The sequence below is a fragment of the Gavia stellata genome, chromosome 6 (assembly GCF_030936135.1).
Source record: "Gavia stellata isolate bGavSte3 chromosome 6, bGavSte3.hap2, whole genome shotgun sequence".
Taxonomy (NCBI): Eukaryota; Metazoa; Chordata; class Aves; order Gaviiformes; family Gaviidae; genus Gavia; species Gavia stellata.
In genome coordinates, this window is record NC_082599.1 from 59211557 (window position 1) to 59283645 (window position 72089).

Genomic DNA, 72089 nt, shown 5'->3' on the forward strand with positions numbered 1-72089 from the left:
AGCCTTCAAGAATGGCTTCAATGCAGAGCCCTTTAGAATGAAGAAATGACAGCTTGTATACTGTGAATAGAGGCAACATCACCTCGTATAAAACATAAACTTGTTATTTTTTTCCCTCTGCATTATTATTAGGTCATGCAAAGATGTGGGCTAATGCAAAACCCGCCTGAGAGGTTTGAAAAGTCCATTTCTAGGACAAGAAAAAGGTTCCCAGCTCTCCATTACAGGGAGTTGTAAGGAATTTTAGTTACACCAAAAATATCAGACAAGGCTTTTGCCGGTCTGCCACAGAAAAGAAGGTGCAAAAGCAATTTTATATATAAACTATCTTTTATATATAGAGAGACTTTATATATAAACTATCTTTTGTACAGTTTTGCTACATTCCCCAGCGAACAGCCATATCCATTTTGAGATTTTCCGATTACCCATTTTGAATCATATTATTGGCCTATCTTGTCTAAAATCCTGTCTTGGAGAATGATTTGTTTTAGAAGAAGTTCTCATCGAGCACTTGCCACTTAAGAAATTTCACCTACAACAGGAAAAAGCCTTTTTCTGACCCACTCTGGCCGCTAGTTTAGTCTCCTTTCCTCCTCACACTGAAGTAAAATGTCTTGCTATTTATTTCACCATGATCAAAACTGGGTAATCACAAGGTGAGGAGATTAAAGCAATTCTCCCTTGTAAATTCATGCACCCCAATTAGCCTCAGTTTTTCTTTTGAACGAAGTGGGAATGCAATGAGGGCCTCAATTTTATTTACAGGCAAAGAAACTGGGGGAAGACTAACAGGGGAATGAAGGCACAAAGCTCAAGGAAGTGACTCTTAAAATTAAACATGACTTTAAAATAATCACAAAATAAATAATCACAAAATAAATTCCTTTTAAGGCATTCTGATTTTTTTTTCAATGTATACTTCAGTAGAATCTAGAGACTATCTGCAAGATGAGGCATGTTACTCTAGGCATGACACGTACGCATAGTTAAAATAATTCTAGCCCCAAAGAACTGACAGTCTAAATAGAAAACATAGTGATTCTGAGATATTATCCCCACGAGATAGTCAAGAACGGAGGAACACAAAAAATCAAGATTGGCTTCCCCCCTTTAGGCTCTAGTTTCCATCTCGATTCAGTGAGGACAGGGAGGCACCCAGGAAAGGCAATTCCCCACACTTCAGATTCAGCTGTTTTCTGCTGGAGCCTTTCTCTTCATTTAGCGCACACATAGCCTAGCATACACAGCCTTCTGGATTAGGCACCTCAGGTCAACACCACATACTAAATGTGATTCATTCGGATCGAAATGACCTACCAAACCCCACAAAATCTAGTTTGAAGGACAGCCCACGTACCAGCTCAGCACCACAATCGAGAGGCAAGCCCAAAGTCGCTGGATGCTTTTTCTCTTATGGAGAAGTTTCCAGCCTGATGTGATGTGGTTATTTATTTTTTTAATCACAGGTTAATGTATCAATTTTGAACTTGTTAAAAGATTTTAAACTTCTTAAAACAAACCACTTAGAGATGAAAAATAGCTATGAAAAATACTATAACCTGGAAATCCTAGAAAAGACTGGAAATTTAATCCCATAATTTTTTTGGGATTGTTTTTTGAAAACCAGAATTTGCTGATGAATTGACATTAAGTATGCTACAAAACAAAATCACTGTGTAATTAGTGACTAAATGCTTTCAGAAGTGACATCAACCTCCAAGTAAAACATTTTTCACCTGCCTTATTATGTTTGGGAGAATGTAAGATGCATGAAAAAGTAGCTTTTCACTTTTCTCTTATTTTTCAAAATGTAATTGTCATGTGCTAAGAAGACAGTTATTGGACAGATCCTCAACTGCTCTTTTAAGTAAGGCTATTAAGAAAGAATATTGCTGTGCTGACATCATAGAAAGTTTTCTATTTTTTCCACAGGATGATTATTACTGGTAATACTAGAGCACCCAGTCACGGATCTTTTTGTCCTACAGACTGAATGGCATCAAAACAAAGTTTTCTGCTCCCAGAGGGCTTAGAGTTAAAGGAGAAAACAAGAGACAGTAGAGAGATCTGAATGACCCACTTTTTGGGGTCTTAACAGAGCATTCGTTTGCTGCAGAAAGCAGAAATTCCCATTTAACTGTGGCTGTGGCTCAGCCACCTGAGCCAATACTGGGGGCTTTATTTCAATACAAAATGATGTTTGAGAGACAGAGCAATGAGAACAGGAATAAGGAGATGTAGTGAATGCTTTTTACAGCAGAGAAGTGGGACCCAAGTGTCTGTCACAGCAGTGAAGATAGACAGTGTCACAGCACGAGGAAATAGTCTGCAGCTGCATTCTGCATGCACATCCGCAGGGTAAACATGCATTTGTCAAAGCTAGAGAAAAGTAACCTTCAGTAGTTGAGGCTTCAAAGAAAGGATGCTGGGATGAGAAAGTGGAGTTGCTTACATGAATAGGAAAGGCAGCATCTTAAGAAGGAGAATTTGTGAGACTTTGTTTTTCCCTAAATGTGTGAATCCAAGGAGTGATCCATGTTGAGGATGATGTCTGATACCAGCCTGAACAGTGGGCACCACAATGGTGGTGGTGTTGCCAAGGGCCTTGTGGCAAAAAAAAAAAGAAAATTCTCTTTTTACTATTGAGATTGCTAGTGCAACAGTGACAGAGGCAAGCGGAGTTTTTGCCCTGGACGAAAGCCTGGTCTGGAGGAGAAGGCAAGGTGCAGGAATCACCAGGTCACCAGGCAACAGGTCAAATTTTATTCGTGGGTGAGAGTATCCAGGGAAATGGGGCAGAAGGGCAAGAGAAGGGGACCAAGGACAGGGAAGCTCAGGACCACACACAGTTCTGCAGGGGGAGAGAAAGATGGCTGGAATAACCCAGCACAGTCAGAATAAGTGACCTGCCACCAGAAAAAACATGAGTGTGAGGCTGAAGGTGGGTCTGACGTGTCCTGGGCTGGCAGTGATCTAATCACTGGAACATCCTTCTGCCCGCACAGCCTAGAATGTCATCTCAGGATGGATGAACTATTGGTGTCTGTGGAGGAGAGGTGTGAAAAATGAAGCTCAGCTGCTGTCTTTCATCCAGTGTCTTGGTGGTACCTGAAATCAAGTAAGATGAGTGCAGTAGGGACTTCCTATTACACTTGTAACAGGTGATATGCCTAATAAGCATAACTGTAGTACATTATTGAAATTTTGTTCCCAATAGGGTAGCTATCAGAGTGTTGAATTTCATACTATACTTACCACCCATGGTAATTTGCTTGGGCCATTAATCCTTCCTTGAACTTACTGGGGACATGCCAGTATATATAAAGCTGTTAGAAATAAAGTCAAAATTTTAATGTTTTTGTGTAATTTGTTAACTTAGGATCTTTTTCTTTTTTTTTTTTTTCTTTTAAGCCACTAGCAAAACTTTAATCAGCATCCATGAGAAGATAATCAGAATCCTTTCAATAAAACATGTGCTTCAGAGTATTGAGTGCCATTGTACGCTGGTATTATAGGGCCTGAAGAAATCATTGTAGAGAGTGCATTAAGGTATGTGTGTATGAAGTGACTGTCACAGACATTGCCCTGTAGTATCAGGCCATGTGGTGTCTATCAATCTACATCCCGAAGACAATTCCTCTCTGTGCCTCCCACGCTCTCTGCCTCATATCAATTTTGTGGGAGTGTAATTTCAATGAGACATTGTCATTCCTCTGTTTTCTAAATTCTCTTTGTGACTGCTCCTCATGAACAGGCAGCAAGTTCAAAATAACTGTGACTGTGGCAGAAATGAGGTAAGATCAATTAGTCCATACAGGTGGCTGAGAGAGAAAATGAGGTTTCATGGCAAATTTTAAACTACTGTTGTAATTTACATTTGAAGCTATCTGAAATAGATCCATTTTTGGGTTTTGGCAGATTTGTGTACAAAATACATGCATCTGCATTTTTTTCTTCCAAAATGCTGTATTGGAAATACCCCTGTGGATATCCAGATGTTTCTGTTTGCTAAAATCAGGTCAGTAAAGAAAAAAAAAAAGTCCATAATATTTTCAGTAAACATTAGAAAAACCCTGAACACAAACATTAAAAAAGAAACAACAACAATACCAGGATATTTTTTACAATCCTTTTTTTTTTTTAAAGGACCATTTTGGAGCAAGAATCACTACTGAAAAATTTCGAGTAGCTCTAATGCTCTAGATTTATTTTCAGATATGATATTAATATTTTCAGAAATAGAAGCAAGAGGTTTAGTTCTAGTTTGCCAGTGTTGATAATCAAGAATAGTTCCACTGAACTGAATGGGAAAAAAGCCAGTGTAAAAAGGTTTTGAATAAAATCAGAATTTTAATTCCCTTTATTTGATTTGTTAACTAAGGATCAACCATTTTTAGACTGAAGCCACTAGTGAAACTTTCCTCAGCACCCAAGGGAAGATAATCAAACTCTTTTCCATAAAGAAGGTTTTTCATGATATGGAGCATCTTTATGAGCTTCTTATCTTGGCTTGCTTGCAGTCTGCCTACAGTATATTGCCTGGAGAGTTCAAATCTGATTGTATTATTCTTTATGGAATGATATGTCTCCAGCTTGAATCTACAGAGAGAGAGGGAGAGAGTAAGCTTTTGTGTGCATGCACAAGTGTGGTTGAGTATCTTTGTTGCCACTGGACTGCACAAAGGAAGCAGGATGAGTAGCTCAGTGATTGCACATTCTGACAACTGTAACACATTCAACAGTTTTCTTGCACAGGACTGAGGTCAGAAAATCTTTTTTTTCCTTTTTGAACAAGAGAATATTGCCAGGACATGAGCCCTAGTCCCTGATTGCTGCTAAGCGCCGTCATGAGATCTTGAAATTTTGCTTTAGACAGTGATGGGAAGAGGGAAGCTGGTGAACAAGGCTCACCAGGGTGCCTCCCCAGGGCACTGGCAGCTAGCTGGATGCTGACCTCCTGGCAGTATGGGGAGCACTCTATCCCCTCATCCAGATCACTGATAAATATATTAAATAAGACCGGCCCCAAAACTGAGCCCTGGGGGACTCCGCTTGTGACCGGCTGCCAAAAGGATTTGACTCCATTCACCACGACTCTGCGCTCGGCCATCCAGCCAGTTTTTTACCCAGCGAAGGGTACACCTGTCTAAGCCACGAGCCAACAGTTTCTCCAGGAGAAGACTGTGGGAGACAGTGCCGAAGGCTTTACTAAAGTCCAGGTAGACAACGTCCACAGCCTTTCCCTCACCCACCAGGCGGGTCACCTGGTCATAGAAGGAGATCAGGTTGGTCAAGCAGGACCTGCCTTTCTTGAACCCGTGCTGGCTGGGCCTGATCCCTTGGTTATCCTGCACGTGTCCCGTGAGCGCCCTCAAGATGAACCTCTCCATAATCTTCCCCGGCACCAAGGTCAGGCTGACAGGCCTGTAGTTGCCCAGATCCTCCTTCCGGCCCTTCTTGTAGAAGGCATCCTTCATCCCATCAACCCCACTGCTGAGGCAGGATTTTGCTGTGTGGTCTGCTCCTGAGTTTTTCCCCCGTCTGATCTTCAATGGCATGTGCTCCCCTAGGAAACAATTCTGCAGCGTGAATGACCATCAATATTAGGGTAATTTTCCTCATATTTTATCCAGTTCCTAGAATTATTATTTCTGTGTTTGTTCACCTTGCTCACTCCTTTCCAGCATAAACAGTCTGCTTGTTATTTTAATGTTACAAATAGCACAAAGTAACTGAAGATCTTAAATTATGAGAAACACATTTGGATTATTCATTTGTTCCCTAAATTGCCCAAAGGATTTCTATTTTATCCCTGAAGTCCCTTGATCTTAATGTTTCCTTCACTTTAACATCCTGATATTATATATATTTTTCATCTGCTTCAGAATTAGACAGACCAGAAGTGATACCTTTGCCAATTCATCTTCACTTACACTTTCTTCATTCAGCCTGTCAGACACTACTGCAAAAGGGAGACAAAGCTGGAACATGACAAATAGGCCCTGTGATTGTTTTCAACATGCCACAAAAAAGTAGGACAAAATATCTTAATGTTTTCCTCTTTCCCCTCATCCTTCATTCAGCAGAGATTTGCTGTCATTTATAAAGGTCACTGGCCTATGAAGCATCTGAGAAGGCAAAAACTTCTTCCTCTCCAAGTACGTATTCAAGCTGCAGCAATAACATAAAGCCTTTATTATATGACGGGTGGCTGCAGCCACAGCTAGTCACAGTTAAATAAGGGATTTTAGGGGACTGCCTCAGTTTATTTATGCCCACCCAAACAAACCTGTCCTACAACGCAGATAGAATGACGCTTTAGTGTAAGCATTTTGAAACTGATGACAGCTCTGACACTTTTCGTTGCAACAATCCCCGAATATTTTTAAATGAGGTCATTTAACCCTGTGCAAAAGGCCAAGATAAAAATCAACAGATTACTATGTCTCATGCTGTACATGTCTTGTATATGCATTTTGCAAGTATGGCCAATCAGCACACTTTTCCTCTCCACAAAACAAACCTGGTTCCTCTTGGGAGCTTATGACTCTATACTCCAAAGGTAAAATATTTTCATTTGGAAAGGCAGTGATAGTCGCTTATATAGGTACTATTTACCTAACTTATACCCCCATCACCGTCCACAGGCCAAGTATCTTAAGGAGAACCATCTCTTATCATGCATTGCTTTTACTCTCCATCAAAATTCCTGATGGAGAAATAATCTAAGCAGTATAGAAGACAGAAGCATGAAGCAACCGAAGTACAGTTACCATGAAGTACTATAAAAGCTTTTTCCCATCAAAATGTTTCAACTTCTAATAAAAATATTTTAGCTTTGAAATTTCTGCACTTTTCCTTCCTCGTGAAAAATGGACAAGAAAAAATATAATAAAAAAAAGGTAAAGTGTTTTGACCTGTTGTGTTTGCAAGCTGCTGAGAATCCTGTCACTGTACTAGCAATGTACCAGGAAAGCACTTCTTTAAATTTAAGTGCTTAACTTTAAGTGGCTGAGTAGCTCCATTTAACTCAGTGAGGCTGTTCAAGTGCTTAAAGCTAAACATCCATTTACAACAAACAGAGTATTCAGTACCTTGTGCCCACTTGAGAGAATGAACAGAAAGAGTATTCAGAGATTTTTTTCAAAATGTGTTTTTCTGTTCATTATAATTTCTAGTCTTTAAGTTGGTTAAACAATATGGTAGGATTTGAGTTGACCCTGTTGAACTACTTTTTTGGTGGAAAAAAGGCTTTTTCAGGTTGTGAGGCAACGATGCATTTCACAGACTTGTGAGGCAGCAGTTCAGGACAACAGATCTGTAGGAAGGTAGGATCCAGGAAGAAGGGCAAGGAAACTCACTGAAGATGGGAGGCACCACGTATGATGTTCCTCGGGAATAAGCAATATGAAACAGGAGGTGCATGGCAGAACGAGTGCTTATCCTAGATCAGCATGCACAGAAAGCAAGCACCATAGCTACTTTATATTGCTTTAGGGAACTATAGAAAAGCCAGGCTGTTTAAGCCTGTACTCCCAAAATATGAGTGCAAGGCGCTTGTCTTAGCAGTTGCTCATGAAAAGTTGCTCCTATAAAGTCTCCAGCAGATTTAGGGTGCTGTGAAAAATTTGAGTCCTCACGCTGCTTTAAAGAGAGGCTGCAGACCTGGAACTCAAGCTCTGACTCTCTGATGATAAGGTAGGGCTTGTTCAAAAACAACAGCAATTCCTCTTCTCCTCACCTCTCCTCTCCCTGAAAAAAACAAAACCTTTATCTGCCAGTCCAGATTTTCTCACTAAAATCTTTCTATGGTTTTCTCCTCAGAAACCCTACTGCCTTCATTATCTTTGTGCCACAGAGGCATTTCAACTCTGCCATTTTGTTTGTGACAGAGGTAAATGGGTCCAACTCACCGGCAGACATAGCAGTAGCTAGTTACCCTGGAGGTTATCACAGGATTTTGGTGACTGAGTCTAGCATGTGTCAACAGGAGAAGCATGCAGATCGTAAAGACAGGCGTGCCCCCATGTTACAGGCACCGTAAGACTTGTGCACGTGGCCTCACCTGCAGGGAAGAAAGCTGATCTCGAGTTCTTCTTAAAGTCCGCCTATATCATCCCACAACCAAATATGCAGAGACAACTGTCCTCAACCCTCTGAGCATTACACAAATGTTTAACTAGAAAGTTAATTTAAACTCTGCTCACGTACACAACTGTTTGCAGGAATGAGGACTTTATGAGGGCTTTTTTATAACCCTCATACGGAGTAGGGGTAGCATTTGTTATTGAAACAGAATCCCTCCACCTCATTTTTATTGTGGTAAATCCTAACCACATTCAAGGCAGCAAGGTCGGGTCTACCTCAACTTCTCTTTGATGATCCCAAAATTTCTAGTGTTTTAGAACTTGGCATTATGAAGATAAACTGACATCATTTCAACTAAGACATTTTGGTTTCAAATTTTTACAGCAGGTAATTTTCTGAACAGTAAAATAGCTTGGTGAAGTTTAAAACAACAACACCACAGGCAGAGCACGCTATTCTAGCTGCGTTTGACATCCTCACACCTCACCTGAATTTATCTAAAGGAGACTGGAAAAAAACTACGAGTCTGAATGCACTTGACACACATCATCACTCACGGTAATGTAGGAAAAGAGAAAGCCTAGGATAATTCAAAGCAATTTAAACCAGTGATGCTCGAGATTATCTAAGGATCTTCTTGACCTACCCAGCAGCTCTTTGGATGACATACAGCAAGTGGGATATAGAATTGTGACTTTAATTGGAAAGGCTTTATTTTTTCTGGTCTTTTTCTTCAAGTACTAAGAGAATGGAGGATGCACTATCAGCGATAGCAATAAGTATAAAGCCAGTATAGGATGGTTGCTGAAATTTTCACTGATGAATGGACATCGTTGTGATTGGCATTAAAACAACATCCCAGAAATCAATTTATTTTAGTGTTGTCCCAGTCATTAACACCACTTGTAGTGCAAGAGGCAATGACAAGAATAAGCGCTGGTTCTTGACTTCTGCATTTCAGTTCAGAACAGCGGAGTCAGCACCACGACAAAAGTATTGTTGAAAATACACTGGCTAAAAATTCAGACCAACCAAGGTATTTTAGGGAAAAACAGTATTTGTTTTTTTGTTGCAAGCATGTTCTCCCCCTTCAGCTGACATCAGAATGTGAACCCACACTGGGGTCTTCACAGCAGGATTAGTGCTTTCTTATGGAGCCCCATGTGTCGTGCAGGTCCCATGTCCGACTAAAACCACACAGGGACCACTGGGGTCTCATTAATGGAATTTTTTCTCCATTTATCATTGTAATAGCTTGAGAAAAAACATGAGCTTGAGAAAAAACATGGCTCACATTGCAGATATTCCACAGAGGTATTATGTTTCTATTTTGCAGAGAGGAACCATGAGTTCATGTCCCACATAGGTGCTCTCTCATTGGATTAGTAATATGTAGGTGCTACAACTCCTTTGCAAATGTCACTCAGAGTGGCTCAGGCCCAGGTCTTAAAAGGAGTATAGCGACACATAGAGAGATCTTTGTAGCCATGATCTCAAGTTTACACCAAGCTCAAATCCATGGATCTAACTCCAGTGTCAGCTGGAGCTGCATCACCTTGGATCCTGCAGGACTAGGTCCATGTCTTATAAAAATTACTAACAAAAGAGGCAAATTGAACTTTTTTCTCCCAGAGCATTTGTGAACCCTCTACAGGATTACCTTCCTCTCATAGCATCCTTTCCTGCAGCTGCCATCATTGGGAACACAGATAACAGAAAGGGAGAAGGAATGAGACTAGCCCTCCATAACTTTATTATTTCTTCATGCGGATTTTTTTTGTTTTCTAATAGAGTACAATTTTTGGTAAACTTTTTGTCAAGCTTTTTCCAGTGATAAATGGACCGCACACAACTATTCGGTGACTCTAGTTTCCTTGAAATGCCATAATTGCTGTTATAAATATGCTTCCTTATGAAAGAAAAGTGTAATTATTTTGCTAACATTCATGAAAATAGCATTTGAGAAACAGTAACAATATGGTAGTGTTTGACTTGGAATTTACTCCCCAGCTGTTAATAACCTGCCTACATCTCTGGCAGAATTCTGAGTTTGTTATTCCTGTGCTTATAACAAATAGCAACTGTTTCTGAAACTAGGAACTGGGCCAAAGGGAAAAAAAGAAGCCCAAAACACCTAAACAACCCCCTTAAAGTCCATATTGTGTATTTAAATTAGTTCCCTAGAGCAGCAAGAAGTAAAAATTCTCATGTGCATCTTGCTGTATTGTTTCAGGTGTTACTGAATTTTTGGAGGAAGCAAATGTTTATGACAGCCTTTTTGAAATTACATTTGCAACTACATATGCCTTCTACTGTTAAACAAGTAATATCAATGATTAGTAATATTATATTTCCACCAAGTTCTCCCAAAGTCATATGTATGTGATGAACCAAAAGACTGTCTTACTTTGAAAGATAGTTACAAAGTGAGATTGCCCCACATTTTCAGTTTATCATAACTTGTAAGAAAACCAGCAACTGAATACTACATGAATTATATAATGCCTGGGCATTCTTGACAGTCATTTTGATATATACTTTTTGGGTACAATTTTCTAAAGTATTTAAGTGACTGAAGAGTGAAGGCTTAATTTTAAAAAAATGTATATACCAGTCGAAATCTGATTAGACCTGCTAATGTCTACTTTTCTAAATTTCCATGCAAAATAGAAATTAAAGTTCTTGAATTTTTTTTTTCCTTATTAGATTTTACTTTGGGCAGGTTTATGTAATTGAATTCACCACACAGACTCTCTCCAAGCACCGCTACTTGGTCGCTTCGTCATAAGGTAATTGGCTTTGCTGAACATCTTGAAAATAAGCAAACTTAACTGTCTCAAAGAAAAGCATAAGACAAAGAATCAGGACACCACCAATACCTACTGCCCTTATGTTCTTTTCTTCTATTGCTATCAACAGAGGCATTTCACTGCTGTGATCTGTAGTACATACACTTATAAAGAAAGGTAGGTATATGAACGTCTTTAATAGAACTTGAACTTTTGCTCCGAACTTACATCAAATTCATGTGTATTGATTTTATGGCATAAGCTGTCTCCCTGGCACAGGAAAGTCCCATAACCTGTCTGAAAAAACTAGATTTATCACTTCAAATAATTAGTTTAGCTTCTCCCTTACTGACTTGGATTTTTCTTCTACTTTGCTAAAATGACACATCCCCAACACTAATGAAGCACATACATTACGTTAGAGGGTTTGAGGTTTTTTTGTTGTTGCAAGCACGTGACAGTGCTTCCAGTCCCCTGAGGGTTGATATATTGGTCAAATAAATCTTCCAGATGGGTAATAATACAGTGCATTCCATAATGTTCCTTTACATGTCATATTATTTACCTGCAGTGCTTATCAGCAATTGAATGTTTGCTGGATAAAAAGTGCTGTTGTATGGGTGGTTCTTGCTTCATCAGCATGATTGCTAACTGGGAGACAGTAAAACTCTTCTTTGGAGGTGCTAAGAGGAGATAAGAGGCAAGGTGTTTGAAGTACTACAGATCTCTGGATGAGTTAAATCCTGTGCAGAGATACAGAACATAGATTATGCATGAACCATGTCCTGACAAACATTATTTTGATAATTGAAGTGGATCTTAAATGATGCATAGTTCTGCCTTGTCTATTTATACAGCAGTGGATAAGGCCAGGTGTGCTGTTTACCCATGGGCCAGTCCAGGGACGGTGCTGTGCATCCAGAGGAGAAGCCGTACAAAGGAACTCTGATCCTACTGTACAGGAAACTTGAACACTATCCCTGTGCTTTAGATTTGGAGACAGAAAGGACGTAAAAGAGGACTTGGTTTCACGCCACAAAGAAAAAACCCTGCACCTCACCATTTCCTTGGGAAATGATTTGTCTGCATGCTCCCCTGATTCTGAGTGTGGACTTCAGGATATGTGTGCACCACTCCTGCGGTTAGCCCACCCAAAAAGGCAACAGGGTATATGACCTATCTGCCCTTACTGGGACAAGTGTGAGAAAAGTATGAAAGCAAGGGAAATTGACTGCATTTTTCAAAAGCACATACTTTTTGTGGTGCATTGCTGTAAGAGAATTTAAGAGCTAATGAGTAAAATCATTAGAACTGTAAGATGCAACTGAAAATATACAAAGGAATATGAATAAAATTTCTTCCTAATAGATATAGAAGAAATCAGTAGGCTCAGAATCTAAGGTTTATAAAAATAATGCATTTAACTTTCCAAGCATACATTTTCCACATTGTGAAAATTTTTTCTAATTCGGATTTAAATAATTTCAGAGAGTCATAGAATAGTTGAAGTTGGAAGTGATCTCTGGAGGTTATCTAGTCCAATTGCCCCCTTGTTCAAAGCAGGGTCAACTAGAGCAGGCTGCTTAGGACTTCGTCTAGTCGGGTTTTGAATATCTCCAAGGATGCAGATGATGCCACAACCTCTCTGGCAAACCTATGCCAGCGTTTGAATTATGTTCGTGAATCTTAGACTGAAAATGAAATGGAATAGAAACAGAACATGAAAATTACTCTTCCATTTTCAATGTCTCATCTGAGCAAAACGAGACACAAATAATTAGCAGCAACATAACTCTATTTTAACAGCTTATTTTCTGTTTTAAAATAATTTCAGATGCTGTTAGTAACAAGAAAAAAACCAAACCATTTTGTTCGCTTCCTTTAGTGTATGTAATGAAAGTCTGTTCTTAAATACTGTAAATTTGGTGCCAGTCCTTTCTCAGAAAGCCCCTGCAGATGCTGACCTTGCTGGCAGAAGCATATGGTAGAAGCACCAGAATCTTTCCACTGATTTCAGTGGGCTTTAGTGCTAAAACAGATCTCAGGTCTTTTAAGCAGACATGAATTTGTCTCACTTATAGTTGACTGAGATTAGGCAATTATGAGAAAACAGTTTTAATATTTAAATTAGTCAAATGCTTAATTATGAAAGTGCTGAAAGAAGAATGCTCAGCTTCATTGCACTTCAATGGCTTGTAAATTGGCAAGTAGCTGTAAATTAACTCCTGGATTTCTTTAGGTTAATCAAATCAGATTTAATGATGTCTTTGAAATCCACAGATTAAAGGTATAAAAGTGTGCATCATAGCATGGGGGAGAACCGCAGTAATAGTTGTTAATTTCTATTTTGTTCTCTTTTGTTCTCTGTTCTTTTGCCGTAGACCTGCAAAAAGGAATAGAAGTGCAGTATTTCTGGGAAGCATGTATTCTAGCGATGCTAAAGCCCTGATCTTCACAAAAGACTCCCTGATAAGGTCTTCACTACTTTTCTCTGACCATTTATTGCAAAGGACTTCCATTTTCCTCTTCTCTTCAATTCCCTTTTTGTAGACTTCCCATCACTGATCTTATTGCATTGCCTAGCATGCAAAATATGGAAGCTGACATTTCTGTTCATTTACTTATCAAATTATCCATACAGGGGCTAATGTAATAAATCAGTAAACACATTTGTTAAACATCAGTATTTCATCTTGCTGTCTGGAAAAGAATGGGGAATTTTTAAAAAGAATTATTTCTAAAGATCTGTTAGAAAGATAACAACAGGGAGACAGATGATGTGATTCAAGTAAAAGGATTGGTAAATATCTTGTCTATAGTCTGAAAACAACAGTGTTTTATGAATGGCACGTGAAAGAGTGAAGCCACATGTCTAACAAGTGTGTATCTTCTATTGTTTATTAAAGTGAATGTGAAAGAGTGCGAGGGAATAGGAAAACCCAGTGCAGATTTAAGGCATGAATTCAAACCTTGCTCTGAAGGTCATACGCAGCTGACTCAGCCTCAAGCACCTGGTAAGAAAGGCTGGGAGCTAATGTCAGGTGGATGTAATGCCAGCCACTTCCCCCTGCTCCATGCTCCCTGCTACATAAATCACTTTGGTTTTAGTATGTTAACCAAGAGGGCCAACTACCTCAAGAAAAGGCAATTTGCCTGTTTTGTTTGTGGACAGGATTGCTGTTGCTAATCGAGTTATAAACTGATATTTTCTTCTGTTGTGGTACTTCCTAATAATAATTAAATTTCAGGAAAAGATTTCCATGCAAATTTGGTTGTATTTAAGTGTCTTTATTATCCACCAAAACAAAATTTTATGTTTGACTCAAGCCTAGACCTTCATGAAAACATATCAGTGTGAAGAAAATATTGTTTTCTTTCCACCTTCAAAACTCATAGATGTTTGCTCTGATCCTGTGAAAAGTAAGACATTTCATAATCCTTCCTCTAAACTTCTACACTGTTTCATTCATGTGAAAGCTACTTTTACTATGAGCAGGAAACAATCATTTTTCTGTGGGAGGCAGGAAAGGCCTTTCTGGCAAAAAAATGGCTCTAACTCTCTGCAGATAATAGCAGCTTTTCACTTGGGAAAAAACATGCAAAAATGATGTTAGAATGTCTGTGACTGCTTCCCCCTCAAAAGGCTGGGCTAACGTCTGCAGATTTACCCTGGTGTGTTAAAAGGCCCTGGAAAGCCAGCTGAAGCTTTGAAGAGTCCAACCAGGCAGAATACTTCCAGCACGTCAGTTAGTGTAAATTCAGTGTTCCAGCACTCCAAATTTAGAGCATTTCTTTGTTGTTGGACAGCATATTACTTCCAGCATACGCTCCCTGGTCTGAATATTCCCCAGAGAAATGGTGAGAGTACAGACAGCCATGAAGAATAAAAACTGAAATTAAGCCCACCCCTTTTATAAACAGTGAATAGGCTTCCTGTTCCTCTCTCATTCATATAAAGTGTAGACAAATTTTGGCCCTTAATGTGCTCCAGAGAAAACCCATCAAAGTTATTAATAAATAAAGAGTTGATCTGCTGTGTACGAATGTTACAGGATGATATGATCCCAGCCTTGGACAGGCTGCCTTAACGGTGACGTTCGGGGTCTCAATATTCAATACCTGGCATTATGGGTAATCACCTGTACCTAAAGGTTACCAGGCCATTAAGGTCCTGTTTCACACCCTCTCCGCACCAGTGACAAAGCAATAGATATCTAGTCTCACTGCTGCAGTTGTCCTGAGTGTTTTCAGAAAACAAGCAGGAGGCATAAAGCTTACAGTGATTACCCTCAGCTGGGATTTAGCCATATGCACAAAATAAATAAATAAAATGGTTTAGTTTAAGTGTGAAAATTCATAAAATGAAAAAAAACCACTCCAACCCTTCAACCCAGCTTTCATTGTTATTCATAGCCATAAGCAAGAGTTTGTTAGGCGCTCCCTAGGTAGTCTTTCATCTGCTTTGTAACTGCGTGTCCTAGCATTGAAGTATGAATACTCACTGTTCAGTAGCCCTTCATGTATTGCAGTCCTGTGACTGCTCAGGCAAGACACACCTCTGATCAAAATTTGGCTGCACAGGTGGTTTCTTTGTAGTAGCCTGAGATAAATCTATCGCTGACTAAAAGAATATTTTCAGTGAGCTTGAATCACAATGAAGAAATCATATCCTGCCTGACTTTTGGCCAGCAAACTTTGGTAGTGGGTTTTTGTGGTGTTCAAGGAAAGACATTTATCCTGGTGTGACAAATATTTCCCCCTCTCTCTTTTGCTTTATTATGTTTAAAAAGAGATGAATTGGGAAAACATTTGTCTTGTGTAGACTGTTCAGGAATATTAAGCAGCCTGTGCCTGTTAGCAGCTTTCTTAATCATGCTTGGTTTACTGTCATGCACCATTCTGGTGGAGAGAGACCGTTTCACAGCACTGTAATACAGCATCTGTATTTTTCATTATCAGCAAGAGGGTCTAAGCTGTTTTCTTTTACCTCCCTTTCTCCTTTCAGTTTTTACAGTTGTGGTTACAACCGAATAAGCAAAACGTAAATTACCAGTTAAAAGCCCAGTCATAAGAGAAGGAAAGCCGTGGGAGGTACGGAATACTGCTTGGGTTGTGCCCAAACAATCCATTACTGTGGGCTGTTTGCCATTTTTCAGCCACCTGAGTGTTGTCATGGCTTCTTAGAAACATAGAATAATTCAGGTTGGAAGGGACCTTGGGAGTTGATTTGGTTCGACCTCCTGCTCAAAGAGAGGCTACACTTAAATAAACCCAGACTGCTAAGAGCTTTATCCATTAGGATCTTGAAAGGCGATGCTGGCACCGCCCATTTTCCTAGTGCAAATCCCTGCCTAAAACGTGACCCAAATTCTTTTGTCACCTCAGCTACCTAACTGGAACAAACTAGTGTTTATACAAGCCTGTTTTGTTCTGCATTTCTCTGTTAAAAAGCAGGCCGCTTTTTGGAGATAGGCACTGTGGGATGAAAGGATGTTTTTATGGTAAAATGAATGAGTTATGAGAAAGTCTTCCAAGCTCTGCTGCAGTAATTTTCAGAGTAAGGCCCTTCTTCTCTCTGTACAATATTCCTCTGGTATAGCAGCAGGGATGTTTTATGCTCTGGGTCCTTCTCAAACATTGTGAGGTAAAGTAGTCACATGAGAGAATATCTGCTTTTTATCTTTACTTGGAATGGCTGATCAAGTCTCCAGCTCCAGCAATGAAACAACTATTGCCAGCCCCTTTCCTGAGCCTTTATTGTGCCTACTAGTGATCTGAGACAAGAGTCTCACACAGAAAACACAAGCTGCCAATGTGGTTCTTCCTGAGGTGTCAAACAGGCTCAGACTGCAAGTTTTTTTCAGGAATGAATTACACCTGTCTAGGTGCTTGCATAGGATCAAACGCAGCAGTGTCTGAGATGGGGGTTGGGTCCTACTGAAATGCAAACAGCAAATAAATAAAAAGGTTAAACTCGTCACTGTGCCAAGATTGTTGCCAATAAACAGCATGACTCTTGTCAGCTGTACTCTGCGTGTACAGCGTGTGAAAACACATGGTAATCCATGGTTGTCTACTGTCAGGGAGGTGCAGGTTTTTCCATCTCCAAGTTTTACAACAGCAACGTTTGAGATGCAACCCTTCCGCGCAGCTGAACCTGCCAAACAACCTTCCCATGACTTCTGGCCAGCCCTGCCCTCGCCTTGCTAGGTAAGAAGGTTAGTATGTCACTGAATGCACTGCTGATACCAACAACTGTTGTTTCTCATAAATAGCATAAGCCAGATGTGAACTATTAGACAGCATTTGGGATTCAGATTCAAAAAGCTTTTGAGCTTCTTTTCATGCTGAAGGCAGAAATTGAAGATATTAATTGCACTGCTTATAGCTTCAGCCTCTTCATCTGAACGAGATGCTTTGTGATTTCCATAAACCCCAGGAGTATGATGCTTGAAGCTGAAATATATTTCCTGACAGATTGACAAATAGGGCAGATTTTTTTCTTATTATAGCGATTGGAATTAAAAACACTACCACATAGAGACGCCAAAAAAGACTCTTTTTATACATAAGGGTATTGTTTCCAGAAATGCTTTGAAAGATTTTCTCCATTAATATTCCTCCTTTTTGTCCCACACAGGGAAGTTATTTTTTTAACTGGTTATATATTGCATAAAACCCAGTGTAAGTCCTGAAACCACTGAGGATAGTGTGCATAATGAAAAAGGCTTCATTCTACCATTGTTCACTACTGAGATAAATCAGAAGTAATTTTACTACAGTCATGGTGCCTGATAGGTGCAAGAGAGATCGGAATTGCAGCCAGGTGTTTTTTCAAAGAAGTATTCTGGGACATACTGGCATTACTGTATTTTGGTTGTACACAAATGATTAATGGTAGAATCATATGCCATCTGTTCATGCTAATTATATGAAATGTTTCTAATAAAACCTAAAACTCATCGTGTTTGTTAAACTCCTGAAATTCAGGAGTGGAGGTTTTATTAAGGCCTATGAATTTTATACCAGAAATTGGGATCCTGCCATGAAAGAATCTGGAACAAGATGATGCATTGTTCGTTGAATCAAAGGAGTTTTAATGTGAGCAGTATTCTTGTTTCTGTGAGATAATTTTGGTTTGGGGCTCTGAGTATGAGCAAAACTCAACCCGAAATTCAGATGAGAGGAAGCAAGGGTGAACTTTTGCAGAAGAGAAACAAAAAAAGAGCATCCCCCTAAGTCTCTTGATGACTTACTGTCAATTGTCAGTGGCTTTACTCAAAGCAGGGTATGAATGGGTACGCCAGTGCATAGATATGTGAGAGTATGTCAGAACAAAAGATGAAAGCTGTCAGCTGTCCCTTACCCTTTTCCTGAAACAGCATCTGACCTCGGACCTGAATCTCTCTTCCCAGAGGTGCAGCCCTTTTCTCCTACTATTGCAATGCAGAGAGACTGTCAATGCCTGTTAGCCAGATGGAGAAGAGGTTCCCAGCACAGTCACTGTGCCAGGCAAGAAAAGGCTCCCCTAAATAGGAGTGCAAATTCATCAGGAAGAAGAGGACTGGGTTCAGGTAACATAACACCTGAATTCTGAACAACACCCTGTCCTATTTAAATTAGATTGGTGTCCCTTTCTGAGCGATTTCAAGGATCCATAGGTGCTTAAGGACACCCTTGGTGTTGTTAGCCTCTTCCTGAGGGGATGAGTAGAGGGCCCTGCACACAGTGTAACCTCGTCTCAGAGTCTTGCTACTATGCCTTGTTTCTGCAATGGGCTGGGTTAAATCCCAGCAACAAAAAAAGGAATAGATGGGAACACAAAACGCATGGTTTGTCTTCTGCTTGGCAGAAGGGAAAGCAAGTATTACTGCCATTTATGAGATAGACCTATTCAAGTGTTTTGCTCTTACACATTTCATTCTTTTATTGGAAAGGGGATACAAACCCTATCACTTTTGTCAGCTAATGAAGAAAAGTACTTGGGAGCAGCACTAATCCAATGAATAGGATGGGCCACGCACTAAGGATCAGAAGATCGGCTTCTATTCACAGCTCTGTGTTATCTGCCTTTTAGTCTTTCCATCTTCACTGTGGAGATGATAATGCTTAACTGCCAACAGAAAATATTTTGTGATCTATAGCTGAAAAGCAATATATAAGTCTAAATATTATTTCAGTATCTTCTTCCCACCCACTCAGTAAGTAAAATATGTGAGAATTATGGAAAGTGATGTGATAATTATTATACAGAGGCTGAGCTTTGAAGTTGAAAGCATGTTATAGTTCATTATATATAATACCTCTCAGACACTATGCCAAGCTTGGTATAAAAACTCAGTAGAAGAGATACTTAGCAGGCTAACATGGCCACAGATAGAGCAACATGCATAAACGTCGCAAGTTCCTTTGGGTGCAAAGCTTCACAGCATACTTCAAGCTCCGATTACAACACAATAAAGGATGCTCTGCTCTCCAGAGCTCTGAGCGATGGAACGCACTTCACATCTGGGGAACCTACAGACAAAATGCGGTGCATAAGGATGCTGGGTCCTCTCACTGCTGAGTTACCAGGAGGGCAAATAGTTAAACAACACTTTCTTTTTTTTCCAGGCTTTAAAACCAGCTTCTAATTTTCTATTTTTTTAAGATGCTTTATAATGCAATTAGAGAGCTCCTGGAGGCACTAATTGGATCATAAAGTGCCTTCTTCATGTTCCAGCTGAGGAGAGAGGAAAAAAGGATCACTTCACGTCCTCTTTGCACCTGCTAAGATGTTTGTGAGACACCTTACAATTAAATTATAAGCACCTAGAGGAGACTTTAAATTACATACTATAGAGCTAGAACCTTGGGTCAGACAGCAGAATCCACAAACTCAAAGCTTACAAAAGCCTCCTATCTACCTTCTGGCACTTCTCTACCTCCTGGGGTGGAAAAAGACCTTTGTTTTTCTAGTGCCCTGAGTTCTTAATATCCTCTCTCAAAACTATGGTCTAACTATATCCAAGGCTGACTGCAATTTCTTGCTGAGCATACAATATGTCTTTTCAATACTCTGGCTCAGGAGGGAACCTGACAGCAGGCATAACATGGATGGTTCTTATTATCACTAACAGCTCCTGGGTAGTCATCTCTGAAATGGAACTGCCCAGCGGATGTGAGGAGGTGGAGACTGTGGAGCTTTTATCCTCCATGGAGGCTGGTATGGGGAAATGAGACAATTATGGTGCCAAATCTGGAAATTGTATGAGAACAGTGCAGGTTGCAGTAACCTCAAAGCAGTGTGAGGGAGAGGAGAGCCAGGCACACAGGCAAGCAGAGTTTCATGAGATTGCTGTGCCACAATCTCACGTATTCTGCCTACCATCGTGCAGGTGTCAATCCCCTTCTATTGCTTCACGGTCTGCACAGAGATTTGATACTGGTGGAAGCATGAGAAGGGGATCGACCAGGCTGGCAAACAGGCCCTTGGCTGTTCACGTTTCTGACTGCTGTATTAACCAGTATCAAATCTGGATTCATGTTTTATAGTCCTCTTTGGAAAAGTGTATTCAGAGACCTCTGAAACCAGTGTACCACTTTGGGTTTTCGGTAGCAGGGCTGTAAATCAGAAAGTATGGAAAAAACTGGCTGCTGGGTCTCTAATCGCAGTATACAAATACACATAAACTCTGGCCTAGAGAACAAAGTATCACCTACCATCAAGTCAGCCTGGTAGAGGTACAGTAACTGTACAACCATAAATTAATACCTGCTCCTGCATATAGAAATGAACTGGAAGTTTTTGATATCTTGGACTATTTGAATATTTCTCCATATACAGGGTTCCTGTCTAGAATGTAGCTCTGAGTTTAATTCATAGAAACATTTAGGATACAGATACCTAAATACATTTATGAATTAGAGCCCTATTGAAATCAATCATCTTTAGGCTCCCAAATGCATATGTGAACCCAGATCTTAGCCACCCCCTTTCTGTTCAGGTAACTCCTGGACTTCTCCATGAAAACTGTCAACAGATTTTTGTTTCTCATGCAATTTTTGTGCCATGAAATTCTGTATGGAATGACAGCCTTCAATGTTAAGAGGAAAGAATCATTATTCTGTGGGCTGCCTATCTGGACTGGATTTTGAACATGTGTAAAATGGGTGCAAATCTCCAGCTGAAAGGAACCTCTGTTCCTTTCAGTCCTGCTCAATAACATACTTGGACATTTTGTTGGTCCGGTGTCTTTTTGTAGCTTTTCTTCAAACTTGTAAGACATCACGGTTGGTTTTATTCTTTCAGTTTTCAATCACACATTCTCCTCTCTTCTTATTAAGTAATATAAATATACTTAGCACAGTTTGATTTTGCATATATAACATTCTGTGAAATTATGTTCACATATTGTTTAACCTGGATCATCCTATTTCCCACATCCTGTGTATTTTTTTAAAGATGGTTATTTAATTATAGTTTCTTCATGTTGACTGTTCTGGTAGTTATAACAATTTAGAATATATCATTTATTCTCTTTCTCTGTAGAGAGAGAGAGTTTTAATAAGAAACTGTATGCCTTAATGACAAGATATAATATCACTTATTCTATTAAAAGTGGACTACATGCTCTACTCTACCCATTCTGATATGAGAATCAGTTGCTGTCTGTAAATTCATTTTGGTACCTCCAGGAATCCACTTAAATCAATGGACTAACAGTGGTGTAAACTTTGCATCCCTTCTCCACTTTTATTGGAGAAAAAGCCACACCACAAAACCTGCTAAAATCACCTACCATTTTCAGGCTGACTGCACAGACAGACACATAAACACAAGGATGGTGGCCACTTCAAAATACAGCTAGCTCAGAAAAGCAGGTACAAAATTATTCCTTTCCTGAAGGAATAGCTGAAGGAATAGCTGAAGAACAGAAGCCAGTCTGTTCCAGTCTCCATTATACAACACTTTTGGCTGCACCTTAAAACTTTAAAATAAGATTGTTATTGTTTCTTTCCTATTCTTTCCTAGCTGTGATTCCTACTCAAAGGCCTCCCAAAATTGAAAGCGCTTAGGTAGATAGTATTCTGATACCGCTGTTTATCACAATTTAAATCAGTGTAAGCTCTCTGGGGCAGAAACCATTTTATAGCTCTCTGCTGGCAGTCCATTGTACATGGTGGGAAATGAAAGACAAGGATCCTAAGAGCTACTACCGAAAACTGTCATCATAAGCATTCCATCATTACTTAGGAAGAACACTTCATAGCGGTTTCCAAAGCAATCAGAAGGAAAAAGTGTTGCCTTTCAAAATCCTGATCCATTTTCATACCTTATTTCTATGCTACTGCTTACACAATAAAGATTTTTAGCTTCCACATTCAAGAGATTGCAAATGACCTGTGAAATAAAATGAAGGAAATAATAGAATGAGATACATGACAATATCTATTTAATTTCTCCAGGATGCTGTAATGATGAAAACAATAGGTATTGGGGAATTATAATCAGCAGGGTATTCAAATAACCCTGGAGCACTCTTGGGAGTAATTTTTGTTTAATGCTGTTTTTAAAGTTTTAGTAAAGCATTTATGGCAGAAATATTTTAGTGAAATGCCTGACTTTGCCCACCCACATTTTTCAGCTTGTCAGTCAAAACATGTAAAAGCTAGGAAGTTAAGGAAGAAAACACAGGCTATGTTTTCACTTCACTTTTGGATCGACTTTAGTGAAAAAAAACCCCCAACAAACCAAGAAATGAGTATTAAGAGTCAAACATGGAACGGTTGACATTTTATACAACTAACATTTGCTTGTAGGAAGAGAGTAAGAATAAGGGGAAACGTGAGAATGTTCGTGTCTCTAATTCTCTAAAATATCATGCACTGTGACTGGGTAGGAAGAAGAAATGCACCAGCTGAAAGTACTCAAGACTGCAATAACCTTTGATGCTGAGTCAGACATGAAGACATGTTTCAGTCCTGACATTCAGTACTAATGATCATACTTACCCAGCCATCAACATTTCTCACTGGAAATCAGCAACCACCTCACCTATTGCTAAGCAGGTCTGTCTAAAACAGAAAAGTTTATGCATAGGCTGCTTTGCTATGTTACAAAATGAAGGTAGAGAAGGCTGCAGCATGACTAGGAGAGATCAGGAGAACGCGTCTACTATGGGCCATAACAGCATCATAACCTTCTGGCATACATCCCACCCACTCTGCCCTGTAGTTAATTACATTAGCAAACCCAACAAAAATCGACAAAGAACAATTGCTGCTTTGCCCTCTGGCTATTCCAGCGACTGTTTATAGGGAAATGTATTCTTTCTGCTTTGTGATTTTTTTCATAAAGACTGAAAAACATCTGAACAGTTTGTCCTTTCCTGGAGTTGGAAGGAGTCTCTCTGGTGGATAAAGGCATCCCTTGTCGCTCTACAGATTGCAACTATTGTTTAGCTGAAGTCTATTACTTTGATTTTGGATCATAGAGGGCAGGCAAGAGACTGATGATTGAAGGAGCTAGACAAGATTAGAGAAAAAAAATCAATAAATGTATAAACAAAAAGAGGTTTTCAGGCTTTAATCAGGTGATTTATTGCACATTTTGTGCCTCCTTTTGCATTAAAGTTGTTAATGCAGTTCTACACAACCGACTTGACTACACTTTGCTTTGTCTTCTGGGCTGCCTTGTACAGGAGCAGAAGAATAAATATCTTGTGTAACATATGAATTGAAATAATATTGCTGAAAAAAAGAAGACAGAATAGAAGAACTTGACCACAGGAGATGAACACAGCATCACAGAACTGAATGGATGTCCACAGAATGATTTCTTGCCTGTTGACTGGGGAGAGGTTTGAAAGCAAAATGCTATACTCCCTCGCAAAAACTGACTGCTTATACAAAAAGGCAGCAGAGAATGGTTTCGAGTTTAAATAGGACCTGTGGGCTGCAGCAGCCTTTGATTGTATAAAGCTGAAGGGAAAGTACAATCTTCGTTTCAATGGCAGGAAAGCAGATACAAGAACTAACATCTGATGTCTTTAGACACTGGTGATCCGTTTACCATATGCGCATATCTCTCTTAAGTATCCTTCCATAATATAGCCATAGAAGTAACCTTCTGGGTAGCTTTGGTCCATACTCTTATTGAGCATAGAAATACAGACCAATCCCAATGCACATGCCAGACCACATCTCCTATTTTCACACATGAAGTCTGATCCAAACTCACTTGGAATTCATTCATGGGTATTCTTGCAGTGATTTCAATGGACTTTGGATATGGCTTGGAGAAAAAAAACAAAAACAAAACCAAACCAAACACCCTCAGCATTTTGTGGCTTAAAATCTGCTAGAATCTATTTGTGAAATTACATGGATTAAAGGCATCAGAACAGGCTGCTCTCTGAGAAGTCACTGATTTCTATTGAGCTGGGCATGGGCAGGGCTGTAAGCAGTCCTGGACTGCTGCTGAGTCTTTGCATGAGAAAATCCTCAAGAAGCAGAATGTATGCTGGGAACACAAGGCAGTACAGCAATCCTGTCCTGACTTGCAGGATTTTTGAATCCTGTTGGGTTCATCGGACATATTGCCTACAGCCATGACTAATGGGATAGACAATAACTATCGCAGTACACTCCTAGATGTTATTGTGCATTGGAATAGGGCAGCTCTAAAGAGAGGGTTGGGCCAGATGGGCAACTTCTATTCTCCTGAGGAGTAAACCACAGCTTGTTATCACTACACATATTGTCCCACCTCAGAGAGCAGCAACAGTGGAGATTTATCTGGATCGTCTAATTCTTTCACAAAGCTGTCTATCTTCAGTCCAAAAATCACTGCTGAGATAAACACATTCTTGCTAGATCCTGGGTCTTACTTTATACCATTCCTTTTGCAGCCCTGTTAAAGACTGAACACAGCCAGTATTATTTCACTAACATGTAGACTTGTATCATCGTATTAATGAAAACAGTCTTTTGACCATTTTCTGTGGTACACTGTGGAGTAAAGCCAATTCCTAGGGGACAAGGAAATGCTCAGTGAAGTTCACAGCAGATGGGGCTTCTTCCTACATTTGTTACACAACATTCATAAGTGACGATGGTTGTGAAGGTCCTCAGTGCCTTCCATTTTCAGAGTGCAACGTCATTTCTGTCTCAGGTTTCATGTGAGGATCACAGCTCAGGCTACATCCTTGCCCTGTGACTGCATGCTCTTTCTCATGGGGCTTTCCGCATGTGATATTGTGGAACGGGAACGGTTCATTATGTTGCCTGGAAAATTCATAATTAGACACATAGCTTTTTGTAGCTAAAATATGCCGTGTTGCTTCTTATCTTGCATGCATTGCTTTTTGACAGGATTTCTCCTACAGCTAACTGGATCTAAAACGTTTGTGAGAAATCTTCCCCATATATCTGATCCATACTTTTGCCTATGATATTTTGTCTATTTGCCAGGCCTGGGTGCGTTCTTTCTCTCATCCCTCATACAACATTCTTATTGATTCACCTTGTCTGCTTTCTCTGTGTTTGGGGCCCAGAGCAGGGGTTTCTTGAGCATTTAGCAGTATTACATCAGGGTGATAGTTAGATATGACTGATAATAGTTGTCTTTTGAAAGTCCCAGAGGCTGAACATACAGCTGGAAGAAGACTACGTAAGCAGTCCAGTTCTCTGGGCTCTTCACATCCCCTGCATTGTCCACCATCTGCTATGAAATTTTTCAGAGCACCAAAAAACTGGGCATTAACCTTCCTTGCTGCAAGTTCAAACAAATCCTACAAATCTTTTACCCAAAAAATAAAATATACTCCTCCAGTCACAGATAATGGTTTTGTAGTCCAATGAAAAATAAGAAAACTTTGTGTAAATTGTACACAAATAAATATGGTTCTGCAAGGCTGTAATGGAGAATGGATTTGTCCAGCCACTCAAGCATTCGGCATGTAAAATGGATTCGTGAATGTACCACACTTGTCACACATGCCTGGTCAGTAGTACGGTTCAAAGAATGAAGACGGCCTCTCTGTTCAGCCATTGCTCATTTGCATCTTCCCCCATCTCTGTAGTTCAGGGGTTCAGGACAGCTGCACTGCCAGATCACTGAAAATCTATGTGACTTTAATGGTCTCTCCCAGACTTGCTACAATTTTATACTGCTAGTAGGGATGCTAAAAAGAGCAAAAGAAAAAAAGTCGATATCCTGGAGAGTGACTTCAGAGGTCACCTTTCACTGAAGTCTGAATAAGGACGGTGCTTCAAGAAAAACACATGGTAGTCCTGAAAAAGCATAGGCTTACACTGACTTCTGTTTGAAAGAAAAGTTATGTTAACGAGGCTTCTGTTTTATGTAAAAAGCAAACTTTGCCAATTAGAAATCAATTAATGAATTAATAGGGTATATGAAATTTCCAGAAAACCAAAGAAAATAATGGCTTTTAAGTTCAGTTTAATTCATTCAATTTTCTGTTTCAATTAGAATCCATTAGGAAAGTAATTGTCAGTATTCATTGGCAGAATTTTTGCAAAGGCTCCCAGATTGCTTGGCTTACACCATCACTCTGCTGACCACAGCAGAGCTTCACCAGCATCAAATCTGCACAGCTGAGTGAATAGTCAAACATGAGGCATATAAAGCTCCTGCACAGTATAGGAAACTAATGGTTAGACTCTACCTTCCTTTAGACAAACTTCACAGAAAAGGATCAGCCCAGTGTAAGATCATCTCCAAGTGGCATAAAGCTATTACAGTGTAGAAGGGCCTTGTCTATCTAATGTATGATTAGATAAATTTCACACATGTATAATGTGCCCTAGGGATTTCTAGTGATTCATTGCAATGGCCTGTTGGGGCTAGCTTTGCTGCGGAGAAGGCATGATGCAGCATGGTGCTAGGCAGCATAAAGATGGCTCTAGGGCTCTCTGAATCAGTTTGTCCCACTCCAGTTTACCAACAGGGAGGGACAAACATGGCAAATAGCTGTCCCAAATATGAAGTCTTCCCCAAACCGTATAGGCTGACAGGCCTAACCCTGTGCACCATACCCAGTCTGGTTATAGAGACAGGTACAGCCTCCTTTCCCTTCTCAGCCTTGGCCTGTTTGTGCCTTGCCTGAAATCAGAATAAACTGAAATGTATGTGCCTTGCCCAACTAGAATAACCGTGCCTTGCTCAAAAAGAATAAACTGTGATTTGTGATAGTTCTGCCTGGTCAACATTGAGCATTTATAGGAATACAGCAACACTGAATTTGTTTCCCGAATCTGGGAAGAGAAGCAAACACAGGTAAGGCTTAAGATCCTACAGCAGGCTGTAACATTTCAAGAATTTGTCATTTCAAGGCTTCCATTTCAAAAATTTGTCATTTTGCTTTTTCGGTTAAAATATAGAGAAATAAACAGTAATGGCATGAATTTGATCCTAAATGAATGCTGAGTGCTTCAGCCTGAACCCAAGTAAGTCACTGACTCACTGGCGACACAACAAATCTTCTGTTGGAATTGCTTGCCTGGCAAATTGTTCTAGGAACAAACTGTTCCTGACTTCAAGATAAGTTGTGAAAAACCAAGCTGACCTCCTTTCTTCAACTGAACTGCAGTTGGATGAGAGGAAATTAATTTTGGCTTATCTAAAACTGGACAAAGATGCAGATTTCAGTATTCATTTGGCATTTATTTTGTCTTGTTTGCTAGTGAAGTCCAAAGGAGAAAGAACGAGGCTTGATTTTTTTGTGCCTGACTAGATTCTTCAGAAATCAAAACGCAATTACGCAACTGCACCACCAAAAAAAGCAAACCTGTTATGAGATGGTGGTAAGAGGATATGTAGTGTCCTTACAGGTGTTCATTCTCAAAATGTTTGAAAATTTGACCACATACTGTTATAATATCCAGCAAGATGCAACACAGGATTACTGACATGTTTGACACAGAGAACTAGATTTGTTTGAGGTAAGAAAAGGAGGGATTTTAGCTTCTCAGTATTTCAGGAAAGATTTCATTTCATTATTGATTACAGAGGGGTTTTTTAATTGAGTGGATAGAAACATGTAAAGAAAAATACTGCCTCTATTAATGAATTTTTAAATTAATTCAATTTGAATGGGAACGACAATGCTTTTTGTTTTGTGACAATGATGTTCCTGATTATCATTCATGACATAACTCTTAAAGCATGCATTCCTTCATACCTTGAATGGATACAATCCTTTAACATGCAAACCGAAGTATGCATTACCTTGGAGGCCATGTATTTTGCATCCAAGAAAAAAAAACAACAACACATTACCTATGCTTACTCAGGAACTCTTGGGACATCAGACTAAATTTTGATTTGGGAATACCAAACTTCATGCAGGGTCCTACAGTTAGCATGTGCAAATTTGGTAGAAGAGCATGTAGACAACTGCATAAACTTACATAGGGATGGAGAGATGATTTGCTATTATAACTGAATACTAACATATATGTAGGTGGTACACATAACTGCATCTATTTTACTTGAAACTTCTGACCCACTATAGTCTCTGAAGGAGTGAAAACACTGTGGGACACAGGCGAAGTAGAACAGTAACAGGCATCTTTTGATAACCTTACAGTTCTAATGAAAATTCCCTTTTATGCTGGAATCTCCCCTTGAGATCTGTGGCCAAACGTGATCAACACCGTAAAACACACCAACAGACAGTTCATGTTTGACAGGATAATAACCTAGGTAAACAAGATAAATAGGAGAAAGGCAGCACTTATTTCCAACTGTTAAATGAAGAAATGTTGGCACTAGAAGATTAAATTATTTGCTCATGACCACACAGTCTGGTTCAAGGCCATGGAATTGGACCTAGACCGCCTGAGCTGTCTTGCGTCTATTGCCTTAAATATAGGCATGACTGTTTACATAACATATATAGCAATATACTTTGATAAAATTTGCTTCTAGAGCTATGACTATCTCATACTGAAGAGTTAGGTATCTCGATTATTCAAATCATTTAAGGTCAAGACAAGGTTTAAAGATATTTCTTCTTCAGTAGTGTTACGCCTTTCAGAATTAAATATTAGCAAGAAAATAAAATCAGAGAAAAACATCTAACATTTATGTTAGAAGCACCTGCCTAGATGTAATACACATAGTATATTTGACCCACAACACAACATTGGTCTCTGAATGAACTCATAATTGCACTCAAGGTCAGGTATGAAAAACACCCGAATTTTGCCATTTACTTATGATAAATCCCTGCTAATTAGAATACTGGATAATTATAAAATAGTTTAAACATACTTAACTACCTGCACCCCCAAAGATGCTTATGCTGTAGACGTATGCCATGAGAAGAAAGAAACACACAGGTGCCTACTACTGCTTATAATGCTATGGAGCAACAACATTTTCGGACAAGATGTTCTGGGGACAAGCTGAATCTCAGGTCAGTGGAGATTTGTTGCATGTGGAAAGTCTCTAATAATTTCTAGTTTCTTGGGGGTTGAAACACTAACAAAAAAGTAAAAACCTGGGACATCTACCACAGCGCTAATCCAGACCTTGACAGCAAAACCAATTTATTATATATTGACAGGGTAAGCCACTGTCTTGAAGGATATATATTCTGAAGGCTCACAGAGTATAGTGATGTGAAGGTGTGGAAGAGATAGATAAGAAGTTTATCTTGAAATTTTTGGTGCATATGCTGATGCTTTACTCTCCATTCTTACCCACCAGTAAAATGTGGTATTGCAGCCCTTAGGTCCAGGACAAGACTCTCAGAAGACCCTTCTAATAGAATAGGGAGTATTGACTGGCTTCTACACCAACCCAAGCCATACCAATAGTCAGTCTCCATGCAAAGATACAGTGCATCCCCAAAGCATACCAGCACATCTGACCTTTAGTTTTTATTCCTTTCAGAAAAAAACCTATTACTGAACAAAGCACAGCCTCAATGTCTATCTACTGCAGTCTGAGAGGAACTCTAGAGGAAATCCAAAAAAATTTGCTTAATAGCATGCTGAAATTTTTATGTGTGCATACCTCTGCTGTTTGTGATTCCAGCTAATATATAAAGCACCATGCAACAGGAAAAACAGTTCAAGACTCATACTCATTCCTGCATAACATTTGTATTAAATACTGTCTTGAGATGGTATCTTTCTTGACTGAGATTTCCTTTTTCAAGGTCTTCTATTTTTGAATATACGTTGACTTCTCACTTTATTTTCGAACTTGAAATCAGATGTTTGAATCATGTACCATTATATAGCAGGTTAATCCATCTCTTTGACTGGATGCATGGAGGTTTAATAGATAAAAAGGTGAAGAACAAACAATGAGTGAGATGAAAAGGAGAAAGGATTTTGGAAGGTATTTTTACCTCAAGTAAGACAAGGATGTAAAAGGTACAGCTATAATGCAGAATCTTTCTTTTTTTTTTTAAAGAAAGGCTGATGAATAAAATAAATCTTATAAGCACAGAGAAGAAACAAACATTGAGGATGAGAATAACTGAGGTAATTTCCAGAGCTACCTGGTGACAGATTAAAGCTAAAATTAATAGTTAGCAAGCTATTCATTCTTGTAGTCCTCTCCCCTCAAAAAAAAATCAATTTTTTACAGGACTGGCCAAAAAATACATAATACACCATTTTGCAGGCTTGGGCAACTGATCTTCCACCTCTGATTGTCCTGGGTTGTTGTCACAAAGAGCCATAGTCATCAGTGAGAAGTTAACAAAAAAGAAAAAGTGCCTTTTCTGTAAAGCACCGTAACAATCTAAGATAGCTGCCAGTGACAAAGAGACAGAGAATCTGTTAAACCGGATCAGACTTTCTGTTCTGTTACTAGTTGAAGCTTTGCCTTTACATTTCCCATATCTATTCATGGAGCTAAGAGTGCAATAAAGGCATTAAATCCATCAGGGACAAAGAAAGAAAGAAAAGAAAAAAAACCCACCAAAAACCCCATCTGCAGAAAGATGGGTAGCCAGCAGAGATCTATGAATAATTTAAAAGGCACCTGTCTCCCCTCATATTGGCAACTTTGAACTGCTCTTGCCTTGCAGATATATTTCATTTGCCTGAGCAAAAAGAAGTGTCTCAAAATTCTCAGAAAACTTAAAAGTTCTTAACATTCCTCCAAGATGCTTCAAGGAAAACTTTACTGTAACACAAAAGCGTTCCAACTTACACTGCATATATTTTTTGGTGACAATCACCGTGGAAGGAGCACATCACTAGGGGAAGTACAACCTTCAATTAGGCAGAGAATCTTTAACACCAAATTACAGGTTTTCAACTAAAGATTAGGCCCTAGTTCAGCCACAGGTAGCTGGAATTCAGGCAGAAATCCTGGAATGAAATCTATGGCCTGTGTGGCCATAGGTTAAAAATAAATTGGGTTAAAAATAAAATTAATTACAGAATCTACCAAGACAACCTGTCTTATTATCAAGAGCAGACACTGTGATCTGAGTCTAAAGCATTTGTTAGGTGCTGGGGATTGTGCCTGTTCAGTTGGACTGAACAAATATCCCAAGCCCAAATCTCAAAAATAACTGTTATTCATGGATGTTTGTTAATGAGACAGTTGTGATAAAGTACTGGTAATAGTATTCAGTGTGAAAGTCTGCCTTTTCACAGAATCATTCATTGTAAAGTGTTGATTCTCACCTGCAGGTTTGTTAAAGGAAATTCTTTGGGCTTAAAAAATGTCATTTATCCAGATGAACCCTAACAAAGAAGAAGGTTATAGCATATGCGTGAATAGTTGGGCCACAGGAATTTTTCAAAATGATGTTGTAAAAGGATGGGCTAAATACCTGTCCCCATGTGAAGTAGTCTATTAAGTACTGACAATAATTAGCAGGAATAGACAAAGACATCTCAAAAGAGAATATATATGACTAGATCTAGATCTATAAACATGTGAGTATTGTCAGAATTGAAACATTTTGTAACACAGAAGGAGTTTCAGCAGAATTACAAGATCTCATTGTGTCACCATTAAAATAAATTATTTTGGCTTTTCAGTTTGCAATTAAAAGCTTAAATTTTCCGAAAATATTTCATTCTGACTGAGAATGACAATTGCTTTACAACTATGGAAATCAGTTATGACCAATGACCTCCACCTGAAATGCTTTTGCATCTTAGAAGCATGTGGTAAAAATAAAGAAAAGGGACTAAGAGTTAAGAAGGGTAATCCATCACCTACAAAACCTGAAGCACTAGTACCATGTAAGCTGAGGTTTTCTGGAACTACTTTGGTATTGCCTTGGCCCACTCTGTTCAAAATAGAGCTGTCAACACTTTGTAGACATTACAAAAGACAGCTAAAATCTGTTATTGACCTCTTTAAGAAAAGAAAGTTGGCCTAAATTATGAGAGCCTCAAAACTGTATTTGCTCAATGAAGTGTTTTGCAAGGCTGAAAAAATTATCATTATCAGCTTTTACAAGCAGAGGGTAAGACTGTTATTTGCGCAAGCTGAGCCTGAGATACAGTTCTTACCTTGAATTCCCATTCAGCTTTCCCAAGTTTCATTCTTTCATCCCAAATTTCAGTCATAAGTAGTTCTAAAATATGAATTGCCGAAGTGAGATTTCCTTATGATACCAAAATACTACTTCAGTCCCACCTCAGTGAAGTCAGGGATTGCTGAGAGGCCCTTTGCTGCAGGTTTGCTGCAGGTTTGGAAGGCGAGCCCCACCTGGTCGCCCACCCTGGCTGGCCTGGGGAGCCGTCGCAAGGTGTGCAGACGCTGCCACGGAGGAGCACGGAGGAGTGCCAGGTCAGCCCCGTGGCACGGCCACCTGCCAGCCAGCTAGTCAGCAACTGCGGGGGCTGGCATGCCACCAGGTAGAAATTAACAGTATGTTCTGGGGATAATGGGGAAAAAAAGGGAATACTCTGCCATACCACCACTGGATCTTCAACCTGTGAGCCCCTTTGCCTGTAGTGACATAAACCAGAGCAATACCGTGCAGCTTCCTGCTCAAACTGACAATCTCCTTTCCAGGCCCCTCTTCTTGCGATGCGATGCAATGCAACAGAGCAAACACTAAAAATGTAAATTAAAACCAGAGCAGCTATTCTTCAGAGCAGTTCTTGATGGCATCTTAGGATATTCTTAGGGGAGTACCAGCAGCTGATCTCAGCAATATGAAGCTGAAGGTACTGAAGAGAAACACAGTGGCAACACAGCATTTAAAGGACTCGTGCTGCAAAAAAAAAATAAGGGGGGGGGGACAGACTACAAGAAGAAATTTTATTAGAGAAATGTTGCTCATCACAGAAAGTCCATGGTTCTCCTCAGTGTCCCCATTTGTTAAAGGATACTTATGAAGAAACTCATTAAATTGGCCATTTTATAATTCAGCTATGCATTTCACCCTAATTTCTTTTTTTTTCTTTTTTGTGTGAGAAGAAGTAAATGTGATCAGGAACTTTTTATCTGAAGAGAAAGATTTCTTTGATTAGGAAAAAGAGGAACCCAGAACACCAACTATATTTTTGTGAACGGGTTAAATCATTCGTGCAGAAAACCAAATCACAATTTGTTTTAAAAAAAATACCATCAGAATTGAACTTCCTTTTCTTTACACAGAAAACTGAGATTAAAGAAAAAATCAATTATGCTTCAAAAAGGTGATATTTTATGCTCATGAGCACAGAATTAGAGAAGTACCATAGAAAAACATAATAAGAAAAATATTAAATTCCTTTCACAAAGAATTAAACCCTGCTAGTCTGTGCGTATCTATTAAAATATTTAACATTTTACAGTTTTCCTTTCTTATATAATGTTTGGAATTGAGAACTGTTGGTATCGCATCTTTAGAAAGGTAATTTTCCTTAAATTTCCTGGGAAGTCTCAAGCTTAATCAATAAGCTCACTTTCATGTGCTATTAATTATTTTTAAAAGGTTGACATTATAAGCAAACTAGCAGGGTATTTAGTTGACTCACTGTAAATATTTCATTTTAGGAGATGAAGCTCATTTTATATATTAATCAAAATGTAATTTTCCTTAGTAATACACAAATGTAATGGGTTTCACCTGTGTGCCTTTATGTCAGCAGGTACACAATTTATGAACCTCATAGAGGCAATATGGAGACGAAGTCGATTTTTTAAATACATGGCTAGTATTTTATTACATTACAAGATGAATACAATTAGTAAAACTTGCTGTTTCCTAAAATTTAACTTATTTGTGCAGAACATATCTGTTCCTTGGATGATTAGGTTCAGCAGTCATATAATGAAAGATACGCTATTCAGAAGAGGTATTACTCTTTCGAAGAAAAGCAGATCTCTTGTAAAAAACCAAACAACTCAAAATGAAAACACATTGGGAGAACTATTTTTCTCCAGACAACAAAACAATTATTTCAGAAATAGTTGGATATCACCTCTGAATTAAACATATCATACTGCTGAAAATAACCAGCAGGGTCCCTGGTCCATATCCCCTGATATGGACCCACACCAGTGGATTTTCTTTCCAATTTCCTCCTGCGCACTCCAGGAAAACTTGATGCCTGCAGAAAATGGGTATTGCCTTATCCATACGAAACCTGGGCTTTGCCTTCGAATTCCACATACTTGCCCTTGAATCACAGTTACAAATATGTGGCTATGGCAATTAAAGCATTTAATTTCTATCCGCAAAGAAGAGATTCATTTTCAAAACGGGTTCTGTTGTTTTTAAAAAAATCTTCAATTTTCTGAGGCAAAATGAATAATATGCTGTACAAATATATAATTTAAATGTATGAAATGTAATCATTATGGTAATGCTAATATCATAAATATTACCAGAAATTCTTAATAATATTTTATATGACTATGGCAATATTCCCGATTTATACAGAAAACCAGGACTACTTTTAGTTTTGGTACCACACTGCAAGCCAGTGGACGGTGCCAGTGCAGACTTGCTTACCAGATAGCTGGGAATACCAGATAGCTGGGAGAGGGGATTTGAACAAACCCACCTGCCATCTTTGCAGTATCTTCCTGCCAGAAATGTCTTTTTTGTCTTCTTCTCTCTAACTCTGTGTAACTTCATAGGCAAAGCTGCCTCAAAACGGATTTTTCTAATACATGCAGGCAAAATCATTTCCTAGCACCAGAGTGTTACCATATAGATGTCAATCTAATCCTTCGTTGTTTCAATGCTCTGTGCAAATACAGTGCACAGTTTACATGTGTCATGATAAGAGAATTAGATATAAGCATTTGGTGTCCTCACTCCTCTTGCCCTGTAATGGCTTTTGAAAATGATACCTGATGGCCAACAGTGACTTGGCAGCAGCCATTAGTTTTCTCCTCTTATCAGAAAGCTCGCTGAGAAATGTGTAACGGTGTTGACTCAGTGTTATGTATTTTTTTAACATAAATCAAATAACATTAAAAGTCACTGCACCTAAAGGTGACTTTTACAGGGACTTGTAGCATCATGGCAAGTACAACTTGGGAAGTGAGCATTTAGTGCAAACTGCGTGACAAACAGAGCACAAATCTCACCTGACTATGGGCAGTTTTTCAAATATGTGAATTTTAATCTTAGTAGATATTTTAGATTCTATTTACAAGCACATGCTTACTCCTAAGCCCTTGGACAGTCCTACTAAATAACAAGGTTTACAGTTACTGATGTGCATGCATCCGCACACCTGGAAAAGGCAGCATGGCTTTCAAGCCTTTGCAAACATTCTAAAATCTTTGCCCTATACTCCATTTCTTAATTGGCTGGTCACATTTTCTTTCAGAATAACTGCTTGTTATGTTATGGCCTCAGATGAAGCCAAATACTTGCTTCACTTCATAGAAGAGCAGCCAAAATTAAATAGACCTACATTTTGGTTCTCCTTTAGCTATTCATAATACAGTTCAGGAAGCATATGTCCTCGCTAAGATTTAAAAGAAATGGTTGCCGACAATCCCAGAAAGACTGAAATATCAGCCAAGGACAGAATAGAGGTAAAATAATCCTGGGTCTTCTTACCATCTTTCTTATATTTGAACCAGAGAAGACATGTAAGCGAGGAGTTTGTTATTCCAACTCTAGATGATTAAATGATCCAGAAAGAAATGGCATTACTTGTGAGGACAGGGGTGGGATGAGATAAAGAAACCCCTTACCTCATGTATTTTGGAGTGCAGAATCTGTGTCTGAATACTATCTTAACCCTTGCTGCAAAGTTTTCTATGCCTCTTGAAGGCTTTATCCTGGAAGATGCTGAGAACCATCTTTGGGATGGTCTATTCATGTACTTAAGTGTTTCTGGATTGGGTTAGATTGCTCACATTTTGCAGAATCAAGAGTCTGTTGGGTTGGTCTGTTTTTAAAGTATAAGCCTGATTTGAGATGCATTTCATGTACCCAGCTCCAATTGATTTTGATAGTTGTTACATATATGGAATGCAACACTCAAGATCACGCCTTAAGTCTTGCTCCTTGGAGCACAGCAGAGAATTATACATTGAAAAGTCTATTGAAACACAGTTGTGTAAACATGACATTCCCTACAGCGTATTGAAATTCATCTTTCCAGAGAACCATTCTGTGTTTAAATTGTGCACGCTTTGCATAACAAAAACCTACACCATGCAAAACTAGACTATTTCAGGACTTGAAAGGCTGTTGCTAAACTTTTGAAACTCGAAGCCTTGGAAATGTCTCTATTTTTCTCTGCAAGAATGGATTCTCCAGCTTGCATACTATTTTATTGTTTTAGCTTTGTCATTAGACTTACGAAAGAGTGTCGTGTCGTATATCTCTGTGGAAGAAAAGAGCACAAAAAGGGAACAGCCCACAAAAACCAATGCAAATGTAGAAAAGTTAACAAAACATGCCATTTTCTGCCATGCTTTTTAGCTCTACAATTAAGGCTTAGCTGAACCAAAAGTGTATAGTAAGAGAGAAAAACAACACCAAGAGTGCTAAGCATTTTTAAACCACGGGAATTGCACACAGCCTAATCCCATGTACTTTTCAGAAGTTCTTTACTTGATGTCTCTAAATACTGATTTCTCTCCCTCATTCCCAGACTGACAGAGAGTGCCAATGGTTAACATGAACAACAGCAACGAAAAAATCTCTCTGCTTTTCCAGAACTCAAGGTGTTATTACTGTCATAGAAGGGTATGTTTGCTTTTTAGGAAATTTGACAACTGATGTAAGAAAAGTCTGAAATGCTTCACAGAATGCTAGTAAAAAGCACAACATAAGTTAATGATGTTGATAGAAGTGGGCATAGTGGTTAGGACAGCTCTATTTAATTAAAGTACATGGGTTTTAAGGTTCTATTAATTTTTTCCATAAAATTTGTATCAGTAACATTCAGCAATCTGCTCATTTCTAACTGCTAAAATTCTTTCTCCAGTCACACAGTCTTCTTGCAGGCTTTGGATACTTGGAAATATGGGGGGAAGTACTCAGCATGCTTACTAACAATATTTTAAACAGATTGCAGTTCTCTTCCTCCTGTTATATATAGGCAGTTTTGCTAAGAGTTTCCTGGTGAAAGGGCCATCACTATCATTTTTGTTTCTTCGCCTCTGACGAGGTTTGTCTTCTGTGTAAGCAAGAAGTAAGCAAGCAAGCAGAGACCCCAACCAAACTATCATCAACCAGAAAAACACCAGGAAATGCACGATGCTGTGAGGGGAGGGATCAAAATTTGCACATTCCAATTCTTTGTAACAGCAGCAGCCTTTTCAGGGGCATACTCCAAAGTTAGCACATGTTTTGAGAGCTGAGGCTGAACAGAGAGGATAAGGGACAAGGGAGCAGCTGCTTGCTTTGGATTGTTCTACTGGCACTGTTGCTGGATTTTGCTGTGAGTGGTAATGGCTTCTATTCAGCAGCTTACAGTCCTCCTCTCTCACTCATCCTCAATAGGAGTATAATGCAGCCACAGCTGAGACACGACTATTGATGAGTAAGCTAACCTGCCAAGATGGAGAAGAAGGGAAAAAAACCATGCAGTAGTATGGCACGGTAAACATCCAAAATCAAAGAAGCTGGGCTTAAATTTTCATAGATCTTTTTTCTATTACAGGTTCCTGATCTATGCTTCTTGCCCTCTACATGTGGCACAGGATCATCTTAAAAGGAGGCCCATTCTTCTTGTGAGCATTTATGGGGGGCAGCGTAGGGGGTTAATATAGTGTATAGTCTACTTGTTTTCTTACAATGTTGTGCACATATACCAAATACACAGAAGTTCTCTCACACATGTGCTTAAGTACAAGTACAAAGCAAACTTAAGTACAAAGCAAACTTAAGTACAAGTTTATGGATGAGATGCTTCCCTGAAGTGAGTCCAATAGCATGCTGTAAATGAATAGAGGATGGGAGCTTCTGGGTGAAACAGTTCCCCCTCTTAATTTGGGTTCTCTGAAAGTAGGAAATTTTTGGCCCAGGGCATCCTGTGAGAGTGCAAAATAGTCTTCCAAGGGAAATGGTAGCTCCTAGAGTCCTGGAGACAGACAATTATGAATGACTTGATGAAAAGTGGTAATGGAATTTAGAACCATGTGATTTTTCTTACAGTGTTCGCTGCAAACTACATAATGCGGTACACGGAAAAATTTAGAAGACTATAAATCATGCAGGACTTTAAGGAGTTCTTTTTGTTTCCGATTTCTTTCTAAGCATTTCAGCAAAGTTACCTTAACTCTTCTGATAGATGTGACAAATTTCTCTAGTTGATGCTGTGCATTTCCAGATGAGATCATGGACCATGAGGTATAGAATGGTGTCTGAAAGTTATTATTAATTCATTTCCTATTTCTTGTTAATTTCTAAAGTATTTTTGAGGCTCATTTTTTCCACATGGGCTCTTTTCAGAAACATAGCAATAAATGCACTGATTTTGCAGCTCTACTTCTCTTGAATCAGCTAGTGTCTATCCACTGAGAAATCTGTCCATGAAACAGCCCTAATAATGTCATTTAAAACATGGAGAATGTTGTGCTTGTTTTGCTTCTGTTTTTTGGAACCTATTGCTATTCAATTTAGTACTCTAAATGAAGTCATATCATATCCTATTATTGAGGAAAATGACCACCTGCCTCCCCCATATGTTGATTTCAGTTTTAAATACTGCCATTTGAAAGTCTTGAAACTCATTAAAGTGACAGGGTTTTCAGCACACAGACTCTGGCACTCAGAACAAAAGATATGGGGAAACATAATCTGAATTTTTAAAATTATTTCAAAACAAGTTCTGTTTCATTTTCCACTCTTTCAACTCTCTTGTAGCTTTCCAGATTAAAAAAAAAAAAAAAATGTTGCTAGTTATCTTTACAGGATTTGTCATTTTGCCTGGTAGTTTAAAGTCTATTTTATTATTATTATTATTGCTTTCCGAAGTTTTATTTTTATACAGTCTTCAAGTCTTTTGAAACAATAGAACACAATTCTGGCTGTAAACTATTGACTTTCTTGCAAGCTACCTCCCCAAACAAAATAGACATTGAAAACATGACCTAAGCCTGGGCTTTGGGTTGTCCATATCTGATAATCCAGCACGACTACTACAGATATTTTAAAAGCTACCAATTCAAAGACAGGTAGGGGGCTAGTCTGAAGGTTAGATCAAGACATATTCTTGAAATCCTTATTTACTATTAATATGTAGTAGGATTGTGCAAAATAAGACAATTCCAGTTTTGATGATACTGCAAACACTATGGGCTTTGCAAATGCCCAGGAGGTCTTTATTACCTCTACATACTATTCTGTAATTCTTGATTGTGGGGTGGATAAGCTCTTGGCCCTAGGTGGATAGCTGAAATGGCTCACAAGTTAGATTATATCATTTAAATCTGAGTCCTAGCTTGGGGAACTGCCAGAGGCATGTTGTTGCAGAACCACAAAATGTTCAGGACTCAAAAAACGGTATACACTATTACATCCAATAGCACATGGGCAAATGTGCTTGCAGAGTTACATTGCTGTCTTTCATACAACAATATAAAAGCCATTAATTTATCCTGTACTGTAAGATCTTGCATTTTCATGAAGGGATAGTGATTCACCAGAAACACTCACTGAAACAAATATTAAAAAGTTCCTAGTACTAATGGAGGCACAGCTGGGTTTTCTGCACTGTAGTCTTAAGTCTTAGGAGATGAGATGTAAACTTCTGCTTCTACCATGATGCATGTCCTCCTTTTGGGTATAACTTGCTGACTTTTCATGAGTCGCTGACTGTGAAGACCTTTAGGCTTTTTGGAAAACTCTATTCTTTCTGTCTCTCACATTCCTCTCTAACAAGGATAATATTTTTATTTTTCAGGAATGTTCTGAGGATGAGGATTCTTTCAAATACAGAGAAAGATAGAAATACTGCCTTGTTTCACAGTTTCCAAAACATTTAGAAGGAAGGAATTTTTCAGTTAAGACTGATAGCAAATCTATTTCTCTGGAATCAAAATTTAAAATTCCTACCAACTCCACAGGTCCCAAAATGAATTTATTACGTCATGACACAGCCTGCTGCGGCTCACTGTACAAGCAGACAGATCAAACCATGTAAACCTTCCCGTTAGGGGTGCTGTATCCTGTGAGGACAGCCAGCAACTCTGAGATCTCTGTTTCATGAAGTGTTTGATGACAGAGCACCCTCACAGAGACAAGAGATTCACGTCTGTCATGTTTCAGTTGTGGGTCTACTCCTGTAAGTAAGCAACACCAGTGATGAATTACTGGGAAAAACTCAGAACAAAGGCCATGGTCAGGCCATTTCCCTACCTACAGAAAGCAGGCCACCCCTAGCAGACTTGCTGTGCCTGTTTTATACTGCTGAAGGTCTGGAAAAACAGGTTTTTTGGCGGCTGCTGCTGTGGGGGACTTAAGCAGAGAGTGGTTCCTCCCTGCAAAACCAGCAGCTTTCAGATCCATTTCTTCCCTCCCATTGGTAGAAACAGGAGACAAAATTCTGGCTCTGCAGAGCTTTGCCCACAGCTCTCCATCCCAGCTCTGTCCTTTCTCCTTCATTCAACCCTATCCAGGGCAGGAGCAGCCTGCCCTTGGCCCTTCTTTCTTGCCTGCACTGCAGAAAAGCCTTGAAGTAACTTTGCTAAAGATCATGGCAACTTACCAGCTTTCTGTCTCCAGAGAGATGCACATGACAGGGGATGTATTTAACTAGGGAGCCTATAGGTGACAACAGGGAAACTACAAAATTGCAGGAATGTTGTCTAAAAAAGAAAGCAAGGCAGCTGACACAGAGGCTGATGCTGACACAGACACACTCGAATGGCATCTGAATATATATGCAGCATATTGAGTGCTCTCTGTCAAATCTCCTGCACAATCCAAGAGCATTTTGAATGCACAGAGAGTGCTATCTAAGAATGGTGTCTTTTCACAACAATATCTGAGAATTTGAAGAAACAATAGAACAGTGGACTGCTAAACTCAGAAAGCTGTCCAATTCCTGGAATTACCAAACCTGAATAAGATTAAATCATTTCTAATAAAGCCATTTTATGAATTAGAGGGAAGGAAAGTCAAAGGAGGATTCTTAGAGAATCCGCAGTAGTTCTTTGAGCAACCTTGCTGAATAAGCTCACCTCTAGAGCAAGAGCACAGCTCAGCTAATTTGCTAATGCAAATGTGAAAATAAAGGAAAATTTCATCAAAATGCATACAAAATTAAACGCAAAAATATAAAGAAGAGTCACAGCTGAAGTGACACAGATGATCTGCATGGAAGAAACCATGGTGTTGTGACTAAAGACCTTCTGTGAACTCACGTCAGATAGAAACAAACATGCACCCTATTAAAAGAGTATCAGACAGGTGAGATTTTACACATGCATAACTAAAGGGGAGTTTGGGAGAGGAATTACAGAACAATTTTTTGTCAAAAATGCCTTTTTAAAGAAAGGTATCAGTTCTTCCATCTTTCATACTTGAAAAAAGCTAAGAAGCTATCGAACTGTATTTCTACGATACTTTTAAGGATAATGTTTTATAATTGGAAGCATTTTTCTAAAGATTTATACTGTTCTGAAGCTATGTATGAATTTGAAAACCAGATATTTCAGAATTACCAAAAAACCCCACCTGTATCTTAGAAAACAGGTTTGTGAAAACTGGAGATTACAGCTCTCATCCTTACTCAACTCAAAAACATTTCTCAGCATTTTGAAAATTTTTGAAGGTAAGAAAGCAGTAAATTGCTGAGTCTACGTATGACAGTGATGCAGCGCAAAACAGGCAACTAATACTCGGTCTGTCACCAGATGCAAACACAAAAAAGCAAAACACAAATAGACAGTTGGACAACAATAAGGACCATGTCTACAATATAGAGTTGGGCCTATTCATGTTGGCCCAGGGTGTGAAAAAAATCATCCTCCTCAGGTGATTTTATTGTGCCAGCAGAACCTTGGTGTGGATGCAGTAATGTTAACAGAAGATGTTTTTTGCTGTTATTCAGGGACCTGGTGTTATTAAGCAAGCCAAAGAGCTTGTGTCAGCATGCTCTGTATCTACAGTAAGGGGGTTTGCTGACGGCGCAGCAGAACCTCTCTAGCGTAGACAAGGTTAAAGACTTCTTCAGAATGTGCAAGAGAGGGAAATGGGATTGTAATCTCACAAAGCCAAATTGCCATTTTATAATGGTATGATCATAGCATGAACATGATCAAAACAAAAAGCAGTTAGAATAGCGACGATCCAAAGACAGCTATAAAGTCAGAGATTTCGGTTCATGCAGGCTATACCTACAGTAGGAAGAGATCCTTGTGGGATCCTAGTGACCCTCAGCCTGAATAAATGAGTCATATAACAAAAACACAATCAAAAGTAGCAAACTTGTTCAGAGCAAGCATTTTATGGTAGTGTCTCCAAAGCAAAGCTAGTAAAAGACTACCAAAATGTTTTGTTAAGACCATGATGAATTTCGGAGTATGACACCTGGAAATGCATGAAATAATCCAGCCATTAACAAAGAAAAAAATGAGAGCAATAACACACACTGGACAGAACAAAACCAAGACTAACTTCACATCAGTGCAAAAGCTACAGAGACTGTGAGTTGGAAAAGCTGCACGATAGCCCTCGAAGCAGCTTATTTGCATAAAACCAAACAGTTTAAACAACACTTGCTGCCAAATTTCTGCAATGGAAAAAGTATTTTCAGACTTGACTAAAGCAGAAACAGTGCAGTTAGAATGCCAAAGGCAGACACCAATGGTTGCTACAGCAGACAGCTACTGCGCTCATTTTGTATGCCAACTGGTAGATTCAGTGGCCCAAAAGGACTTGTCACCCATGATAACTTCCACTGTACAAACCTTGACGTGGAATGGTAGAAGCTCTGGTATAATTTTTCTGTAAGCAACAGACAAATATGTAAAATTAAGTATAAGCCTAGATGGAACTGCAATGAAAGTTGTATATGTGACATATTCAGTCAGTGATTAATTGCTTCACCTAACACCCAAGCAACAAACCAATACTCTAGTGTCAAAGACATTCTGGGCAATGAAACAGATACACAAACATTGCAAAAGAACGACTTACCACAGTTGATCCATGTAGAAAACATGTTCATGGACAGGAAACTGAGTAGAAAGCGATCCCTTTAAATACATATAAAAAGGATTAGCATCCACATGCTGGCTTCTTCTCCAAAGTCACTTTGCAGTATTAAAATATAGCAACGGAACAAGTGTATGAAGAACTACGTTTGATTGAAATACAAAGAAAGCTTAAACTAAGCCCTTTATGTGCTGCTTTCTAGAGACTCCAAGAGAGAAACAGAAAAGACAAAAACCAGTGAGGGTTCCTCCTGGCCTTTATACTGTTGGGATGGTCAGAAAGACCATTTCACAATGAAAAACACCCAGCTGCTTCCCAGCAAGCTAAAAAGAGGTAAGCATTCAACAGGTTTAATACATAAGAGCGGTCAACCAGAGTAAAGCCTTATAGGAAACAGGGAGTTCTGCCAAGACTGTATTGAGCTATTTTTGGACTGAAGTCTCTGGTAACTTCTAGACAATACTCACACCTTATATTAAACATTGTGGTTAAGGCTGATTGCAAACTAGTAAATAGTTATGATACAAGTGGGAATATGCAGGCCAAGCGACAAAGCGAGAGAATGGAAATCCAGAGCTTTCTCCAGAGGCCTGGGGACAAATAGACCGTTTTGCTGCGAGCTACAAAACCAGTCTCGTACTCCTTAGGTTTCTGGAAAGGAAACAAACTATGAGACACTATCATAAAGACTATCGTAGATTAAGCATTTCATCAGACATACTATTCCAACAGTAGTTTCAAGCAAACTTATCTTTCCCCATCTCTTACATAATTCACAGGGCACTATGAAATCAGTTGGAATACTGCACTGCTGTACCGTACAAGTTGAACAAGAAAGTTCAGATGGTAGTTAAAATAGCTAGAAGTCTTTATTAAATGCTTCAAAAGGAAGCTACATATCAAACATTCCTGAATGAAACAGTTTTTCCACAAAAAACAGCACTATTTTTTTTCCATACTGGATGTCAAGACACAAACACACCTTTTTGTGAATAGCTATAGCATTATACTGTTGACATGGGTAGAAAGACTAAGAGACAAAAAGCAGGAGAGACACCGAAAGGCCAAAACCTTCTATAACTGACAAGCTAGAGAGTTTCCAAAATGACCTCAGGAAACATTTTCAAGAAGAAATTATTTCTCAGGATAAATTGTGCACTTCCAAAGATGCTAAATGTGCTGAACAACTAAATCCTTGTTCCTATAACAGTAATTGATGAGCATATATTTCAAATAGCTTCATCTACAAAGAAAATAAAGAGGATGTGGAGGACAATGAAATATGCTCTCTTCTGACACCTGATTAACAAGACATAAAAAAAAACCCCATAGCATGGTGCATGACTGATAGCTATCAAGACAGACTCCCAAAACATTACACCACTTCAAGAATCAAATGTTAGCCAGGCTCCAGTTGTTGGAAAGCTGTATACAAGACTTTATACTGAAGAGGAAGAAGCATGAACAAACAGCCCAGAGTAAGGTCCTTTTGTCACTGTATGTATTGAGTGGACTATAAACCCCATGTTTTGTCAGTTATATACATCACGACCATCTTCATTATTTCAAATCTAAAAGAGATAGTATGATGCCTTACACCACCCTCATGAGACCCCATCTGAGGCATTGCATCCAGTTCTGGGGTTCCCAGCACAAGAACGACATTAACCTGTTACAGGGGGTCCAGAGGAGGCCATGAAAATGGGCAGAGGGCTGGAACACCTCTCCTATGAAGAAAGCCCGAGAGAGCTGGGGTTGGTCAGCCTGCAGAAGAGAAGGCTCCAGGGACACCTTATTGCAGCGTTTCAATACTTAAAGGGGGCTTATAAGAAAGATGGAGAGAGGCTTTTTACCAAGGCCTGTAGTGACAGGACAAGGGGTAATTGTTTTAAACTGAAAGAGGGTAGATTTAGATTGGACCTAAGGAAGAAATTTTTTACAATGAGATGATGGTGAGGCACTGGACCAGGTTGCCCAGAGAAGTTGTAGATGCCCCATCCCTGGATGTGTTCAAGGTCAGGCTGGTTGGTGCTTTGAGCAACCTGATCTAGTGAAAGATGTCCCTGCCCATGGCAGGGCTTTGGACTAGATGATCTTTAAAGGTGCCTTCCAACCCAAACCATTCTGTGATTCTATGATGGAAGAGAGTCTCAGAAAGGACATCTGTGCTTTGACCATACAGATAGAATCTTAAATATTTTTAGGAGGAGTCTCACAAAAGAAAACAGAATACAAGGGAAAGAATAAAGTTTAAATCATGCCCTGACTTGGCTTCTCTCTTTTTATATTTTTACATCATGCATATTCTTTTCAGGCTAATTATCCAGTTTCTTAGATAAACTCATTGACTGCTAATTTACCATATACATTTTTAGGATTGATTATGCAAGTTGCAGTTGCAAGATGGAGCCCCTAGACAATAGTAGATACATCTATGTTTACTTCCAGAGCTAGAGAGCATATATATTATGGAGTTCATTTTCAAAATCAGAGGCTTCTGAACTCAATTTCTGTACTATCTTGCAAATACCACAAAACTGCTGCCCTGCAGGGACATTCAGGAAGTAGTACCCACGTAATCCGTAAGTCCCTACAGAAGCTCATATCCCAATTCAATATTATAATGAGGCTTTTGGTCTTCATTAGAAAAAAAGTAGATAGAAAGCTTATCTTATTACTGTAAAATCCAGCCCAGTGTTAACCAGTCAAATTAGAGAAAAAAATTTTAACAATTGTGGCATATTCTCCTATGTGTATTATCGTTCATCTCCAAATGTTCCTTTGTCACCAGAGCCACAGATACAACAAAGGAGGCCTCAGAAGGGCGAGACAGCCCTTTCTCAGTTACTTTCTTGCTCAGGACTCCTAAAATGCAAATCTATGCAGGAGTGTTATTCTCATAAGCTGAGAGCTGGAAGCACTAAACCACCCTAGGGAGAGAAAACATAATTTTGCATCTTTCATAATTTTGAACTTGCCTAGTACAGAACTTCTGAAGGAATGAATGAAAACACCTTGATTAGCTCGGATGGAAAGCAGGGGCTCCTTAGGGCTGTTGCTTATGAACAGAAATCCAAGTTGTAGCCAATTTCTTACCAGAGAAGAAATCAGGGTCAAAGGAACACGTACAGATAATTTGTTTGATGCAGTAGTTTGTTTTACGATAAAGCGCACACTGCTTTGAGAACAAAGGCCACACAGTGAGCCCAGGCAACTCCTTCCTTCTTCAGGATAATCAGCCTGGACCTGTTACCTAGCTCTCAGCAGACAGCTCTGAGTGAATCCAAATACTGGAAAAAGCTAGAGAAAATCAAGAGCAGGCTTTCTGGTGACTTGCAGTGATTTCCCCAAAAATAGATGTCTCAAAATTAACAATTAGCTAGTACTTTCCTACACCAAAAGAAATAGTCAGATTAAAGAAAAATTTTTCACTGTAAGAGTGGTGAAATACAGGGGCAATTTGCTCAGAGAGGTTGTGGAACTTCCATCCTCAAAAACTCAGATAGACATGGCCCTGAGCTGCCTGACCTAAGCTGGACTTGCTTGGAGTAGGGGGTTTCAACCTCCAGAAGCCCCTGCCAACCTATTGTTACTCCACAACAATGTGATCATCCTCAATACCTCCTCACAGGGTTGGCTGTGATAACAATACTTAAAACATTCATCTTAGGATATGCAGCATTCAACAGACATTAAGTGATGTAACTTTCCTATATTCCTATAAGGAATATGTTGCTTGTCTCTGACTGTCTCTCTCTTACATTGATAACAAAACTGAGACACACTGAAGTGCAGTGAAGTAGAAATGTGACCAATTTCAGATGGGAAGTTTAGTATTTTTACTAGTACCATTCTGCCTGGTTGCTTCACATAACTTAAAAAGCAGTAAAAAACTATAGAGATTTGAGCATCGCAGACAAAGAACTTATGTGGCTGATAAGACAATCACTCTTGTATATACAGATGCAGAAAATATACAAAGGCACTGTAGTATAAAATTAAGGTGGGAAATCATCTATTTCAACTGATTAGTTTTCATTACTAAGCTCTATACCCAGCATATCCACCTGGGTCAGGCTCTTTTGTATTGGCTGACCCACATCACCAATGTATCAATGAACGCTTTGTATACAGCAACTAGTCATCAATCAGAATGTAAGGTTTTAAACAGAAAAAAATATCATCATGCTCAGTAAAATTCCCTTTATCGTTCTTCTCCAGGCCTTCTGTGTGTTTTCTTGCCAGTCTCTCCCTACCTTTCTTATCTTCTTTCCCCTTCTTCTCAGCCAGGCTTAGCCCTACCTCTCCTAGGCTCAGCAATAAGAGGATTTTCTTCTTCGTTCATTTAATTTTAGATAAATGTTGAATTGGGAGTTGTACGTTACCCCTGATTCAGCTGTCTTGCTGGAAAGTCAGTGGGAGACTTAGTCTGAGTTGCATGTGAATGGACTTCAGAGATACATGCTATACAACTAAAAGCTCGGGGGAGAAAAAGGCAGTTAAGGAAAAAAAATTAGACTGTTACCATCAAGATGCAGCTTAAAGTGGCACCTGAGACACGTTGTGGCTAAAATCCTTTTCTGACTTTCTAACAAGACTGCTTGAAGCAAGAGACAGGTAAATCTATCTTTTTTGAAAATCTTGAGATAGAGAACACATAGAAGTTGAAAGCTTCAGAATAAGTCAGGTCCTTACCAGACACAATCTGAAGTTAAAAACTAGGTCCAAATCCAAATGCTGCAAAAGGCCAAGAGATCAGGAATCAGAAATAGCATCTTGTCCTCCCCACCTATAATTAATATAACTGAGCTCAGAATTTCTGCCCTCTTCCTTCTTATGCCCTGTATAATTACGGATATTCACGTTTGTCTTCATTCCTAATAAATTACTTCCAGGTGTATGTTAATATACAGCCCTTTCTTAAGTGGTTGGGAAGGACCCATCTCTTGACCCTATATCCGACAATAAACTGACTTGTAGAAGCATCCAAACATGATATATACTGCCTATCACAATGTACTGATTCAATTTAGAGCTTCTAGATAGGATTTTTTTTTCCCCTTAAAAGAAATCCCATGTTCTTTTCATTGACATCAATAGTAAATCTTCTACTGACAGCATGAGGAGAAACTTAAAATAAGGCTTAATGCTTTTTAAAATCAAAGTTTAAAGGTTTTTCTCCAGTTGTCTAACGCGATCCTATCTGCAACGTGGAATTTTGCAGCCACAGTGTGATTGCATGTGTTGCCTACTTTCAGCGGAGTCTGGCAAGTCTCAGGATGAAAAATAACCCCACAACCAGACAGCAATTTCAATGCTGCTATTAAAACCGACATGAAGACTGCTATTGCTGCAATTCAAAGACATGTAAAGTTTACATATATTTTTGTGCTTTAAAAGGCAGCATTACTCTTAGGAAACTGACTGAACTGACCTACTTTCTTTCAAAAAATTTGGAAATTATTTGAAAATTAAGGCATACATGACTTTCAAAGAGTATTAAAAGTAAACTTTTTTTTTATCATACAAGTCATACTTCTTTTTCCTTAAAATGGATATAATCGTAAAAAGGGTTTCTTTTACTTATTAATACAAATCTGTTGATTTTTATGTTAAACTGTTATTTCACTAGAGCAACACCCATACAATAGCCTTACCTTTTTAGACTTTTACCTTTTGCACCTCAAAGCACTTTAAGACATGTAATTTGTATTGTTATTCCCATTGCAGTTATGAAATAAACAGAGAAATGCCAGAATTTAAGTTTACATAGAAACAGTGGCAAAAAGTTGTTTTTCTTCTGATTCCTGCCTGTAAACGTGACTGTCTAAAGTTTAAGTGCCCGTATGTGCTTGCAGATATAACTCTGATGCCATTCACAATGGGTACTATAGAGGGAAAGAATCTCATCTTCTCTCCCTTTCATTTAAAAGGTCTAAACTAACTACTGGGAATGCTGAAAGTTGGTCAGGTATGAAGTTTAGTTTGGAATTAAAATCCAAGTGGTAATTGCTAAATTTGACTTCTACATGTCTGAAAGTCTGTGACATGTCTGAATGTCTATAAAGATTCCAATTTTTTAAAAGTACCATGTACTCACCTTCTCTGTTTCTGTAGACTTAATGAGGGCTAGTGTCCCTGAAAATTGGGTCTCCTACTTACTTGATAATGTTATAAAATTATGTATGTAAATTAAATAAGAATTTTAGTCCGATTAAATCCGACCTATTGACATGAATCATCTTCTTCTTATTTAGAAATGGAGATATTAAATGGTTCATTTCTTTAAGAAATAGGTTGCCTATTCTCTTCCCTGAAGATCACGATATCTGATCCTGGGGATTTTTTTTTCTGGCTGGTTGTTTCAACCACCATGTGTTAAGTTAGTCAAAACACATCCACTGTACTGTTTTATCCTTCACTGCATTGGAAAGTATTCAATAAGCTACCTTTTTGTAGGTGATAGCCACCATTGAGTGTCACATCTGTTAGCTTGCTTCCAGCGAGTGTTGCTTACTCAGCTGGCCTGGTTCCACTTCCTTGTGGGTAGGTGCTCCAAAAAAAAAGGCAAGGCATCTGAGAAGTGTGGCAGGCAGGCACGCACTCAGGTCTGAAATTGCTGTCCACCGAACCAGGGCTCCTGGACTTTAAGCTGCACCAGTTAGTACAAATGGGAAATCTGGCTCCTTCTGTAATAAATGTGATGTAGGTAGCAGTACAATGGAGTATTAATTCAGTGACAGTAACTACCTAATAAAAATATTAGAGGGAAGTTGGTATATACTGCTGTACACACGAAGTTACAAACACAAAAAATTGTGTGAAGAAATAAAATCAGTAAGAAATGATTGCTCAGCAGGAACATGAAGCCATTTCGCAGCCTAACACAGGAACCTGTGTCCGATTACTCTATCACAGGGGGTTCAGGCAGCCAACATAATTTAAACTAACACATACTGTAATGAGGCCCAAAGAAACAGACCTGTCAAAGCAGAAAAGGAATCAAAATAAGAGGGCAAATCAGCTTAGGAAAAAGTCATACATACACAGATAAAGCGCTTTGCAAATGCAATGCAAATACATAAATGGCAGAGAGTACACAAATTTTGTAGGCATTACAAGTACAAGTCAGAGGGTCTAAAGTCCTGCCACCTATTTTGAATCCAGTCATATGGCAAGATCATATCATATAATCCTTTGGTGCTTCATCCTGAGTAAGCGGACTGCAACATTTAGCTATTTTGGCAAACTGAGATTACGAGGTGAAAAAACCTAGGAATGAGATATTAGTTAATTATTCTTCTACCGCTAGCTATCAGCTCTTATGCAGAGAAGTCAGACTGCCAATAATAACACTTCAGAAAGGATCACAAGCATATGGCGTGCTATATAAAAGCAATGAAAAAGAAATATATGTTGTGAAATTAAGAGGTGGGCAATAGTCAATGCTATTTTGAAATCTAAAACAAATAAGAAAGATTAAAGCCTGATCTTGATGTTAGTGTCCTGCAGAAAGGAAGGTAATGATAATTGTAATAAACACACTTAAAACCAACTTCTGCTAAGCACAGAATTCAAAATCAATATCATATCATTTATGCACTTGTATTCATCAAGGATCTAGCACAAAAATGTACTGAAAGTAACACTATTGCCCTGAAAACAATAAGGCAAAGATTGATTGATCGATTGATTGATTGATCGATTGATTTTTACATATCCAGAGCTAAACAAAAAAAAAAAAAAACAACCCCACATTTAACTTGCACAGAATTCCTCATAATTTTCAGCAAAATAAAAAAAAATCAGATGTTTCATAGTGTGTTTTCTGCTTATTTTCCTTAGCCTTTTGGTTTAAATCCTTTAATTCTTTATTTTTCATTAATACACAAAATGCTGCTGAGAAAGAAATACTGGGATTTTCATTTTGAAAATATCAAAGTAGAAAAGTAGATATTTCTGCTTTACTTTTTGGGCAGTTGGAATGGAAATAGAGGAACTAAACCAGCAATTGTCAATAACTGTGTTTTAAAAATGGGAATGATAGCAACAGTGATGTTTGCCTAATTATTGGGAGCATTTTACCTTTTAACTATCCAAGAGCTAGATTATTTCCACATAAGTTATCACATCTTTCATGTTACTTGCCAGATCAGCTCAACAACCTCCCTGCTTATATTTTAGCAACCAAGGGAAAAGGCTCAGAGCAGCTGCAGATGATCATTTGACCTTTGTCCGAGTCACTAGGTTTTCCAGCAACTGTTGTCTACACACAGGGGCTTTTGACAGGGATGTGAAAAAAGGAATATCCATGAGCCACAGTAGAAAATGTAGTGCTGTCATACTCCCGTGGTTAACATCACAAAATACTACACTCCTCAAGAATGCAAACATCCTGTTAATAACCCAGATGCTTGAAGATGTTCACATCAGAAAATATTTTGGTACTAGGTAGTTTGAAATCTGTCTGCCCATGTGTTCAGGAGACAGACTTAGCTATCTAGGGTCTCCTGAGAGCTCTGCATGCAATGTGCTTTCTCCATATTTACACTGAGGCAGAGTTTGACTTTTAGTCATATTACCACTGAAAGTCTTCACTTTTCCTAGTCACCATTTACATTTTTATACTGTTGATGCCATTCTGCTTAGTCCTGAAACATCACGTTAAAAACCCTCTGTTTTGGTTATAGCTCATTTTTCCTGTCTTCTCTTCTACTGGATTATCTCCCACTGTTCTTTCTATTTGCTTCTTTTGGTATGATGTGCTGAATTCCTTTTGCTAACAAGTCTCAACCTCACTATAAGTTGCTCCTTCTAATGAGTCTTTTCTTCCCTGGACTGCCCATCTCTCATGTAGAGTTACAAGAAAATTAGGCATTAGTCCCCTGAGCATGGAAAACTTTCAAATGTATTTGTACGTTTTGTTTTAATGACTTTTTAGTCAAATTACATATGGAAAACCTCAACTACAGAAACTGATAAAGGAGGGTATCCTCATCCAAGAAGTGGACTTCCACACATCTAACAAGAGGTGAGTGCAAACCATTCTTTCTGTGGAATCTTTAACAGATTTTCTCCTTTATTCAGATGCATGTTTTCACAAGACTGGTAGAAACTATAATAGTTGAGATGATAAATATTTAAAACTGTCAAAACATGCAAACACAATCACTAGTTTGCATAAGCTTCATTTCCTTAGGAAATCAAGGTAAATTTAACACTAACAAGATTATAAAATCTTTTTAAACACCTTCAAAGTCATTTAAGTTCCCAATCCTTTGTCTTAGCCATTCATATTGAAGTTTTGTTATTTCCACCAACAAAAAGCCTTCAAATATCATTCAAGTCATACGAGGTAGTACTGCACATTGATTAACACACCTATGTAGATACTGGCATATTCATTCTAATGTGTATGGTATATTTCAATTCAGCTGTCAACCACTTTCTTGAACTCAACTGTTATTCCAATAACAGAAAAGATAAGGAAGAAATAGACAATTAGAGTGAAATTCTGCAACACTGGATACACGCCTGCCCACTAAAAATGGAATCTACATTCTTTATACTTAAAGACCACTATGGCATAAAAATTTCCTGAGAAGTTTCAAATAATGCAAAAATATCTCTTAAATATTTAAGGACATTACCAAAAAAAAGAGACTATCCACCTGAGCCACAGTAGAATGACACAATCTTTATTACAGCTCCAAGAATGCCATTGGGGAAAGACAACTTGTTTGGAATTGAATCATATGGAGCCAGATGGCAAACATATTTCAAGGAGGTGCACGCCTACTAGGCACTCCAATAATTTTCTATTTACTTAATCCAATCATTTTCTATTTACTTAAAATTAGAGGCCTGCTCCCATCACACATGGAGCAATGTAGCATCCTCAAAGGAAACCACACAGAAATACTCACAGAAATACACTGCTGTGCTAAAGTAAGCATGTTTTGTCAACCTAGAGTTCAAACAGCATATTGGGGCTCAACGTTTGTTTACTAGTGATGTTTATCAAGTGAAATCGAGAGCCATTACTACATTACTACACTAAAGATACATCTTGTTCTATGTTGATAGGCTTGTCCTATTTTAGTATGTGGTCAAATAATTCCATCCTGCATTGCAACACAGCTTTGCTTATCTAGGAATTAGAACTACTATATGCAAGTAATGAGCTTGAGTAACAAACTATTACTGGTTTGGTATGATGCTAAAATTATCACATTGAGATTAACTTTAAAATGTATGAATCAGCAATTTTGATAAACTGGGACAGTCTTAGGGTTCTGGACAGTTCCAAATACTTCATTTTCTGTCTGTCTTCAGAAAAGTCAAAGAATTACAATTGTTAACTATCTGGCGTACTATCAGACATACAGCCATGCACCACACCCACCCGGATGAACTTTCAGCAGAAAGCATCTTTTCCTTTCCAGCTTCTGCATACAAGTGCAGTGTCTCCAGAAGGTGTGTGCTGGTTACCTCATTGGGGAAAATTCCTAAGGTTTGTCATGTGAGGCCCTTGTAAGGTCCTTCTCCCCAGAGGCTACTTTCCCAGCAGTTCCTTTACGTTCATTGAAGTGATGATAGTGATGAAAAAACAATTCAGGCAAGGAAATGGTGGGTAGCTTTAACTCTGCCCCTACTGATGTATCTGATAGTCTACTGGGAGGACAGTGGAAATGCTCTAAGAAACCACAGAAGTGAAGAAATGGAAGGAAATGCAGTATATTAAATACATCTTTAAACTTACTTCTGAGCTTGCTAAATTTTGTATTAGGATTAAAATAGTAATGAAATTGCTTACAGGTAGGATTAACTGATCCCGCATTAGCCTTAGATAAATTGAGTATTCCAATATAAAAGCATGCATAATCGCTAAACAGTGATGATGGAGATAAAGTAGTATTATATTATCTTGTCTGTGAACTGCTAGTGTTAGTTCTTCATGAATCAACTGTTTTGCCTTTTCCTAAGACTGAAATGCAGTTAAGCAATAACTAATGTTAAAGTTTCCCTGTTACTTTATTGTATATTTCCCTTGGCAGAACTGGGTATAATCAAACAATTTCTAAATTGTAAATTCTTGTACCAAAAACATTTTGCCCTTGCAAATTACTCTTAGTATTCTTATTACTCAGATAAATGGTAACGAAGCTTTTTAAAAAAGCTCAAAAACCAGTTTTTCAAGGTCTTTTCATAAATCTGTTAGCTCAGTCTTTCATTCCTAAGTCTTTCCCTTCTGAGTTCCAAGCAACAATCAGTCACATGGCAGAAGTGCTTTTGTCAGCTGTGCTCTAAATATCATATTTAAAGAGAGACCTCCCTCCTCCCTCAACTACAATTTCTGAATATTTGTCTCAGAACTTCCTTCACTAGCTTTAGCATATAACCCGTGCCAAGCTCCTTAACCATAACAGCTTCTTTTCTATTATGGTCATTGCTTTCATATGGATTTGTTACTTTACAAGAATTTCCATCAAAAAATTTTTATTTCTTATTTTCCATTTTTCTGTCCTTTTAGGTGTTTGAAGGACAGCTGTAACATCCCCCATGAATGTTTTTAAGTCAGTGTTTTAATGAAAGAGTATTGCTTTGAGTATACAGAGTTCCCAAAAACTCTCATGTCAGATAAAAATCTTTCTTCTCAGAAAAAAAGAACAGTATCTGGAAAGAAGTTATAAAGGTTTCAGTAAGCACTTCATAAAAGACATTGTCATTACACAAAAGTAAATATTGTAAATTTCTTATCACTTAGTAGCACTGTATGTACCTTTACTGAATATTTGTCATGTTTAAAGAGGTAAGTAAATAAACCTGATATTAATGGAGCTGCAGATCAAGTGCTAAAAGGTATTTCTTACTTGTTGACATACCTCTAAAAATGGGGTAATGAAATTAAAATGTGGAAAGCAGAAAGCATCAATATAGTTGACTTACTTATAAATAAAAAGGAGGTGCTCACATCAATATATAAACCAGATTATTTACCATTATAAAGACAGATACAGATGAACTGTATGCTTTAGAGACACTTGAAAAATGAACATGACCTCGAAATCTTTGCTTCACAGAATCTGAGGTTGGAAGGGACCTCTGGAGATTGTGAAGTCCAACCCCCTGCTCAAAACAGGGTCAGCTACAGCAGATTGCCCAGGATCACATTTAATGAGGTTTTGACTGCCTCCAAGGACAGAGACTCCATCACCTATGGGCAACCTGTTCCAGTGCTCAACCACTGTCAAACTAAGATTCTTCTTATGTTTAAATGCAAATTCCTGTATTTCAGTTGTGCCCATTGGCTTCTCGTCCTGTGACTGGGCAAAACTGAGAAGACGCTGGTTCCCTCTTTACTCCCTCCCACAGGGTATTCATACACATTGATAAGACCTTCAAGGCTAAACAGTACCAGTTGTCTCAGTGTCTCCTTGTAGGACAGATGCCCCAAGCCCTTAATCAGCTTTGTGGCCCTTCACTAGGCTTGCTCCAGTATACCCGTATCTTTGTTACACTGGGGAGTTGTTTTGCACCAGTAGGTGCTGGTCCCTTATGAACCCAGTAAGAGAGGCACTGACACTCTTTAAGACATCTTTTAAAATGCTATTTATATACAGCTAACACTATAAGGAGAAAATAGCACAGATAATCCTACATCCCTTCAGAAGCTGGAACCCCAAGTGGTGTAGCATTAAATGGGCCTCTGATCCATGCACAGCACACTGTGCAGACCCCTGCCCATGGAAGAGGTTCTCCCTCTTGGTCATTCAAGCTATTATAGATTTTTTCTTACAAGAAAACAACTCTATTCATCATTACCAGTGTCAAACAGAAAGGATGTTCACATGACAACTTCTTGCTTCTCTCCTAAATAAAGGCAAGTACATGCAGGTGGCATAATTGCTGCTACCAGGCAGGAGCTGCCTGCAAGATCCTCTATTACAATGAGCTGGCTGATTCTGTCCTGCAGCCATGGGTTTTGTGCAGAACAACACAAGTCTGAAGGCTACACCGGACATGCAGCCCAGTGCAGCCCAGCACAGGCCCTGGCATACTCAGGTTAACTGTTATGTGGTTCACTAACTCCTCGATATACAATAGTCATGCAGTCAAGTTCATTACAGACATCCAGAACTGGACCCAGCACTCCAGATGTGGTCTCTCCAGTGTTGGGCAGAACAAAGGGATCACTTCCCTCAACCTGCTGGCATTTCTCCCCCTGATACAGTTCCGGGTGCTGTTGGTCTTTGCCACAAGGATGCATTGCTGGCTATGTTCAATTTGTTGTACATCGGAACCTGCAGGTCCTTCTCTGCTAAGCTGCTTCCCAGCTGGTCAGGCCCCAGCGTGTACTGGTGCATTAGGTTATTCCTCCTCCCCAGATGCAGGATTCTGGATTTCTCCGTTAAACTCAAGGAGATCCGTCAGCCCAATTCTCCAGCCTATAGAGGTCTTTCTGAATGGCAGCACAACGCCCTGGCATGTCAGTCACTCCTCCCAGTTTTGTATCAGCAAACTTGCTGGGTGTGCACCTTGTCCCATCACCCAGGTCATTAGTGACTATGCTGAACAGTACTGGTGTCGGTATTGACCTCAGGACACTCCACTGGCCCCCAGCTGTACTTTGTGCTACTGATTCTTTCAGACTGGCAGTTAAATCATTTCTCAGTCAATCTAACTGTGCATTTACCTAACCTGTACTTCATTTTGTCTGTGTGAATGCTATAGTTTACTCATGTCTGTATCCAATGACGCCCCAGGGAATTGGTTATAGCCGGTTTAAGTATTCCCTAACCAGATCCTCCTCCATTTAGGGTAAGTCTCCCTTGCTATAGACTTTCCCACAGATCCCAGGTACCTGGGATTCCTGAAGAGCAGCCCACCCAGTAAATACTGAAGTGAAGAAGGGATTGAGTACTTCAGCTTTTCCCATGTTCTTTGTCACCAGGTCCCTTGCCCCATTCAGCAGCAGGTCCACATTTTCCCTAGTCCTCCTTTTGCTGTTGACGTACTTGTAGAGCCTTTCTTGTTGCCTTTCACATTCCTCAGCAGATGGGCTCTCACTTTCCTAATTCTATCCCTGCATGCTCAGACAGTGTTTCTGTAGCTTTCCTGGGTTATGTGTCCCAGCTTCCACCTCTTGTACACTTTCTATCTATGTCTGAGTTTAGCTAGGAGTTTCTTGATCATCTACACATGCCTCTGCTGCCAATGCAGGGTTTTCTACATGTGGGGATGGGCCATTCTTAAGTTTGGATGTTGGGATCCTTCAAAAAAAGCCAGCTTTCCTAGTCCTCTCTTCTCTCCAGGGCTGTATCTCACAGGCTTCTTCTAAGTAGATGCTTAAAAAGGGAAGAACTCCCAAAATGTAAGACCTTAATTAGAAATTGCACACAATGATTGAAAAGAAAAGTCAAACTTATCCAGCCACTGTTGACCTTGGGGACACTTAAGGTTTCTATTTGTTTTCTCACTAGATTAGAGCAATGCCTAACAGTCTGGGTGTAGTTTGTGTTACTACTAAAAGAGTAATAGTAATAACATTTAAATTTGATCAGGTTTGTCTTGTTGACCATAAGCCTGTCTTCAGTTCTTCTCTCTCTTTAAAAAAGGCAATACAACTTTCAATTAACACTAGGAAATGTATCTGTATAATTATTCTAGACACTTCAGAATAAAGTCCAGCCTCTGAAGAGGCATGCAGTTCATTTTAATAGCCCTGATCACTCACCTCCTTATGGACTTTGACAAAGAGGCCAATACGTTGCAAAAGTATTAAATCTTCTGAAAATAAGCTTTGGGACTTGGATTAACAAAGGTGCTGGTTGGGGTTGTAAGAGGAAACATTTTGAACCGTTTACCACTGACGTCAATCTGAATTGAGTACAGCATTCTTTCAAACTTCAAGATAGTTCATGATTATGAGGCAATAAGCAGGACTGTTTGACATGATGCAATCATGGCAAAAATAATATTTAAAAAAAGGTGTCTAACTTTAGGATACAAAAAGGTGGTGTCCCTTTCTCTCACACATGGTTTGGGACGTGATGAATCTTGCTTGCCACCTTTTCTTCTGAGTTTGCTCAGGCTTCAAATGACTACAGAGGCCCTACAGGATCCTCAATCTGTACAAAAATCAAACCTTGCCTCCTGTAAGCAAAGTACATGAAGTTATCATGGGCTATTGCACTTTTTAAAATTCTAATTCCACTTCATTCTTTAGCTTTTGCTGTGTTTATGCTCTCCAACAGAAATAAGTATGTGCAGTGACTACTGATCTTAACCTGATTTTTAATTGAAACCATTCAGTCTCACAATCTCAATCATCCATTCTCACAGCAAATTTAGAGGTGAAGCTCAGCAAACAGCTCAAACAGCTAAACAGCATGGTGCCCAAATGAATACACTCTGCAGGTCTTCCAAAAGCCAATGTTTTACATGTCTTCAGAATGAAAACTTGTTATCCCAGGGTCAGTTAAAAATTCTAGGTTAGATTTTTAATTTATAATAAACCTTGCTACCAGCTTAGTTGAGTCAAAGTATGGATTTTGTAATGAAATGTCACAAAATTCTGCAACTGACAATTCATATTCTAATTCATACTCTGTTGCTTTCTGCAACAGTTGAAGTTTTTTCTGATTAAATACATTGTGTGAACTGAAATGGCTCATATGACATTTCAAAAGTTAGTAATCAATATTACAATCATTAAACTAATTGGGGTTTTAAATAAAAATGATAGGGAGGGGACATGCGAGCAGAGTTCAGAATCACAGAATCACAGAATCACTAAGGTTGGAAAAGACCTGTAAGATCATCAAGTCCAACCATCACCCCAACCCCACCATGCCCACTAAACCATGTCCCGCAGTGCCACGTCCACACGTTCCTTGAACACCTCCAGGGATGGGGACTCCACCACCTCCCTGGGCAGCCTGTTCCAATGCTTCACCACTCTCTCAGGAAAGATGTTTTTCCTAATATCCAGCCTAAACCTCCCCTGGCACAGCTTGAGGCCATTTTCTCTTGTCCTATCGCTAGTCACTTGGGAGAAGAGACCAACACCCACCTCACCACAACCTCCTTTCAGGCAGTTGTAGAGAGCGATAAGGTCTCCCCTCAGCCTCCTCTTCTCCAGACTGAACAACCCCAGCTCCCTCAGCCGCTCCTCATCAGACTTGCGCTCCAGACCCCTCACCAGCTTCGTCGCCCTTCTCTGGACACGCTCCAGCACCTCAGTGTCCCTCTTGGAGTGAGGGGCCCAAAACTGAACACAGCATTCGAGGTGCGGCTTCACCAGCGCTGAGTACAGGGGCACGATCACCTCCCTACTCCTGCTGCCCACACTGTTTCTGATCCAGGCCAGGATGCCGTTGGCCTTCTTGGCCACCTGGGCACACTGCTGGCTCATATTCAGCCGGCTGTCAGTCAACACCCCCAGGTCCTTTTCTGCAGGGCAGCTTTCCAGCCACTCGTCCCCAAGCCTGTAGCACTGCGTGGGGTTGTTGTGACCCAAGTGAGGACCCGGCACTTGGCCTTGTTGAACCTCACACAATTGCCCTCGGCCCATCGATCCAGCCTGGCCAGATCCCTCTGCAGAGCCTTCCTACCCTCAGCAGATCAACACACCCACCCAACTTGGTGTTGTCTGCAAACTTGCTGAGGGAGCACTCAATCCCCTCATCCAGATCACTGATAAATATATTAAATAAGACCGGCCCCAAAACTGAGCCCTGGGGGACTCCGCTTGTGACCGGCTGCCAAAAGGATTTGACTCTATTCACCACGACTCTCTGGGCTCGGCCATCCAGCCAGTTTTTTACCCAGCGAAGAGTGCACCTGTCTAAGCCACGAGTCGCCCGCTTCTCCAGGAGAGTACTGTGGGAGACAGTACCGAAGGCTTTACTAAAGTCCAGTTAGACAACATCCACAGCCTTTCCCTCACCCACCAGGCGGGTCACCTGGTCATAGAAAGAGATCAGGTTGGTCAAGCAGGACCTGCCTTTCACGAATCCATGCTGGCTTGGCCTGATCCCTTGGTTATCCTGCACGTGCCCTGTGAGCATCCTCAAGATGAACCTCTTCATAATCTTCCCCGGCACCGAGGTCAGGCTGACAGGACATATAATATTTTAAAAAAGGTGTCTAACCTTAGGATACCAAAAGGTGGTGTCCCTTTCTCTCACACATGGTTTGGGACAGTGTAAGGCTTCTATGGCACTTATTCCTTATATGTCCCTAGGAGCCTTAAGTAGGACAGTTACCTCCTTCATTGATTTTTATTTCCTGTCACTTTAATAAAACACTCACTGGTGTTGACTAGATTTATCAGAATTGCCTTCTGAGCAAAATGAAACAAAAAACTATTATTATCATTATGGTTTCTAGGAATATATGGTGAAACCTTTATTGGTTCTAGTAGGACAATGGTTTGACTGAAGCTTCTTGTTAAGTTAAAAAGTGAAGTTAAAAACTATATGAATTCAGATTTCACTAAGTGCTTTATGATTTCCATTTTATGCTTGCAAATATCCTGATACTATCACATTGCTAATTTCATTTGAAATAATCATGTTAGAGTCTCTGGCATGGCAAGCTAAAAAAACCTTCATCTCTATGTTTTAATAAAAGGAGTTTCATAGTTAGATTCAGCAAAGTTACTTTATACGTAGAAACTCAAAGCACCTTGTCCCTTATTTTCAAATACAATGAAGACATCCATACCTACCATCATTTGGGATTAAAAAAATGTGCAAGCTCCTTGACTTTGGAAACAAAATCTGAAAAGGATTTCTGCCTCCTATTGACATGTTAAGGCGACAGGTTTTCACTTGTGATTCAGCAACATGGTATTTCCACAAATAATAGGGCAGGTTTTGGTGCCTTATAGGTGCTGAATGAAAAATCAGTATCAGACATCAGTTAAAAAGGTCTGCTAGAGATTATGTAGTTCCTATTTGCTTTCATCTTCATCCTGTGCTACTTGTAGGTTTTTACACAGGTATGGAGCAAAGAGGCATGCAAGGAACTTCCTCTACCCCTTTTCACAACTGGAGTCTCAATATGTGGATTCCTCCCTTATTGTGAATCGTCAGAGATGTTTCTCCCCTCCTTCAGAGCAATAAGACAGTAGGACCAATAGTCCAAGCTCTTTATTGAGGTTTCAACCTAGCGTAGTGCATCAAGGGGATCCAGATACGCTGATCCAATCATTGCCGCAGACTGGGCAGTTCTGCTGAACCAAAAAGCTCAGTGACACATGCTATTTGTGAGGTGACTGCCTGCCTAAGAAGGACAACAGGGAAGTACTTGTAAATTCTGATGTAGCCTTGAATAAGCTGCTTCTTGTTTAAAGTGTTTGGTTACAAACATATTTTGCAGCCAAAGAGCTATGTTAGTGTTTTACATTGCAATATTCTGGTTCCCTTGTTGGGATAAACTACTCAGCTGAACCAGCTTATTGCCTCATAAAACAGAGCAGCACTACTATTATCGCTTAACTGCACCTGAATTCAGGCAGAACTACTTTGTTCAAAGAGTAGTAAACACTTGGAGTAAGCTGTCAAGTAAGGTCATTGAAGCAAATAACATAAATGAGTGCTAGAAACATAGGACACTTTCATGAAGGAGATTGAAGGATACAGTGACAAGAAGGGATGTAAGCAGGATGAACTGAGCTCAAGAAGGACGTATTTCAATGTTATTATTAAAAATTATCCCTTTGCAGAAAGCCAGTATAAGGCTTCTATGGCACTTATTCCTCATATGCCCCTAGGAGCCTTAAGTAGGTCATAAGAGGTACAGAGCAGAAAATTTTAGCCTGGATAAAGAGGACTTTGATCAATCCAATAACCATCAGAAGCAATGTATTCATCTCTGTGTACCTTTAGGAGGAGGAGCTCTTTGAAATATTTTCTTAACAGAGTCTGGTTTTGCACTTTTTCTTTTCACTGGTTCCAAACTGAAGTTAGAAAGTCACACAGTGGCTTTCCTGCAGCCACAGTTAACATACAGGGCTATTTTTGTCACACAGTGACTACATACATTTTTCAGACTTTTATCATGTACAAAACTCTCAGAAATTAAGCTCACAACTAGCTGGGCACTAGTCACTTAGCCACTGGTAACTGCTGAACAAGGTATTACCCACACAGGCAAAGGCAAGCCCTGAGAAATCCTGAACCCTACACTGTCAGTCATCAGAAACCCCACGGCCTTTTACTAGTAATGGCAAAAATCATATTGACTAAGCTGCAAATAACACTATTCCATAGAGAAAGCATTAATTTTAATGCTCGACGCATGCCAAATCTTAGCACTTGTTCTCACCTGAGCAGCCCCCTTACTGTCCCTTTCCCTAAACTCAGCACTAGCTTCCCCCTCACATGCCACAGCTTCTTTCTGCCATCCTTTCTACCCTCAAGCACCTCTGATGATCCTACCTGTTACCAAGGTTGCCCAACTGCAATTTCCACTGCCTCTGCTATCTCTGACTTCTTTCTTACCTGAGCTAGGCAATTCTGGAGTGTCTCTAAATACAGGTACTTTACAGATTCCTGTTTCTGTCTCACCACAGTTCCTCAAAAAAAAAAAAAGTACGGTGTCATTCCCTTCAACCTAGGCCCTGGGCTGGCTCAAGATCTCTTACCAGTTCTTTCTCACTGACTGGTTACCCCCTGACAAAGCTTTTCAGAGTCTGTAACAGTCAAGGCACAGGATCCCATCAACGTCAGCATTGTTCTGCACCGTGGGGGGAGAGGTGGTGGGAGAGAAAGAGAGACGGTGTAGCATTCTTTCTGGATCTCAGCAAGAAAGGCCCCAAAACAAATGGTGTAATAAAATACCTGCTTTAGTAAGATGGAATAAAAAAAAGGAGTATAGATAGCAAGTAAATCTTATACTCCTTCAGATGCTGGGAACCCTGCTTTCTCAGGTAGCATTGGACTGACCCTGGATGGATCTTCTCACTGTGCACTGCACAGATCCCGTTCATGCAGAGGTTCCTCCTCTGTCCCATACCATGCTGCCTTTCATTTTGTGTGAAAACCAAACCCACATACTTCTGCTGACAGGCTGGAGTGCTATGTCTGTCCTAACACCCACTAGCACGCAGCACAGGCCAGCATGGGGCACTCCAGCAGATTCTCTTGCAGCAGCTACTCATGTTAACGTACGGGCTGCTCAGACCTGGAGTACAAGGCACAAGAGAGCAGACACGGCCTGCTCAAGATAATTAACTCTTCGAATACAATGTCTTCTGGAAGGCGCCCTATACAATCACACCTTGGATAGATGGGTGTAAATTACTGTCGTTACCATTTAACTAATGTTCACAACCCCAAATGACCCTTGAAAGCAGACTTACGATTTCCCTCCTGAAAATACCTCTGTCTGTCCGATTTTCCAATCAACTCACTGAACTACTCTCCCTTGGGACAGAGGTTTATCATTGCATAGCCAACTCTAGAGTCTTATCATGAACATGATAGAAATACTCACTTCTGTTTCAGTCCCAGAAGCAAATGAAGACACAGTTCAGCTTCACGTTGAGACAATGACATACAATGCACATACTCCTCTAGAAAAGGAGAAGAGCAACATAAACTTTGCTTTAATGTGTTTTCATAGATTTCTTTAACTAATAGTAAGGGAGATAAAAATAATTTGGGGCCAAATAATAGCTTCTTTCCTTTTGAAAATCTGTAAAGCAGTTTTATTAAATAGGCCTCTAAAAAAAATCAGATGTATCCACTATTGAACAGCAGCTACTTCTACAGGTAAAAGAGCAAAGTTTGTTTTCACCAAGGAAATGAATAAATACAAGACTTAAGTCACATGTTTTACTGTTATCACTTTTTGAGTTTGAAATTACATTACCCAAAAAATACTGATCAGCAAATGCTTTCATCTAAGGTTCCATAAGAGTAAGACTCACTCTGTACTTAGGAATTCATGCTGGGAAATGATGAATTCAATTCCAAATGTTTGTACGATATCACTTAAACTCAAATTCAGAAATCCCGAATTTAATCTTAATCTCTTATCTTAAGTGAGGGAAAAGGCTGTGCATCTCTAAAGAGCCAGTCAAAGGGAATAAAATAATAGTCAAGGAAAAATGACTTAGCTAAGAAGAAACTAGGCTCAGGCAGTTGTCTAGAATGCGGGCTTCTTGTAGATGACTCCAGCTCTCTTTGCTGTCATATTGTCCTAACTGTCTGTAAAATGGGGTTAATACCAGTTCATTCTGGAGATTCATGTAGTGTTCAAATAGTATTGTAGTAGAACATAAGCACTTTCTAAAGATGGTTTTGATTTCAGTACTATCGATTTATTTGCCAGTAGTGACTTGTTTTCTTAAAACTTTCAATTGTCTTAGGTGTCTAAAAAAAGAAGGCTCAGTGTATACCTCAAACTACTCAATATTTCTTTAGCCAAAAAAGAATGACACACCTACACGGATGCTTTTCAACAAAATCAGTAGGATGGTCTTCTTCTTTGTCAATATTTTGATGCTCCCAAAAATTCAGCTTTACTGAATTCTTTCTGAAAGTTTAGGAGAGGGAAAAAAATGACATCACTTTTTGTGTGCGTCGTCTCACAGAGATCTAACAAATTGCAAGAGCATTTAAAAAAATAAGTTAGGAAACAAATCAAACACTAACCTGAACTAAAATGAAGTTATTTCTTGCTATAATAAAAAAACCTGCAGGCAATTTAAGTAGGCAAGAATGTAAGAGGACATATTAAATGCCTTCATGCCGCTGAATGATACAACTAGTAAATTCAGGTACTTAATCAGACTTCTAGTGTTTGTATTTCTGATGTGATTTTCCTGCAAAAACTCATTTTTGCAGGAATCACAATCTAAAACAGTAATCTATCATTACATCCTGTCCTGAAAACTGCCTTGGTGACGAATCAGTGAAGTCATTCATGGTATCCTTTATTTAATTGTAATTAATGGCTGTCTGCGATCTTAGAAGGCCAACTCTACTAAATGTCATTTTATAAATGTGTTTTAAGAAGCATGAGGAGGATGGATATCTAAGAAGCATGTCCACATTTCAAATATTCAGACAATTACAGGTACAAAGTACAGGCCAAGTCATTCAGGATTGATGAGTTATTTCGGATGTTTTATATTCATAGCTCAAAGTGGGGCCAGTTTTCAGCAACTGTCCTGAAATATGTTCCTTTCAAGAAGCCTCAAATTGCATATTCAAAATTCAGATCTTCCTGAGAAGCATTTACAAGGCTTGATTTGGCATACAGCTGTATCTCTTCCCTTGAGGCTCTTTTATGCCACAGTCATCACTCCAGCTTGGATTTTTTTGGACTTTCTCTTAAAATATTTAGAACTGGTCACTGCTCATGGGTGCTTTCTGGCATCAGATATATTAGATAATCTAATATGGTCTGGAATAACCTGCGTTCTTCCTATAGAAAATGGAGTGCTGAATTATACACAATCTCAGGAATGGTTGTGAAAGTTATAAAAGATATGTGAAGAAAAAGAGATAGACTTCCTGCAAATCCTTCTGCTGAACTCACTTCCTTTTCCTTTTTGTATGTCACTGTTTCTTCCTTTGCCCAAACATGATTAATACTGAAATAAAATGGGAGATCATTTCAACAATCAACAGCAGCACTGTTCATTTTATACTGAGATACTAAAGAGGCTTGATCTGTTTAGTTTATCCAAAAGAAGGTTAAAAGGTGACTTAACCACCATCTACAGGTGCCCACACAAGGAAAAAAATTTTTATAGTCATTTTCCTTTACTCTGCCAAAAAAAAGGTCATAATACAATCCAGTGGTTGGAAGTTCACACCAGCTACATTCAGACTAGGGGAACACAGATGTACCTAATAAAACTGTAAACATAAGAGTAGTAAACCACAGAAATATTTTACCTAGGAAAGTGGAGGATTCTCTTGAAGATATAAATCACAGCTGGTGACCTGCATACATTAAATATGTCTGCCTTAACTCATATGGAAGTGACGGGCTTGATGCAGAAATTATTTGATAGTGGGTTTTGTTCATACTGTATAGATGACCATACTGAATTCAACTGATCTTTAAAAATAGTCACAGATTTTTAGAATTACATACACACACGCACACACACACACACAAATAATTTACCCAGTGTTAGAGCTGGTAAGGGCTTTCTAAAAGAAAGACATTCTACTGAAAATGAGTTTCCTTACAATAGAAACATTTTTCAGATACATCCCACAATCTATGAAGTTTTGTTGTAAGTCATTTTGACATGCAGTGTTTTAGAGCACCCAAGAAGAGAGATGAGAAGAAAATATATGGAGAAACTTCACGTTTTCATCCCAAAAGTTTTTTTTTCAAACAATGTTATCTTTGTTTGTTTGTTTTATTCCAATGGAGAATAAACCCAAACTTTTGAGACTTCAAAAACTGCCACAAACAGAACCCCTGCTTTTTGTAAGTTTTCTTAATTAAAGGTAGTTAAGTACTCCCAAAAGAGCTCATGTCACAGATCTAGACAGAATAAACATCCAGTGCAGGGTATTATTTGCTTTTCTTGTAAATCATTCATGCCATATTTGATTCCTCTGTCTTTTCTTCCAGATCTCGTGAGTCATTACTGTTCATTTTGCTGACAACAAAATGACAATCACCTTCTGCTTGTTGCTTCAGTCATATGGATTGTTGTCAGGGCTTGAGTGCACCTACCGCCTCTGCAACCTTTTATCCCCCCCATGAGGTTTGGCTATCTGCGTTCAAGAACAACTCTTTGCTGCCCTGTCAGCTTGGATCAGACTTGTATGAAGGGAGCTGTGTAAGGAAGAGAGGTGAAAGGCCTCATCTGGAGACTCTCCCCTTCACTTGTAAGCCACATTTAAGCTCAGGTCCTTCCCCCTGGTCACTGTCATACTATGGAAGGTAAGCCTGAACCTGGCCAGGTACCTTGTTGGGCCAGACCCTGTCCTGCTGACTTAATTTCCTGGCTTGACCTAGGAACTGCTTGCTACTACAGTATTGTCTGGCCATCACTGGACTTTTGGCTGATCCTTGTTACTGTTGGCCAGCTCAGGTTGCTTCCTCTGGACCTGCTCTGCTTTCTTGCCCTGATACCATGGGACTGTGACCCTTGTTAGTGAAGATATTGCTCCTGCCAGCCTCGTTGGCAGACTTGTCTCCTGGCTCACCTTTCTTCGTGAAGCAGGTGGCTTTTGCTGTGTCAGGGAGCAGTGAGAGCAGGGCTGCTCCTTAACAGACAGCAATCTGGGAATTGAGGATGGCCACAACACAGGCTGGGGGCAATGACCTCACTGATGGGGAGTAGTGCCATGGCAGGAGAGGCAATCCCAGAGATGGCAGCCAGGCTCAATCAAGAGTTCAGATCTTCAGGCAAATTTGCAGTGATGAGGCTGGTCCGAGGTCAAGCCAGGAAGTTAATCTGCAGGTCAGGGTCAGGATCAGGTCCAGCAATCATAACCTGGGTCAGACACAGTTCAGTGATCAACAGGCAGGTCCATAGTGATGAGGTAGGTCCAAGGTCAAGCCAGGAAGTCAATCTGCAGATCAGGGTCCAGACCAACACGGTCTATGACCAGGCACAAACATGACTGTGGCTGAGCAGAGGACAGGCACTCCTGTGACATAGTTTAGACTGGGACTAAAGGCCCAGAGTTAAGCTGAAATGGGGCTCCTGGGCCCATTGGTGGCAGATGGGGGTAAAAGCCCCACGTGAGACTGGTCAGGGCCATTAAGGCCTATTAGTGCACTCAAGATCCCAGCAATTGTGCTTCATAAATATTCCCTCAAATTTCTGGTGACAAGGTTTACATGCTGCTGATGACAAGCAAGGGTAGAACTTCTGGAGCCACTCCTAGGAGCAGCAGAGAATTATCTTGAGTGTGACTTCACCTACCTGAGATAAAAGAATTGCCACTGCAGAATCTAAATTAATGTGCCTGCCTGCCTGCTTGCTAAGATGGCAGTCCTGGGATAGCCTGATGTTAGTCAACCTGCATTAGAGATTCTTATTCAGAAAGACTATCACATTATTTTAAAGCAAACAAGAGGAAAACACCAGAACAGGCTGTTCTCTGCTTACTCTGTGAGCAAGATAATTGCTAATACAATAGGCAAATCAGGTACTGTGAGTAAAGGCCATACGATGAAGTCATAGCCCTGCAGAAGATGCATTTCATGTCTGCCCTATCCATCACTGTCTAGAGATTTCAATTTCACAGGTGAAACTTACAATCTGATAAGGACATCGCTGCTTATATTGCTCAGTTGCTCTGCATCATTGACCACTGTAACTGGTGATTTTCTCAATGACAAGTTACATAATTGTCTTGTCTTTGGAGTTCAGCACCACCTTTTTCTCCAGCCAAATTTATCATTTGTAATTGTTTAGGAAAAGGCCTTAGCCACTGAATCAGAATCACTGCACACTGAGAAAAGTCTTATTACAGGAATTAATCTAACAGCTGGTTTTCATGATTAGAAAGATGATTGCTGTCATACAATCAGGAACTCAACCGCAACAACATTAACAGACAAGATCAGTTGTCCAAATTTCTCACCAGAACGTATAGTGGTCCATACAGAGATTCAAAGATGATAAATGTTATTTCTGCAAGAAGAAAAACTGCAGTGCTTCAGTTTGGTCATCAAAGGGTGACAGTGTGAAGCATATTATGTCAAAGACTCTCATTTGTGGCATCAGTGCTTCCTTTGACAATGAGTAAAGAAGTGTTATCACATCCAAGGAGCCTTGAGGATCTCTGCAATGCTCATTACAATGGCAATAAGTGTGCATGAGAATGAAATGGAAGTTAACTGAGATCGCCTTTGAAGATACACATTCCATTGCCTCATTTTCATAAATTGTCAAGTCTGCTTTGATGACAGTGGTATTGGCATGAACACTGGCATACATGAGAGGTGAATATTTTCTGTGGATTCTTCTCAGAAAGATTGATTCTTATTGATATATCAGTCATCAGAAGGAGATATTAAAATAGGCTAATAAAGTATCAATGCCCATTTCTGAAGATAATCAACCAAAACTGGATTGGACAAGATCCCGGGAAGTGTGATGTAAACCTTGGAGATCACTCTGCTTTGAATGGAGGCTGGACTAAATGACATCTAGCTATTGTTCCCAGTCTAAATTATCCTATTAACTCATTTGTGCTGTTGGGAATCAGTTTTCTTGGCATATGTCATCAGTGAAGAGTAACTAAGAAACATTGTCAGTGAGTTCTTTCAATTGTTACCTGAAAAACTGGGAGCTTATGAAAAATGATCAGTGTTATTTCACCTGGATCCAACAGTCGAACCAATTCTCATGAAAGACAGAACTGCGCCTACAGTGTACCATATCAATGGAGAACTATATTGAGCTTGCACATAGAATAATGAGTTCTTAAATTGGTCACATTTATAGAATTATCAGTTATGGTTGTACTAACACACAAACCAAAAGGAGTAATGAAAGTCTGTCAAGATCATGCATGCTAATATGGCATGCTAGTGGTGCACATCCAGTGACTGTTTTTAAGCAACTGTTTGCTGCTTTTGCAGGAAGTATTCTTGAAATCTGTTCTCTCAAAATATCAGCAAATTGTCAGTGAAGATGCTACAGGTGTGCAGATGAGAGTCACACATACAGAAGAAATCCAAGTCAAGGTATCCTCACCTGTCAAAGAGTTATAGCTGTGGCACCAATATTTGTTAAGGTCCTGATTTTGGTTATATTTGAGGATGAGATTAAAAGTTTTGAACTGATTTGAGACGTGAATATGAATTCAAAAGAAATACACACAGAGGGATTACCTCTGTTTTGTGTGGTATCCACCCGAGATGCTGTTGCTCTTATGTGCAAGATATCGCGGAAAGAACGTATGTCATGTTTATATTCTGTCTCTTTATCTTCTTTTATCTCTGTCTAGGACTCATTAGTGTGTCAGTACTGTTACTGTTAGTTTCTGGGAAGAAGTTATATTCACTAGACATTTGCCTCAAGTTGCTTCAGTTGTATATATTCAGCTCCTCAAACACAGCAATCATTATGTCTAATATTGTTCAATACAGTATGGATGTTCCTGGATCATTGTAAGTAGAGGACTGACCAAACCTGGTGCTTCCGAAACAAATGTATTTTGCAACAATTCACCCTGTCTCAGCCAACACACATCTTTTTTTCTGAGACCACCTTTTATGGTTTAAGAAGAAATCATGGAGCAAATGAATTGTTCCGGGAGCCACGCTACTTGCCACTTTTTTCCCAAAGGTTCCACAGCCCCTTTCCCATTACTTGTTGGGGATGACACATTCATAATGAGATCAAAATGCATGTTTCTGTCATCAGGTAGCAGGTGTATGTCTGGTCATGTTATGGAAATGCACACCTGCATTCCATGACAGCATTTCTAGCATACCCTGGCATGTAACATCCACACCGAATAGGAAATAACTACACATTTTAGCAGGTGACTGAATGGCTGTACACTTTCTTTTTTGGAATTTTGTTGTTCAACACATTATAAAAATGTGTTTAGCTGCAGTTAGCCAATTTAATGGCTGAGTGTTTAAATAGTGGGGAAGTGTTCATATTCTAATACAAGGAGGGGCCTCATGCATTCTTTTTGTGGAATCTACAGATACAGAATATTTTATTTGGAAAATATTTCTAGTATTTCCATCCACAAAACATCTTCAAGAATGCTCTTTCTTAGATAAATTCTGTACATTTAGACATTCCTGTGCTCAAGAAACATTTAGAATACTTTCAAAGAATACAGCACAGTATGGCTTGTGGTATGGACAGATGCCAAATGACATCTCTGCAAAGTCCAGCTCAGCCTGATCTAACAGTAATCAGTGAAAAATCTCTAGCAAACTCAAATGGATTTCTTACCAAGACCATAACGTATAGTTAATGTAGCGAAAAATCTCTGTGAGACCTGACTGTAAACTTGAAGATAATACTAAGGAGGAAGAGGACAAGTTACTACTGACCTTCCTCTGATCTGGTAAATTAATAAATCAGTGTCAATTTTAGTCAAGCAGCTGGTTATAGTTACAACAGCAAAGAAGGCGTCTATGAGCCAGATCCATCAATGCCATTTTTGAACAGCTATTTTTATAACACTGAAAAAGAGGTAAGAAAAAAAAAAGGCATCTTCAGGCATTTAGGAGTTCATTTAGTGTATTGATACAATTTTTTACATGGGCAATTAGAACCCTACTGATTTTAATCATTGGTTGTTTTCACATTCTATTAAAAAGCTATCCAGAGCCAATTATCAGACATATTTGCAATTGCTCCTTGTGTCATAGCAACTTTAAGGACTTCTGCCATCTTTTGTTACAGTCTTTTTCCCCATATTCTCTCTTTGGAGTCGCTACCTAAACCTGGAATTCTCACCCCTATATCTTTCCTATATTATTTCTTTCTTCCTCATTTGCCCACCAGTGGGCCTTTGTGATTCTATTTTAAGTGTTTAAAAGGACCTTTTTTCATAGAGGAATTCGTCTTACTCGTATTAAAAAAAGGAAGCGATTTTGCCCCAGAATAGTGGGAAAATCAGCAACTACTGTCAGCATACCCGCAGACCCTCACAGGAAAGAATGGACAGAA